A 71909-nucleotide genomic window follows, 5' to 3' on the forward strand; every position below is an offset into this window, starting at 1 on the left:
GGCAACGAGGGAGCTCGGGAGGTTCCACCCTTGGTTCCTCAGCCTTTTCCGCCACCGCCTCCACCGCTGTCCGCCGCGGAGGTTATGGTGGAGTTGTTGGCTGCTCGCCAGGAGTCAGCCGCTGCTCGTCAGGAGACAGCTCGTGCCATGGAGATTATGGCACAGGCCCTTGCGGGTCTCGCCCGTGGAGGCCCTGGAGGAAACGGTGGGAATGGGGGTGGTGCTCGTCGTCCTGAGGGACAGTCCTCTTACCAGGACTTCCTCAAAACCCACCCGCCCACATTCACACCGTCGGACGATCCATTGGAGGCAGAGCACTGGCTTCGCACGTTGGAGCAGAAGTTTCGGCTGCTCGGAGTGGCCAACGAGCAGAAGATGCACTTTGCGTCCCAACTGCTTTTGGGGTCCGCAGGTGCCTGGTGGGAGACTTTCCAGGCCGCGGAGCTGCCGGATCACCCGACGACGTGGCAGGAGTTTTCCACTGCTTTCCGCGAGTTCTTCATACCTGCTGGTGTTATCCACCAGAAGGTGACCGATTTCATGGAGCTACGTCAAGGGAGCAGGACAGTAATGGAGTATGTGACCCAGTTTAACCACTTGGCTCAGTATGCTGGTAGTCAGGTGGACACGGATGACAAGAAGAGGGATCGCTTCTTTCGCGGTCTCACTCCTGCTCTTCAGGAGAAACTGTACCTGGGGAACTATCAGACCTTTGGGGCTCTGATGAACGCCGCCATTGCTCTTGAGGGTTTCCAACGGGCATCTCAGGTGGATTGGAAGCGGAAGCGGGTGGCAGCTAGATCCTCCAGCCATCCCCATACTCAGAAGGTGCAGATTGTTAGGCGGGGGCCCTATCAACCATCCGGCAGGCCTCCGTACCGGTCACCCCAGCAGACATCACAGACTTCTGCTACTCAGTACAAGGCACCTCAGCAGCAGGTGCAGCCCCAGCAGACTCAGGGACAGCTGGTCCCACCTCATCAAGGATTCGGGAACAAGCCTGGTGCTTGTTTCAAGTGTGGCAAGGATGGCCACTATGCTAGGGAGTGTCCTCAGCAGCAGACAGCCCAGCCATCTCAGCCATGTGCAAATTCTAGGCTGATTAAGAGGACTTTCATCAAGAGGAAGGTGCCTAGCAGATCTGGTCAGGTGCACTTCACGGATGCTCAGCAAGCTATGCAGCAGGAGACAGTTATGGCTGGTATGTTTACCATCGAATCCCATCCAGCTTTGGTGTTGTTTGATTCTGGTGCATCGCATTCCTTCATGAGCATGGGGTTTGTAGAGAGGCACAACTTATCACTATTGGCTATACCGTATGCCTATAAGATCCGTACTGCGGGTTCTCAGATGTTCATCAATACCCGCACGGATACAGTAAGTTTGGTATTAGCCACCCACACTTACCGTCTACAGTTCATGATAATGCCTGGGCAAGGCATTGATGCTATTCTTGGAATGAACTGGTTGCGGTTGTATGGGGTAGTATTGGATATGAAGAGAAGAAGCATAGAGTTACGGCTTCCATTTTCTGAGGATAGGATGTCTCTCATCATACCCTCAGAACCGGTCTTACCTGTTGCTGCCCATGCTGAAGCCGTTCCTGAGCTTACCTCCATTCCAGTAGTATGTGAGTTTCCAAATGTTTTCCCTGAAGATCTTCCTGGATTGCCACCGGACCGTGAGGTAGAATTCTCCATTGAGCTTGAGCCTGGTACTGCTCCTATCTCCAGGCGTCCGTACCGCATGGCTCCGAGAGAACTGGCAGAAATGAAGAAGCAACTGGAGGAGTTGATGGACAAGGGTTTCATCCGCCCAAGTTCTTCACCATGGGGTTGTCCAGCGATTTTCGTGAAGAAGAAGGATGGTACCCTGCGGATGTGTGTGGATTACCGCCCCCTCAATGCGGTAACAGTTAAGAACAAGTATCCCTTGCCCCGCATAGATACTTTATTTGATCAGTTAGCTGGTGCCAAGGTGTTCTCGAAGATAGATCTCCGATCGGGCTACCATCAGATCAAGATCAGGCCCCAGGATATACCAAGGACAGCTTTCTCTACTAGGTATGGGTTGTATGAGTACCTAGTGATGTCTTTCGGTCTCACCAATGCCCCGGCTTACTTCATGTACCTGATGAACTCAGTCTTCATGCCAGAGTTGGATAAGTTTGTGGTAGTGTTCATTGATGACATTTTGATCTACTCCAAGAATGATGAAGAGCATACCTATCACCTCCGGATAGTCCTGACTCGACTCAGAGAGCACCAGCTGTATGCTAAATTCAGCAAGTGCGAGTTTTGGCTAGATCGAGTGCAATTTTTGGGACATGTGTTGACACCTGAGGGCATTTCTGTAGATCCCAGCAAGGTGCAAGATGTGTTAGATTGGAAGTCTCCTAGGTCTGTGCACCAGATCCGTTAGTTCCTTGGGCTAGCTGGATACTATCGACGTTTCATCCCCGATTTCTCTAAGATAGCCCAGCCCATGACTAAGCTGCTCCAGAAAGAAGCTAAGTTTGTTTGGGGTCCAGCTTGTGAAGAAGCTTTTCAGTCCCTGAAGACTTTTCTGACCACTGCTCCTGTATTGGCTCAACCTAATATTGAGAGGCCCTTTGATGTTTACTGTGATGTCTCGAAGACGGGATTGGGGTGTGTGCTTATGCAAGAGGGGCGTGTGATAGCTTATGCTTCGCGCCAACTGAAGAAGCACGAGGTGAACTACCCTACCCATGATTTAGAGCTAGCTGCTGTAGTTCACTCTCTGAAGATTTGGAGGCATTATTTGTTGGGCAACAAAGTGCATATCTTCACTGACCACAAGAGCCTTAAGTATATTTTCACTCAGTCTGAGTTGAACATGAGGCAAAGGAGATGGTTAGAGTTGATCAAGGATTATAATTTGGAAGTCCACTATCATCCAGGAAAAGCCAATGTGGTAGCTGATGCCTTAAGTCGTAAGTCGCATCAGGTTGAGGAGATACCCTTGTCACTTCACCACACAGAGGTGCTAGCTCAGATTGCTTTGACCTCAGAGCTGCTGGAGCAAATTATTCGGGAACAAAAGGAAGACCTCGAAGAGATTCCTCACATCAAGAAGTTGCTAGCTGAAGGACGTGGACCTCATTTTAGCATTGATGAACTAGGAGTCGTGAGATACAAGGATAGGCTGGTGGTTCCATCCAATGAAGAGCTAAAAAGAAAGATTTTAAAAGAAGCCCATCATTCCAAGCTGTCTATCCACCCTGGTAGCAACAAGATGTACCATAATCTACGCCAACTGTACTGGTGGTCTTACATGAAGCAAGATATCACCCAGTTCGTTGCGGAGTGTGACACTTGTGGTAGAGTCAAGGCAGATCATATGCGTACTCCTGGATATCTGCAGCCCTTGCCCATTCCTGTTTGGAAATGGGAGGATATTTCCCTAGATTTCATTGTGGGTTTACCCCGCACCTCCTCGGGCTTTGATTCTATTTGGGTCATTGTGGACCGTCTCACCAAGTCTGCCCACTTCCTTTCGGTGGACACTAGATACAATGCCAAGAAGTATGCAGAGTTATACTTTGATCGGATTGTGACCCTACATGGAGTTCCTCTCACCATCATCTCTGATAGAGGGTCAGTTTTTGTCTCTCGTTTCTGGGAGAAACTCCAGGAGTGTTTGGGTACTCGTCTTCTCAGAAGCTCGGCATACCATCCCCAGACTGATGGTCAAACTGAAAGGGTGAACCAGGTGCTCGAGGATATGCTGCGGGCTTGTACCATCTCTTTTCCTGAGAAGTGGGACCAGTGTTTGAAGCTGGCTGAATTTTCTTATAATAACAGCTATCAGGAGAGTATCCGTATGGCACCATTTGAAGCTTTATATGGACAGAAGTGTAGGACGCCACTAAACTGGGTTGAGGTAGGAGACCGTGGGTACTTCAGGCCGGATTTCATAAAGGAGGCTCGAGAGAAAGTAAATATAATTCGTGAACACTTGAAGTCAGCTCAGAGTCGACAGAAGGCTTACGCAGACAAACGAAGAAGACCTTTGGAATTTGCAGCTGGAGATTATGTGTATCTCAAGGTATCTCCTTTGAGAGGGGTACATCGGTTTGGTGTCCATGGCAAGTTAGCCCCTCGGTATGTGGGTCCATACAAGGTGTTGCAGCAGTGTGGTTCTGTTGCTTATCGTCTCCGACTCCCTGAAATTCTCTCGGCAGTTCACAATGTATTTCACGTCTCGCAACTGAAGAAATGCCTACGAGTTCCTGAAGAATCTGTAGAAATAGAAGGACTTCCGCTCCAACCTGATTTGTCTTATGTGGAGCATCCTATAAAAATTTTGGATGAGAAGGAGAGAGTGACCAGGAACAGGGTGATAAAGTTTTACAAGGTACAATGGCGAAATCATTCTGAGGCTGAAGCCACGTGAGAACAAGAGAGTTACCTATTGAAGCATTACCCCCATCTTCTCAATGCTTCTAATAGTTAGTTGCTGCGTCGAAATGTATTTCCTACCTTGTTCTCACACTAGGCACATGAAATCTCGGGTCGAGATTTTGTTTTAGGGGGGTAGATTTGTAACACCCTCGATGTTATGCCTTAATCAAAATATTAAACCATGTCATGAGCATCATGTTTATGTATTATTGCATGTGGTAAATGAGAAATTAAATTTTATTGCACTAATTCTCAAATTGAGCTCCAATTTATTCCTTGTCCAAGTTGTCCTTCCGGCACGCCATCTCTCTCCACGTGAGAGCTCCATAGCCACAAAGTCAAATGATAAATTATTGTCATTCACTAATTATTAGCATACCACTTGGCAAGATTTATATCTCCATCAATCTCGCGACGCGCCACTGTCATCTCTCGTTGTTCTAATTATCCCGCTTTTACTTCGCTTGCTAATCACCTTGCTAAATTATCAGTGCACGACGCGCTACCACTGCCATAGTGTGTCGCACACGCTACGCATTAATCTCACTCACAAACTCAGCCCGCTGAGCACGCGCTCACTCACTGCTCAGGCATCATCGAGACTGGTGACCACATCTTTGCTTCCTGTCCAAGAGCGCGGAGAATCTGGCAAATGAAGGTCCGGCACCCATTCTACACGGTGATACTGTAGCAGCAGCGGAATACTGTAGCATCGTAGAAATCAGGACAACGCCGCATGGAACACGCAGAAAACACTGTAGCGCGCAGAAAATACTGTTCACCCGAACCATTCTGCTCTACTGTTCGCTTGCTTCTCTCAAATAAGTTTTTCTGTTCTTACCCGTGAAAGCTACGTCTATTGATTTCTCCTGAGCTGCAATAATCAGCTAAGGTAGCTAGTCTATAATTGATCTTTTCATTTTCTAATGTTTCCTTGACCTGTGATCTCCTCCTCAGTTAATTCCTGGACCTGCATAAATGAACCAGCACCCCACCGCCAAGTACGTTCAGCCCCAAAGCCCACTCCAGTCCTGACATGCTCGTAAGTCCAAGATCACTCAAAGTCCATCATTGAATTAATTCTCTCATGACCAAGACCTCACCACCGCACACGGCACGGAGCCAGAGGACAACCCTGCCAACTCATTTCATGCTTCCTGACTACTCATGACCACCCACGATCAGTGCTATATATGGCTCTGCTCCACTCCACGCAGGGCAGGCATTTGCTAAGCTCCCTGGTGTCTCTCCTCTTGCATTGCCTCCGCACATCGATCACCGTAGGTGGCACTTCATTCAATTCTGAGGTAGCTAGCCTGTAAGAATTCCTTCATTCTTCTTCTTATTTTCTTGACTCGCGGTCTCATCTAGTAATTCTAGACCCATAGTCATGTGCAAGTCAGCAAGTTCAATTGCGTGATTAGCCTCCTCCAATAATATCATTTTCTTCATCTCTAGAGCTCATTTGAATTTATTTATTGATTGTGAAATAAATTTTGTTAGATTCCTAAATTCATGATCTATCTGTTAGTGTAATTAGTTCGTATAGTTCAGTGATACATTTAGGGTTACTTTATTATTTTGAAATGCTTATTATGGTTATTTAGAGAATGAATTTTTATGATGCATGGTAGCTAGTGCACCTTGTTTTATTATATATATAGTAAATTGATATTAACAATAAGGATGCCTTTAGTTGCTAAGATAATACATGAAATGTTTCATACTTGTTTAGTGGGAATAATAGGTAACTTTGCATATTAGTCATTAGAGTTAGCTTAGTAGCTTGGTAGATGTATTCTTATTTTAAGAGTTGCGGTTGCCTATATATTAATTATTGCATCATCATCACTGCATGCATATAGAGGACGAGCCACTGGAGATCGTGACATTCGGCGAGCAGGAGTACGACGAAGTCATCGAAGAGTACGAGGAGATCCTCGTGCAGGAGGACGTTCCGGAGCCACCCGTCACTGACTTTGCTGACACCGCGCCTGCCCAAGGCAAGCCCCGGTGTATAACCCCTATTTTTAAATGATCACTGAATATATTTATATGATATGCATTTACGTTACAGGCATTTTATGGAAGCTACATGCATAAATATATCCACCATGAGTCCTACTAGTACAGGTCGAGTAGCTGCTATGCTTAGGATGTCGGTAGCATGAGTAACCTGTCGTTACTCGCAAATAGGTGATTAAACTATGATATCATGATGAAATAATGGAAAGGAAAATGGTGACCGGACAGGGATGTGGATTTGGTACTGGTGGGTGTGAGGGGTTGTGTCCTGCGGCCAACAGGGCATAGCCCGGTTATACTTTTTCCCTGTCTGTGTCGATTAAGGACCGGTCGTTGCATATGACTCTAGGCAAGTCACAGATTATTGTCCCGAGCACATACTTGGGTATGGGCGTAGGGAAGGCTTGCTGCTCTCTTGTCGCGGATCCGGCTCTTTCCGGACCGACTGATGGGAAGAGGAGGTGGTGGAGGTCCTTGCACCGCACTGAGTCCGGGACTCAGGATGTGGGGGCTTGGAGTCCAAGTTTGGACGGGGACCTGGACACCCGGGACAGGAGAGTGGTGGGTTAGTCCTGCTTGTGCCTGGGGTACAAGCGGGGCGTGTGTCTTCGGGGCACCCAGCTGGGCACATTGATTCGCGAATCGCCGGGTTATCCGGTACGGCTTGTCTGCGGTTTAGCACCGTAGTAAGAACTGAAAGTTGAAAGGAGAAGAAATGGAACTGATTGCTCAACTCTTGCTTGAAAGTAGAACATGCTTATATAGATTGACTAGATGAAAACTTAATACGGCTGATGATAATAATGTATCAATAAGGACTCACTATTAGTATTGCTTTTTGCTAAAAGAGAACCAGCAAACCATAAAGCCTAGCATATTCCTTGGAGTCAGGAAAGTATTCCCACTATCGGATAAGTCTTGCGAGTACATTGTGTACTCAGGGTTTATTTACCCCTGTTGCAGGTGACGCTTGAGGAGTTCCTTGTGTGGAGGATCCATCTGGTGGGCTCAGACGGAATCCTCGTTATCTTATCGCTAGATGTTATCTTTTAATATTCCGCTGTTTATTATTTCGCACTCTGTATTTGGTATTGTAATAATGTACTTTTCAAGAAACTCTAATGTATGAGATAGACTTGTGTTGTAACTCGTTTTCATTATTGGATCCTTGGGAAAAATGTGGATCTTTCGGGTTCTCCCTTAGGGTGTGCCCGACGGACACCGCTCGCTGTAGTTACTTTCGGGGTGCTTAGTGTCTGATGGAAGACGAGCGCCTTCGTAAGTACACTATTTCGGGTGGTTCTGCCACAACGTGTCATCCGACCGCGCCGGGTAATCGGGTTCCACCCAAGGAGTGTCCATGCAGCTCAACTTCTGAGCTAGCTTCCTGCAACACTTCTTCACCTTCTGCATAAATAAACGTTAAAGTTAGTGCATTTCCCAAACGCATATACACTAAAGAAATATTTTCAGAATGGACAAGTTTATGTTTACCTCCATAAAAGCCTCGAGAACGTCTGGCCCCTACCCTCTAGACTCGTGAAGCCGAAACATTGCTTCGTTGGACAACCTTGACAATTATGTCGTCTAGGTACATAAACGCGGTTGGACAGTTTTAGTACACACACTTAATACCAAATGGATAACAAAATAGACCATTCAAGTATCTTACCACGTATCTTTGAAGCGAGGCTCTCTGTAGTTATGTGTCGTCCCTAGTGGCAACGTCGTACACATCGTCGATCATATCTTCCTCGTCGTCCTCGTCAATCGCCTCCTTAGTGTACGGGGGCATCATATGTGTCCTTGTAGACCTGTGAAGCCACTGTAGGTACTCGTTGAAGGTGTGCTGGTCATGTGGGGGACCCGCATCGACCGACTGCCGGTCCCTGTTCTGCCACAACTAGATGTACGCATTGTGTGTCCCGCGCAAATCCTTGATCTTGTACCTCTTCCTGTGGTCATACATATAACAAAATGATTGTTAGTTATATCATACACACCTCTGAATTATACCTTTGTTATTAATCAATAACGCACCCGTGCAATTCTTGGTTGGTGGAGTAAAGCGGTGGTGGGTAGCCTGTCATTCTTCCAAACTGCCTGTAAACCCTGATGGGCAAGTGAATCTCTACCACGTGGAAGAAAATAATAGAGACGTTGCAGCGATACACGTCTGACTCATGCCTGGTGATAGGACTCAGATAGTACTAGAGCTCCAGAGTATCCCAAGGACACCAATGCACCTAAACATTTTATAATTGAGTTAGGTTGTGATATAGTGTATATCGAACAAGACACATGTATGATAGTAAAGAGAGCGTAACCTGGTGCTATGCTAGGACGTCGAGACAGCCCGTGTACTCCCTGTACTTGCGCCTCGCATTCCCTCTAACTAACTCTGCTTGCGTCCAGATATACAGAGTTGTAGGGAGTGTATCCTGCCCGTTCCAATGCTGCATTGAACACGATAATGAATTAGTCATTAATAATTTTATCATACGTAACTGTCTCGAAGAATATAGTGAACCAAAGTACTTACTGTTAAACCAGTAATAAAGGGCCTCCCAACGGGCCATTGTTCCCAACAGCAAACCTGGAGTAGGTAGGAGCAACCCCCAAGGTTCGTATACCCTTAGGTGCGACGGCAGGCAATGCATAGCTATCGATACGTCCATGACAGGACTGCGCTGCCCCAGCTGTACGCCGCTATGTTATCCCACAGCTGGCATAGTATGTCAAAAAAGATCCAGCTTATGGTGTTGCCTGAGGCGTCTAAGAATAGGAAAGCACCAAGGAAGTGCCAGAGCCACACTCTAGCGAACCTGTCGATATGAGACTCATCAGCCTGTGGGTCCAAGTAATCAAAGCGCTCTGTGATCCATGACGACGAAACGCCATAACTTTTCATGAAATTTATCAAAGAAAACGAGACTCGATGGCTGCAGGAAAGCAATGCAAGTATTAAATAGGCTTTAATTGCTCACTTATTTTTCTTGGAAACCTCGTCGTCCGGTGGAAGAAAGCCAGTGAACTGAGCCACCAGCTCCCTCTAGTGACCATTGTCAACTATACATGTCACTAGAAGTCCCCCCCCCCCCAACTGAAGGCCAAAGATAGCATTCACGTCTTGCATAGTCAAGGTCATCTCGCCTCAAGGTAGGTGGAACGTGTGGGTCTCAGGGCTCCACCTATTATAAGAATAGAATAACTGTTAGTTACCTTAAATTTGTTATAAGAATGTTTATGTATAATGAATGCACTCACACATGTCTACAACTGCAGTAAGTAGTGCTGGGTCAAGGGGCGGAAGACCGTAGTTGACAACACGGACAAGCTCGAGGAAGCCGGCACGCCGTATGTACGACGCGTAGCGCTCGTCCCACTGGTGCGCCCTGGTGTACGTGTGGGGCCTCAAAGCAGACAAGGGCACCTCTGCGTCGGTGTCAGTCAAGAAGTGTACTTGGTGCGGCTCGTCGTACTCCACCTCAAGAAGAGGGTACAACGGATGCTGCGTGGGAGGGCCATCCTGTTACAAATTGATAAACAAAGGGTTAGAGTATTCAAATTAACATTACGTAGCATTGCAAAATTTAAACTACTTGTTATGTAATACAAACACAATATGAAATCACATGTATATATTCAAAGTAACATTAACAGATATATTAAACAACTTCACTAGGAAAAATAAGCAACTTCTATGTATGGACCTGCTGCCCTCATCTTCTATACCTGTGGACGTCCGTGGCGCGGCGGGCGTCCATGGCTCCGTGGCTCCGTGGCTCCCTTTTGTGGCCGTCGGCGAACTCGTGAAGGAGCCCGACGGCGCCATCTTAGTTCTTAAGATAAGTGAAAAACGTCTTACTGATCTTAGGGTTGGGATTGTTATCAGATTTGGGTATTTTGCATTCCTAGGGTTCAGATTTGGGCAAAAACTGGAGCTAGTGTTGAAGTTGATTCGACTCCTCTCCTTCTCGGTGCTTAAGCGAAACCTTATATTCTGATTTGTCTTAAAGAACTTTGAATCGGACAAATCCGAGGCTATTTAGATCTTAACCAAACACTAATTAGGTCTTAGGGTTCAAGAATTAGGCTCAACGGCTTCTCGGATACCAATTGTTAGAACTTATACTTAGACAAGATCTTAATTAACCTAATCACAGGAACGCCTAAACCGAAATTAGCACTTAATTAAGACTTTAATCAATCTTACTCGTTGTCGGCGTGCGTCGTCGTCGTGGTCGTGCGGGCGTCGTCGTCGTGGTGGCGTGTGGGCGCGGCGTGCGGCGACAGGTGCGGTGGGCGGCGGGAGGCAAGGCAGGCGGGCAGGCAGACAGAGGGAGGGCGGCGGCTCGGGGCGATATGTACTTTGGACTGCCGCGCCGTGGGCTATGACGCGTTAGTGCCGCGCTAAAATCGGTGGCGCGACAGACCCTGCCACGTCACCGGTCAGCGCCCCGATCATCGCCACGTCACCCCTCTCGCCGCGCCACCATGCATAGCACGACACAGGCGTTTTGCCGCGCCATGGCAATAGGCGCGGCCAAAAGTGTTAGTTTTGAAAAAAAAATTAATAGTGTTAGATTTAAAATTAGTTTAAAAAAGTGTTAAAAAATCCTCGCCGGCACGTTCACGTCTTCGATGCTCAGGGCGAAACGGTTTTTTTGAACGATGAAAAGGGAAACATGTGGAGGACAAAAGGACACATCCCCTGCAGATCCTCAACTACCATCCAGGCACAAGCTCCCAACGCGAATTACTCCACGCAAGGCGCTGCTGTGGCACCAGCCGATCGCGCGGCTCCGAGCAGTGTGGTCCTCTCGGCGGCCGGCTTCTCCTGTGACTGTGTAAGTGTGAGCGTGAGCGCACATGGCCCAGCCTGAAAGGCCCTCGTCTCCAACCCCGCCCGCCAGGCCGCCACGGCGCTCGCTCGCTGTAGCAGAGCAGGGAGAAGAAAACAATGCTGCAACGGGGCCAACTCAAACAAAAGGGTCACCAATCCGAGGTCCAGGTCCAGGTCCAGCCAAGGCTACGGCCTACGGCGAGTCGGCGACCACCGCTGCACTAAACAAAACACAGTAACCGTCGGTTTCATCTGCCTAATCTTGTGCGCTTTTCTGCTGGCCCGTACCTAATCTCCTACTCTCCTAGCAAGCATCAATCAAGTATATGTGTGTTTCTTGAGTGCTGGGGTTACACCTACACCTACTCTGCGCCTAATCCTACACGCAATGCCATGGACGTGGAGGAAGTCTTGGGGCAACGTATATGTGCTTTATGGTGTGTTTAGTTGGAGAGGTGAAAATTTTTGGGTGTCATATCGAATGTGTTGGAATGATGTCGGGGTTTTTTTTTAAATACTAATAAAAAAACAAATTACATAACCCATCAGGAAACTGCGAGACGAATCTAACGATACTAATTACAGAACCCATCAGAAAACTGCGAGACGAATCAAGAAACACGCAGGTTACTATAGCACTTAAGGCTTTTCATGAACTAATTAGGCTTAAAAGATTCGCCTCGTGATTTTGCCGAGAACTGTGCAATTAGTTTTTTTTTCATCTACATTTAGTATTCCATGCATATATCCAAACATGCTCTTTTACTGTAGGAGATAAATTTTTTTAAAAAATAAACAGGGCCTTACACTTCATGCCGGGATGGGATACCAGCACAGTACTCTCCTCTGCGTGTTGGCATGTTGGTTACGACGGTTTGGTGCACATTGTATCTGTAATATAATATAAGGTGGATCTCATCACTTTTAATTAGTGCCACTGGCCTAACCTAGGCGCGTTTGGCCAATCTACGTAGGAAAGGAATTCATCTGTGTCCAACCACATTTAATCTGTCCCCCTTTCCAGGGACCATGCATTTTTTTCGGCTAAGAGCAAGCCTAATAATACAGTCGATTGCTGACAGCAAGGATCCTTACTGTCTATCTCTCAGCCCACCTGTATAGTAGTTAGCTCTTCAACATTAATACATAGTCCACCTATCTCTCTCACAGAGTTTTTTTTTCTTGTATCTAAAGTCGTCTGTAAGCTTATAACCCGCTTCTCCTCTCTCTCATCTCCTTCACGTCAGCATGCTTATAACCTGCTATTATACTTGCTCTAATCGCAATCGTGGCATTCTGTTTAGGTGTTAATAATATATAGTAGGGAGATCTAGCTACACATGTTAGGAATGGAATTAATGCATTCGGTCTAATCCAACAGCACTCGTTGTTTCTCATAAATAGGGTATCCAATTTGCCAAGATCACTTTTTTTTTCTTCCATTTTCCCGCTTTTTATATGAAATTGAATCAAGAGGTTACTTAGGTTGATTTGTCTTTTCTACCACAAACAAAAATGACGCATAGCATATCGACGCCAAATATCTTTTCATATTAAAAAAAATAGCAAACCGTGCTCACACAAGCAGGATTACGTATAGCCTAAGATGTAGCTGCAACCACAATAAAACAAAACAAAAAAATAATTATGATCCAATTTTAATAATCATATACACACACCACTATTATACAAATCCATACACCTATACAAGCAAAGCTGTGCTCATGTAACGGGCATCTGATTTTTGAATCGATGTTGTTTGAAAAGAAAAGGGTAACGGGCAGGTGATTTTTGGATCGATGTTGTTTGAAAAGAGAAAAAACCCGTAAAGGGCACCTGATTTTTGAATCGATCGATGTTGTTGGAAAGGAGAAAAAAAAAGTGATCACGTCGTGCGTGTTATATCAGACGAGATGGCACATATCGGAAAGGATGTGTCAGGAGTTTCCCGATTAAACAACGGGACGAGATTAAGGCAGATCCAGAGGAGGGTAGTAATTAACAAAGCTTAAGACCACACACCACACACCACACACACAAGCCGAGGCCGAGCTGGAGGAGAGGGAGGGACGCCTGCGGCTTCCGGCGCAAGCTGCCATGTGGACTCCGGATGACTCCAAAAGTCCAACGGGCCATCCATCCATCCGCGGCTGCCAGCCTGCCTGACCAGTTGAGTTGAGATATCTGAGAGCGGAGGGAGCGGTGGCGAGGCGGCGAGCGGTGAGGTGAAGGTGATTGCCGCAGCGGCGGCAGCGCGTGTGCGTCCGTGCGCTCCTCCCTCGCTCGCGTAATCCCAACCCCCGTCGCAGTCGCGGGGTCGCCTCACGCCCCGACGGAGCAGAGACAGACAGAGAGGGCGGCACCACCACGCACCAACGCGCCCCACCTCCACTCCACGGGCGGGGCGGGGCGGGGGGCGAAAACCCGAGCGAGCGGCCCCAAATCCTAACCACCACCGCAAGCACGCTCCCGCACCCCACTCTTCCACCGCACGCACGCACGCGCGCGCGAGTGCGGCAGATCGCGGCGGATCCAATGCTGCCGCTGCGGCTGCCGTGGTAGCTGCTAAGCCGCGTGGTTGCTGGTTCGGTGTCCTCCGTGCTGCGGCGCCGGGTCACTGTTGATGCGGACGATCTGACGAGGAGGAGGAGGAGGCGGACGACGGGATGGCGGCTTCGGCGGCGCCTGGGTCGGCTGAGAGGCAGGCGCGCGGCGGCGCGGCGTCGGCGACCGGCAACGCGGTGAGTCGCCCGGTTCCCTCGCGCGCGTGTTCTGGGCCGCGTGCCCGCCCGGGCTGCTGCTGGAATTTGCCGTGCGTTTGGTGTCCCGTGCCTTGCTATGGTTGGTAGTCTGCTGGTTTTTTTGGTGGTGGGATTTTTGGGTTCTCGCTTGCGGGGATGACCAGCCGCCGCTGTTCGGGTGGACGTTTCATGGATGGGCGGGTGGTGGCTGCTGCCTGCCTGCGGCGGAGCGCGCGAGCGAGGACGGTGGGGGATGAGCTTGCTTCGGTTGATTCTGCTGCTGCTGATGCTCCGTGGGTTTTAGTTGGATTGGACAGTGATGGACCTGGTGAGCGGTGTGCGCCTGGCGAGCCTCAAATTCGTGGAGTTGGCGGTATTGACTGCGGAAATGTGAAGTGAAGTGTTTTTGGGCAGTCTCCGTACGTGATGGAGGCGTTCCGATGTTTTGTACAGTGAACTTGTGATATTGGCCCTGTTGAATTGCTACCAGAAATGTGGGAGGACACGGGCGTATGCTTTTTTTATCCCCTGGGATGAGTGATGTCGTATGAAGAAGAGATGCCATGTAAGTAGAGACTAGAGAGGGTGCAGGATAGCAGCCTGTTTACATTATTTGTTGATTGGAGAGCCTTCTCACGCCCAAATCTAGGAAACTTCCCTCCATGGTTCAACCTGTATACGTTGTGAGTTTGTGGTGTGGTACATTAGACACATAGGTTTTCATTGACCCTTTGTTGTGTTTTGTTTACTACTTGTTTCAATCGGACTTGGATTTTTCTATCTGAAACAAGAATTCTGGACAAGAAAACATTTGATGTTTTGCTTTGTCTTAAATTTGTTCTTTTGTATTTACAGTTACTATTACAGTGTTTCTGACATGTCTTGACCTTCTGGCAGGTATTTAAGAGTGGCCCTCTCTTCATATCATCGAAAGGTAAAACTATTAGCGGCACACATTGTTTTCCTTTGGTTCCAGACTGTAACAGTGTTACAATCACATTATTTTAGGAATCGGATGGAAATCATGGAAAAAGCGTTGGTTCATCCTCACACGAACGTCACTGGTTTTCTTCAAGAGTGATCCTGTTAGTATCTCTGCTCTTTGTCCACAATGTAAATTATGGTATACTTGTGCCATAGAAAGTTTACAGTAACTATGTTCATTGTCATAGTTTCCCTTTATATAATTATATAGTTTATGAGTTATACAGTAGCACTCAGTTCTATTTCCTTGATGAGTGACTAGTCTTGGCATTTTTAGAGTACATTACCGCAGAGAAGTGGTGAAGTGAACCTTACATTGGGGGGAATTGACCTTAGTAATTCTGGGAGGTATGTGTCTATTTGACAAATATTCTTTTGAATCTTGAGTGGTCATGCTTAATGTACTAAAGATGTTTGTCGTTTGTGTACCTCTCTCTCTACATAAATAACTTACTGTGTCTTATTTTTTGTTGTATTTGGCACTCATTTGCAGTGTAGTAGTCAGGGAAGACAAAAGGTTGCTGACTGTCCTTTTTCCAGATGGCCGTGATGGCCGTGCCTTCACCTTGAAGGTACACATGCTTACCTTTCTCCTAAACAATTTGATGCACTCGAGCAAACCCAAAAGTTCAATTATAAGCCTTATGATTATGCTTCATGCATTGTAGTGCCTCTTCAACTTTTATATAAGATGCCTCCTTTTTTAATATACAGGCAGAAAGTTCTGAAGATTTATTTGAGTGGAAAACAGCACTGGAAGAAGCTCTTGCACAAGCTCCAAATGCAGCTCTTGTGATGGGGCATAATGGAATCTTTCGCAATGACACAACAGATGTATATGAAGGGGCTATTCCAAATTGTTGGTTCCCTTACAGTTTATACTATCATGTGACTTGCTCCTCTTCTCTATGAACTTAATATATGTCTGTTTTTTTTCATATGTTTCCTCTACTGACTGCAGGGAGAGAGAAGAGACCTATCAAATCACTAGTTGTTGGCAGGCCAGTACTGCTTGCACTGGAAGATATAGATGGCAGTCCTTCTTTTCTGGAAAAAGCTTTGTGTTTCCTTGAGAAACATGGTAGGACCAAGCAATGTTCATTGTCACCAAATTTTGGAACCTGCTGCACTTTACTGTTGTAAATATTTTGTTTGAAATATGAATAATTTCTTGCAGGAATAAAGGTGGAAGGAATTTTGCGTCAAGCTGCAGATGTGGAGGAGGTCGACAGGAGATTGCAAGAATATGAGCAAGGTTTTTGTGGTTACTTAGTTTGTATTTTGATTTTTAGTTTCAGTTTGGTTGCACGTATAATTCAATATGTGTTTGTATCTTTCCATTCCAGGAAGGACAGAGTTTGCACCAGAAGAGGATGCTCATGTTGTTGGTGACTGTGTAAAGGTACCTTTCTGTAATTATCGTCATGTGTTGTTTTAAAGATTAATGTTAAAGAGTTCCAATAGTTTTTCTCTTCGTGCTTGCCCACTGTCTGAATGTATACATGTATGATGTATCTGCAGCATGTTCTCCGGGAGCTTCCATCTTCTCCTGTTCCAGCTTCCTGCTGTACAGCATTATTGGAAGCTTTCCGTAAGTGTTCTATTCATGTTAATCTGAATATGCTTCCTTGGTTATGGGGGGTGTTGTGTCGACTTGTCTTGTTTGAACTTAATAACTGTATTACTCGAGCTGTTGTATTTATGTACATCTTTTCATCTTGTTCGCAGCCCGCTCCTGTCATGGCCAATGCATATTGTCATAGGCTCCTACAGTTAAACATATGAGATTTCAAGATGTTTTTCTTTTCAAGCAAATATGCAGTGACCAGATTAGTTAGAGCTAACCTGGTTTCCTGGCTGATATTTTTGTAGATTTTACAGCTTTCTTTGTTTCCATATACTTATCTTCAGCATATCATTTTCATTTCCTCTGTACTTGCCTAGGTCTGGAAGTCAAGGAATCTCGGATCAAATCTATGCGTGCAGCAATATCTGAAACATTTCCCGAGCCTAATAGGCGGCTGCTACAGAGGTTAGCTTATTCTTCTCCACATGGCTATATTTTGTGTTTGGATTCTATTTTACCTGATAGCATATAATCCTGGACAGTACTTCTAAATTGCTTTCCTTGTCTGCTCAAGCTTGTGCTGAACATTTTTCCTTTTTGGAAGTATGCAACTTGAAGCGATAGAAGACATACATTCCAAACTTTACTAAATGTACATATAGCTTTGCATTTACTTGTAGTTTTATGCAGTCATCAAATTCTAGGAATTGCACTTTATGATATCATATATCAGGCTGTTTTTTTAACTAAATCACAAGTCCATGCTTGCAGAATTTTGAAAATGATGCATACCATTGCTTCTCATACTGCCGAGAATAGAATGACTCCATCAGCAGTTGCTGCATGTATGGCCCCACTCTTGTTGCGTCCCCTTCTTGCTGGTGAATGCGAGATGGAAGATGACTTTGACATGAGTGGTGACAGTGCTGCTCAGCTTATTGCCGCTGCAAATGCTGCTAAAAGTGCTCAAGGCATTGTAACTACTCTATTAGAGGAATACGAGAGTATATTCAATGTGAGTTTCTTGTGCTATCCCAGTGTCCTTAATATACGCATGATTATACTATTATTATGGACAACATAAGATGATACAATTGTTTAGTTTTTGCTCCATTTATTGTACAAGATATTTATCATTATTGCATGTGATTGATTTCTGTATGTGCACATGAAGTAATAATAATTACTATTATTATTTTATAAGGGTGCTAATAAAGCATGTCATGTTGCAGCTGCGTTGTATTTTGACTCTTCATCTTCATGCACCATTAGTTCCTCTTCTGTCTAACCATATATGTGCGTGATAAACGTAAACAATACACACCACATCGTTACATTACCTTTGATGTTTGTTATTTTTACAGGATGAGCACTTTAGGTGCTCCTTATCACCTGATTCTCAAACAGGCGATAGTGGAAGTGAAGAATCAACTGATGATGAAACTGTGGATATCAAGGATAATGGATATCATGATGCAGAAAATGATGTAGATCAAGAATTAGATGATGCCGAGCGAATACTGAGTGGAAAATTGAGTGAAACCAGTGCAAGTGCCCGTGCTGACCTCTATGACTACAAGGTTTGTCTGTAGTGACTAGCCATGAACTTGCCTTCTATATTTTTAAGGCGATAGAGGGAAAATGTAAAGAAAAGTTTACTTCCATTTTCACTGAGGACATATGTTATTGAATATGTTTAACATATTGTAGCTCATGTTTTAGACATGTTTATCTAGATTGTATCCCCTTCTAAAGCTTAGCTAGATTATACTTTTATTTTTTTATCTGAGTAGCATGTTCATTTGTTGATGTCATAACACGATTTGCTTTCCTACTTTATTGCATGGACAACAGGAAGTTAATGGCAAAAATTCAGACGCTGAGCTCTCTGTTGAGGATAACACATTTGAATCAAATGTAGATTTAAATGATGCTCCCCTAAGTCGTTTAACAGAAAATGGAAAGGATCCATCAAATCTGGTGTCCACTCATGAAACTCCATTATCAGTGGGAGAGATTCTTCTGTCTTTGGATGCTAGAATTCCATTACCTGGTCGTGCAGCTGAATATTCCGATGACAGACACTCTAGCAAACTCAATGGAACTCTGCAGCATGTGAAGCGTGCTAACTTATGGGGACGGAGCAATGTAAGCAATAAGTCTGCTCTTCTACTGCTTTTCCCTTCATATGTTCTTTTTTTAATGCTACATAGCTAGACCTATGGTTCTGTAATATCTTCCACCAAAAATTATGGTTTTCTTAGGGAAGACATTACCAGACACGCTTCTATAGCACACTAATTTTCTTCAGATTATTCTTGGAAATGTTTTTCTATAATGATCGACTGTAGTACGTTGACCTTACTGATTTGCACATATGGCTTATGCAGGCGAGAAAGGGCCAACGGTCGGAGTTAGTTGATCCATCAGGTGAAGAAGAGTAAGTTCCTAGTCATGCTGCAGACTAAATTTACATTTTTACATGATTGCTTTGTACTGTGGAGTTCGATTCTTAAAGCTATTTCACCTAAAAAATTACATGATTTATACCAACTACCCCCAAAAAAATTGCAGGCTTGCTATCCAACGACTTGAGGTAATGAAGAATGACTTGCAGATCAGGATTGCAAAGGAGGTAAGGAAAAGAAGGCTGCATGTGCATCAGTGGTGAATCTTGCAACCTAACTATATATGTTTCTCAGGCTAGAGGTAATGCAATCCTACAGGCAAGTTTGGAAAGAAGAAAACAAGCACTACATGAGCGGCGTGTGGCTCTGGAACAGGATGTATGCCTTATTCAACTAGCATCGATTTGTCTGCTTTTATGCATCCAAAATATATCAGAAACCATTTGTTGTGTGCATATTTGTTACATTTTGTTTTGTTGCAAACAGCTTTAGACAATTGTCCACATAACATTTTTAAACTGCAAGTGCCTCTTTTTGAGAGTTTGGTGCTGAGTATGATCACACTTGTTTGTTCACTAGGTGTCAAGGTTGCAAGAGCAGCTACAGGCTGAAAGGGATCTTAGAGCTGCACTGGAGGTTGGACTAAGCATGTCTTCTTCACAATTTTCTAGTTCGCGCTCTATGGACTCAAAGGTACTGAAATCATAAGCAAGTTGTTCTTCGACAGTTACATACTTGCTGGGCTTATTTTGTGGTGTCCTCTGTTTTCTATGCACTTCTCTTTAGACAAAGGCAGAGCTTGAGGAAATTGCTCTCGCAGAAGCTGATGTTGCAAGATTAAAACAGAAGGTTGCAGAGCTGCATCTCCAACTCAATCAACAGCGCCAGCACCAGTATAGCTCTTCAGCAGATGCAAATGATCGTCCTCAACACCTTCCAAATCATCTCTCGCAGTAAGACAATATGTTATTCTTCTTTTCAGCTGTTGTTTGAATATGTGCCTTCAAGTCCAAATATTTGGGAGCTACATATTTTAGTAACAAATGCAGAATGTTTGTAAGCTTGTTCGATGTATCATATTCCCTAATTATTTTTACAAGTTGGAATTCATTGAATACGCAATATTTTACTGCTACCAGGAACATTGTCCAAACTGGATTTGATAGGAGCATTGCTTTCTGTAATCAAGAGAAGAAGCAAAGAAATGAGGTTAGCTGTTTACAAATCTCTCGTCTTGCTATACTTTATACAACTTGAGAAAATCAAAGCACAAGTTAGTTGACATGAGCTCCATGGTTGCACTTTAATAGTAGTATTTTACAAGCACAATCAGCTCTACTTATTATAGGGGCAGTGCTGGGACTAGCTGCGCTGTCCAGTGTTTGACCCTAAGCAACCATTTTGAGTAGATCAAACACTAAGGCCGGTCTCAGTGGAGGTTTCATGGCCTAGTTTCCAATACACTTATATTTTGGAAACAGTGCAGAAGAGTTTCATCCTCATGAAACTCTCTCTACTCCTATGAAACTTTCATCATCTCTCTCTTCATTAGTACAGTGCCATGTCAGCATATTTAATGCCCATGAAACTCTATAAAACTCCCATTGAGATTGGCCTAAGTATAATAGACAGTTACAGTTAATTTTCCATGCATCTAGGTCCCCAGGTTCTAAGAGAAATATAAACGTCAATGATTGAATTATAGCCAGATGACTCTAAGACACACTGATATTCTGACAGGAGAGCTTGCCGAGCACATCCCACTGGAGAAGCACCAAGCAGCATGTGCTATCTCATGGTTCTTCAAGGCCTTTCTCCCTAAAGCATTCCTTCGACACCTCCTTGAGTGATTCAAGGGAGGCATCAACAAGTGTGCCTGCAGAGGGAGGGCCAACGTTGGTGAACATCCCCAGAACAACAGAAGTAAGAGAAACCCCTGGTTATTATGCTGTACTAACGTTTTTCAGGAAAAAAAATACTTGAGTTTGAGTTTTCAATCTCCTGTTGTGATTTGCAGCAGGGTGTCGAATATGGAAGACCGCCGTCTGTGCCATCATCCACTCTGGTTGAACTAACAACCAGGCTAGATTTCTTCAAAGAACGACGGTCACAATTGATGGAACAGCTCCACAGCCTCGATTTAGGGCATGGATCCACGTCCCATGGTTTCCCATACAAACCTTCGTCACCCTGGAACAGCCCAAGCTAGGGGGTTGTTCAGTTGCTGCAGTAACACGTCTCTGTATATTCTTGGTATATAATCTCTTTTTTGTTTCACTTTTATCTTTGTAGAAGCTGGTAGCGAGAATGTATATCCCTTGCCTTCACTTGTTCTGCTAGTGCTTGCAGCAGACTTTTTCGAGCGTGATTTTGTTTTGCTTTTGTATCTATTGTATGTAATGAGTTAAGGTGATTGTGACACGGTTTTTATATGTTTTGGCAATATAGATGCAGGGGAGGCAATTGTTCTTGTGGACTATATTCCAATGCAGGGGAGGCAATTGTTGCCTTTTCACTCTTCAAAAAATTGTTGCCTTTTCGAAACGGGACGACTGAGTCCGGACGTCCGGCCTGAGGCCCATGTTTGGACACCCGCGCTGCAGTTTGCCGCACTCGCACTAGCAATCTGTGCTCGAAAAAAAAACAGCACTCCCTCGCTTACGCCTGGGTTTCACGTGCCCATGCGGGGCCTGTGCCACCAGACTGGGCACCGCTCGTGTCCCCTCCCCTTCTCATGTGCATTGTAATTTGTAACATATGCAATACCTGATCTACTTTTGAAATATCCAGATACAACACTCGCAACATATGTCCGAAGACAAATGAAATACTTGAAACATACTTCTAAAACACTTGCAAAAATGCTTGAAAACCATTGCAAACATACGCAATATCCAGATAAAACACTTGCAACATATGTGTGAAACGTATGCAACATCCAAATAAACATACTTGAAACAATACGTCCAAAAACATAGATGAAACGTTGGAACAGACCTTTGCAACATACGTAATATTCTGATCTACTTTTGCAACATTCATCTTAAACAATTGCAACATACCTTTAAACATCCGAAACACTTGAAACATACGCTTGCAACATGTGTTTTCAGCACATCGCAACATCTCCTTGCTGCTTGCGAAATGGAGACTCGCCGGCGTGTGGAGTTCACCGGAGGCAGTCGCGTCGTCGCCACCATCGACCAGATGGACTCCGCCTACTACGAGGCCGGCGGGGACCCCTTTGTGGCCGCTGGTATCGTGGGCTCGACACGCAGCCCCCCCCCCCCCCCGGCAGCCGGCGCTATAGTCCCCACCACCATCGGATCTCTCGCCGCGTAATGGATCTGGTGGAAGGAGCAGCGAGGTAGAGTGGGGCGGAGGCGCGCGGCACCGGCGAGCGAGCGGCCACCCTGCTTACACCGCACGGCTGGGGCACCCCTGGGCCAGCCGTGCGCAGCGCGCGGAGGTGGCCGCGCTTTGGGCCACGTCGGGAGAGGGGGGAGAAAGGAAGGGGAGGCTGGGGCAGAGACACGAACGGTGCGGAGCCAGCGTCGTCGACCGGCAATGGTGAGAGCGGCGGTGTCACCTGCGACAGCCGCGGGTACCGAGCGGAGTGCGTGTTGATGGTTTCTTTTCCTTTTTTTTCTTTCTTTTTTGCGATGTGAGAGAGCAGCGCGAGTGGGTTGGTCCGTCCGTCCGGATGGATGCCCGGGTCTAATCATGTGTTCGGTTAATTCCCTTCACAAGGGGATTGGAGGGAATGAGTGTGACTTTTGACTTGTAGAGGATGTAATTCTCTTCAATTCCCCTTCAATACCTACTAAACCACTTGTAGGTGGTTGGTGGAAAGCAACAACACAAAAGGATAAAAAAGAGCAAAGGCGGTGTTTCAATGGCTTGACCATTTACGTCATGGGGAACCTCCAAAAAGAGCGGAAACAAGAATTTTTTAGATCCGCTTTCTGACAACACAACAAGTGGCTATGAAAGTAAAAGAGCCTTCGAGTTAAGGCGACAACACAACAAGTCGCCATCAAATGGTTGGAATACAAACAAATATAACCACACTTGTATAGTTGTATCGCACGGCACAAGCCTTCTTCAGCAGGGATTGCATATAAATGGAACATTTGTTCCCTGGACCACTCTACGTTTTTCAGCGGCAGATCACGGAATTCTTGTTAACTTTGTACACTGGAAAATTCAACTTGTCAATGACAATAATAAATGTTACCGCGCCAAGCATTGGATTCCAGCCTTTGCTAAGAGAAACCGTTGGATTCCGGCCTCTGCAAAAGAAACATTGGATGCCAACCTTCACAAATCAGAGCGATCGCACCACGGGCATGACGCCTCGAGCATCAGTTTCGTTCATTCACGAAGCAAGCATTCAAATCCATCTTGGTAGTACAATTTATCATGTACTCCTACTGTACTATTGCGCATGCGACTTGCATGCCTCCATTGGACGCGTATAATCTAAACCAAAACATAATTACACAGGGCAACAGCCAAGAATCTGTACAGTGCAGCAGTTCAAAGAGGGCCTTTGCAACCTAGCGTCAGCAAACTAATTTACAGGGGTTACCTAGGGTGCACGAGCGTCGAGAAGAACCCGTGGTCGTTCTGCTAGCTCAATTCCAAAAGATGGCCTGGGCAGAGCCTCCACAAAATTGCATTCTTCAGAAGGGCACTTCGATGCCTCAGTATGCCGGTTACGGTTTTCAGTTTTCTTGAAGCGATCAGAGGAAATCACTTTGCGAGGAGTATCAAATAGAGAACACCTTCCTGTAGTCTGATTCGATCACTTCGCAGACAGCTGGGTGGTTGCTTGCTTGGCGAGTACTCTCTCAAACTCTGCACAAGCCTCAGGCGAGTCTTCTTCACTGGGCGGTACCAGTTGCCAGAAGAGCGGCAAATATGCCTCCCATTCCCTCAAAATCGTGGCTCCTTTCTCGCTGCCCGTTTTTTCCTTTTGAAACACATAAAAAATTAGCAAAAGTTTAGGGAATAGACAACATTTGATACACGACTTGTACAGAAAAGCAGTTCACTTACAACATAGGCCTCAATCAAGCTCTTTAGCTGCATCTGCCCAGCTGGAGCATTCACTCTCTGCATCTTGACGATTTCCTTGTTAACCTATTATTAAGACATTAGAAAGTTATAAAAACATAAACCGGTTCTATGTCATGAATTTCATAGGAATCATTTGTTTTTTTTTAAAAAAAAAGTCATAGAAATCACATCATGTGGTGTCATGTCAATGGCAAACAAACAAAAACAAATACGTCAAAAGAATTACACAAGGTAAACTCAAAATTTGGAGTTTGCAAACCTTTGGGAGAAGTGTATCATCCTCATCTAGAATGTAGGCAAGGCCACCAGTCATTCCAGCTGCAACATTCCTCCCAGCCCTGTAAATTAAGAAATATGCATGTGTAAGGATGTGAGGAAAAGGAGACAATTGCCAAAAGAGAATTCTGTTGGTTCTACTTACTTGCCAAGTACAACTACGCAACCACCAGTCATGTACTCACAGCAATGATCTCCGGTGCCCTCAACCACTGCCTGACATAGAGAGTTTCTAACTGCAAATCTTTCTCCTGCCTTGCCTCTCACAAATACCTGACCACCTGTAGCTCCATACAGACAAGTGTTTCCAACTATAGTAGCATCCTCAGGAACAAATCCTGTTTTGTCTACAGGAACTACCACCAGTTCACCACCAGCCATACCCTTGAAAAATATCAAAAAAAGGTTTCAGATTTCATATAGTTGCCCAGACAAAAGTTTCAAGGGTTCAATATTTAGTACCTTTCCAACATAATCATTGGCCTCTCCAACTAGCCGAATGTTCATTCCAGGAGTCAGGAAACAACCAAAGGACTGCCCTGCGCTTCCATTGAACCTGAAACGTCCAAAAATATTAAGTTCCTACTTTCGTTATAAATAAACATATGCAAAACATATGCAAAACGATATTTTGAACATACGTGATGTTGAGATGGCCTGCAAAACCTCTGTCTCCATACTTCTTGGCAATCACACCTGCTACCCGACCACAGACAGCTCTATCGACATTATAGATTTGAAACGCCTTGGAAACTTCCTTCTCATTCACAATCGCATCAGCTATCTGCAAATTAGATAATATAAATAATGGTGCTCCAAGCAGATAAAACTTGGGTTCCTAGCAACCGCACTTCATTTTAGACAGGTTAAGGCTGTGCATGGACCATAAATACAGCAGTTCTAGTTTCATGAACATGGAATGATGAGCTGCTTTGATTGATGATACTGGAAAATCAGGTTTAGTGGACAGCCATTAGTCAAGTTAGTCCATGTAACTAAGAGAACTTATCAAAAACACTACCTCAGGATCTGCAAGGATTGTCTCATCAAGAACAGGGCCATTAGTGTGGACGTCCTGGCTCCTAATCTGGGAGCTGCTCCATTCGGGCAATCCAGCATTCTGATGCAAAAACCATTGATTTAAATAGAAAGCACATGGAATATATGCTAATGCTTCAAATAATAATGGCTGCTAATACATACTGATAAGAGGTATCCAAGATCGATGTGCTGTGTTTTCACCAACGAGACATGCTTTGGTTTAAGCAAATCTGTTCGCCCAATGATGTCATCCAGCTTCTCATAACCCAACTGAGCTAATGCAGCTCGAACCTAAATGAATTAACCAATTTTCAAAAGTTACAATTATCCCTAAAAAATAGGCAGGTCTTGCAACAATCAAGGAACAAGGCTAAGACAAACAGCATCAGTAATGAGAATCATGACATACCTCCTCGGCAACAAAGAGGAAGTAGTTAACAAGATCACCAGGAACACCAGGAAACCTTGCACGAAGCTCTTCTCTCTACAAGAGCAAAGAATGTAAGAGGTAGTCCAATAAGAGGAAGGTAAAATAACTTGTGTTGTTACTACCTGGCTAGCCACTCCAACTGGGCAATTATTTGTGTGGCAAATGCGTGCCATGACACACCCAGTAGCTATCATAGCTACAGAACCAAAGCCATATTCATCAGCCCCCATAGCAGCAGCCATAAGAACATCTTGACCACTCCTGAATCCACCATCCACCCTAAGTACTACCCTCTCCCTCAATCCATTTTGTATAAGTGTCTGGAGGAAGTTAACTAGCATTACAAAACAGAAAATAATTTCATGGAAAAACTGTTACAGCAAAAAAAATGTAGGAAACCTGATTTGTTTCTGTAAGACCAAGTTCCCAAGGACCCCCAGCATGTTTGATGGAGCTGATTGGGCTAGCTCCAGGTACCACCATCATGACCTGATATCTGTGTAATAGAACAGTTATTTAGAAGACAAAAATAAGTACACATAAAACTCTAATTCACCCAATACAGCAGGCCTTTGAGAGAACCATTTGCAAGCAATTGAATAAGAGCTCATAGTATGATGTCCTGAAATGCTGCAGCATTCCGTTAAATTTAGAACTGAATTAAAGTATTATTAGGCTTAGTGCATTCATCCAGTAATTATGATAGGCGTGTCAGCTTATGGCATTTCTGGATAAGACTATCCTGCTGAAATTTTCAGAAGATTTAGCAGATATCTGAAATTTTTTCCCCGGATATGCTTCAATTCATAGCTCATTTTACCGTACATTTGTTTTTTGTAAGCAAATATATATAGATAACTATAGATTATACAGGGGAAGTTCTATCACCATGAATGGCACATTGCACACAGCAAGTGCCAGTAACATGACATTAGTAAAAAACAACAACTAGAACCTTACTGAAGTTTAGATACAAAGATGTACAAGAAGTTAGCCGCAGTCAATTTATGTGAATATTCTTGCACACTGAAAGCACGAGTTAAGTTTATGAACGAATTATTTAAGAACTTCAATAACCTGAATTATGTCTGCATTTCCCTTCGAAACTCCAGAAGCTACAGTTCCAATCCCAGCTTCAGACACAAGCTTTACGGACACTTTAGCTTTAGGATTGATCTGTTCAGCCAGATATTAATTGCATAACTCCATTAGTACAAAGAACCAAAAACCGTAAACTTCATAACTAGTTGGCGTAGAACCACTAGGTAACCAAAGGGATCCAATTTCTTCCAAGTATCACAGAAAACTCTTATTTATAAGCTGTTGTGGTTCTCCTATAATATCAATAATACTAATTGACATTCCACCAATAATAGTCAGAACTCAGAAGGCAAACCTGATGGAGGTCATAAATCAACTGTGCAAGATCCTCGATAGAATAAATGTCATGGTGTGGAGGTGGGGAGATTAGAGGAACTCCAGGTTTGGAGTTCCTCAGACGAGCAATGTATGCACTGACTTTTTTCCCAGGAAGTTGACCCCCCTCACCAGGCTTTGCACCTTGCGCAATCTTTATCTCAATTTGGTCAGCATTTACTAAAAATGTTGGTGTAACTCCAAAACGCCCAGATGCAACCTGTAAAAGAATAGTATTAATGAAAACTTAGGCCAAATATTTCAGTCCACCAGAAAGAAGACATAACACTGCTGTAGTTAAGAACAATAAACAAAAAAGAGATAAGGAAATATGCTGCTGTGAAGTTTCCTGTTTTGAGAGCTGCTACTTGGTATCTCACTAATATCTGGCCCAGGAGTTCCAGTACATCTAGACAGATCTCCAGATGACCAGATCCCTTTCTCGGGGAACAGACACATAGCAGCAGTACCAATGTCTAGGCAGTTCACTGGCAAACAGTAAATGCTTCTCCATCGCAGAAGATTTTTAAGGTTAGCTCCCCTCGTTTTAGGAAAAAAAATGCATATATCCAACAGTGTGTGAGCTTTCCCAATGTAGCAAGTCATGGTAACACTTGCATTGATTATAATTCATATATATAGTATAAGGTAAAGGAGAAAGAACCAGATAGCACAAAAAAGAGTAAAGTTGATAAATGCTTGAAAAGAAATGAACTATGATAATCCACCTGCTTAATGGCACTTGTGGCTGTGTCACCATTCTGAAGCCCTTTGAGATGAGGAAGTGTTGGAGAATAACCATCTACAACATCTGTGAGGGGATTCCAACGGATTGGATCCTGTGCAAAATGACAAGTCCATAAGCAATTCTGTGTTGCAGATTCCACTTGAAAAGCCTGACAGAGATAATCAGCTATGTTGTAAAGGAATTTATATGACCCACCTCACCACCTTCTCCTGAGTTAGATTTTCCACCTATTCTATTCATTGCAATTGCAATAGATTCATGTGTCTCCCTTGAAATGGCTCCTAGGGACATTCCACCAGTACAAAAACGTTCAACAATGGAGGTTGCAGGCTCCACTTTGCCAATAGGAATAGGTGCACGATCACTTTTCAATTCAAGAAGATCTCGAAGAACCTACAGAAAAAAGACACTGAGCTTCGTGGTAACCAAAAAAAAAAATCAATAATTAGCAACCTGAAGGATCACTACTTACATTGACAGGACGGCTTGCAAGATGTTGTTGGTAGACAGTGTACGCATTATCTCTTTTCTCACGAATTGCTTTGTGCAGCAGCTTGGTCATCTCAGGATTATTTGCATGGTATTCACCTATTCAAAAGAAAAACATAATTCAGTACTGAAACCAGAGTATATGGCAAGAATTAATATATTGATATACATACATACATACACACACACACACACACACACACACACACACACACACAATATATATATATATATATATATATATATATATATATATATAGGTAGGGACAGGGACAGCTTATAGAAACAGAGCCATCCTCCGATATCCCTTACCAAATACAAGTCAATCTACAATATGTGCCGGACTTGGAGTCCAAGGCACATAGCCTGGCAACTATACCTGGGCCACAAGGCCCAAGACATGTCGTCTAACACGCCCCCGCAGTTGAAACACCGGTTTCTCGGATGTTGAGACTGGATCTGAATTCTGTGAACACAGAAGATGGCAACCCTTTATTGAAAATGTCGGCGTACTGTAGGGAAGATGGAACCTGCAGAACATGGACGTCGCCACACGAACAAAATGGAGATCAATCTCAACATGCTTGGTACACTAGTATTGAACCGGATTGCTCAGTAGACCAGTGTGGCACGCGGAGGCGAGTGTCAAAGTTCCAATAGGAGCTGTCGCAGCTAGGTGGCTTCTGCAACAGCATTGGCCACAGCGCGATATTCGGCTTCAGCACTGGAACGAGACACAGTGGCCTCATGTTTTGACGACCAGGAGATGAGGTTGTCACCAAGGAAGACTGTCGTCCAATTCAACCCAAAAGCTTAAATTGATGGGGAGAGATGGCAATTCACTTATATTCCAACACTCCCTCTCACGTGGAGGCTCCCTCAAGCCTCAGACGTGGAATAGGAGCGGGCAACAATTATTTTATTTAATTGCACTAACAAGGATTCGAACTCTGAGACCTCTGGCTTTGATACCATGAAAGCAGAGTATATGGCAATAATTAGTAGATTGATTAGAGAGATACATGGTACATGTATATATGGCTTATAGAAATAGAGCCGTCCTCCGATATCCCTTACCAAATACAAGTCAATCTACAATACATGCCAGACTTGGAGTCCAAGGCACATTGCCTGGCGACTATACCTAGGCCACAAGGCCCAAAGCATGTCGTCTAACAAGTACTATGCTGTACTAACTAGAAGATAGAATGTTTGAGGGAAAGATAGAAGGTGGCATTAAATCTAGACTAAAAGAAGCTAGCTATGCAGTTGATTCTAGGCAGTACTGCTGGAGAGAGATCTCCACAAGTAAAATAAATGTGCTAGAGTACAGCTTAAAATTGTCATGCTACATGACAGGATGAGGCACAAAGACACTTCTTTATTGATAAATCTCTAGGAAAGCTGAAATAAACTTAGATCACAATTCACAAACTAGTGATGCAACGGTATGTGTTATAGCATACAATACCACACCAAAACCAGATAAGATCATGAAAAAACCACATCATGATAAAACAATGTAGTACTGTAAGAAAACGCCAGGTTACATGCATCCAAAACATAAAATTTAGCATGAGTTATAGGATAGACACTACCTCCAGGTCTGGATTGGATAAATCCAAAGTTTTCTAGCCTCTTTGCAGTATCTTCAGAGAATGCCTTCACCCAGAATGATAAGGTCTCTCTACCCAGCTTTACAAGGATAGTGCTAGAAGTGTTAGTAAGTCACAAAGATATAAGACGTAAATCAACTACAGGAGAGGGGGGAGGCCTTCTAAACAGTGTGCCAGAACAAAAAAAAGAGCTAAAGTGGAAAAAAAAGTGCAGATAGGAATACTAGACAATTTTTGTGGCATTTGCTACTTGATTTTAACTACCTCGTCAAGTGTGAGACCTCCAATTTTCGATACACTTCCACAGAAGGCAAGATCAACAACTTCTTGACCAAGACCATAAATTTCAAAGATCTGAGCTCCACAATAGCTGTCCGAACAATGTGTACGGATTAAACAATTGTAGTGGAAATTCAGACTTCATAATATTGACAGTATAACTATGTTAACTGGATGGCAAAGATAGACAGACCTTGAGAGCAGTGAGATACCCATTTTTGAAAGAATTTTGAGCAGACCTGATTTTACAGCCTGGAAAGTACATCAATTGAACACATTAACAAAAAGTACCATTAAATCAAATGGAATGTGAGATCTTACTCTATGTTAACTAGAACAGACAGACAAATCATCAAAAATCAAATAATAATGACAATATGGGCATAGAAAATTAGCATGCAAAAAAGGACCTAAGGGCTCAAATGTGGTAAAATGCTCATATTGGATTGAACTATGCTCAGATTTCAGAAGAGTAGGGGCAGTAGGACAACAACATCCAACAAACAGGTCGTAAGTTAGAAAACATACCTTGGTAAAGTTTCTTTGTGCCTGCTCGATGGTCACTGTGGGCATCTTCCCATTCCGCATCAAATTAACAGTTTTGTTGCTCAGCCTCCATTGCCGGCATGTTTCTAGTGCCAGATAAGGACACACAGCACTAATACAGGAATGAATATTAGTATATTTAGGAAGAAGCTAAAGTAACCGAAAACAAAACTAAACCTATTTTTATAAGTACACAAGTTGACCTAATTTTAAGTTGATGAAAAGCCGAAAGCATATGTGAAACTGGTGAATTCCCAGATGTCTTGGCACAAGTCTAGGATCCAACTCCAATATAAGCATTGTCTACTGGTACTTCCGTCAATATTTTGGTCATATTCAACATTACTATTGTGCAGTTGATCCATGGCTATATTTCCTAAGATCCATGATTTGAAGTGAAGGGCAGGCCTGGTGCAGTGGTGAGAGCTGTCGTGGGTTCGAAGCAGCCTCTCCGCAGATTTGTGGGGGGAAGGCTTGCCTCGGTTTTCCCCTTCCCCAGACCCCACTCATGTGGGAGCCTCCGGCACTAGGTCTGCCCTTTATCCATGATTTGAAGTCACGGTCCGGTGAATGATGATAGTCATGGGAATATGAATCCCACCAGAGTTCAAACCCTAGTAACATGCTAGTGCTTTCAAAGGTGGAACCATGAAGACATGTTATAGGGAGACATCATTGTGTTGTGATTTCTATGAATTAAAGGGTATGCAATTTTTTTATCTATTTCGTAAGTTAAGTCAGATTAAGAATGTGGGCATGCTTTTTATTGTCCACAAATGTAAGGCACTGATTTTTAATGGTATTGTTCACAAATGTAAGGCACTGATTTTTAATGGTATTGTCCACAAATGTAAGGCTGATTTCATATTTCAATGTAGAATAAGTTGTTTTTTCCTATTTACGCCCGATAATATCCACACTTTGCATTGGTTACATGCATGCATTAAATATTAGGCTCTAAATACAATAACCAATAACCAATGGTAATATAGTCATTTGAAAGTCTTCTTAATCTATGTGCAAGACAAAATGGGCTTCCAACTGTGGATGTAGAGAGTATCTATTGTTGAACGAAATCTACTGGTGACAATAAATTCATACCTGGCACCATATCCGATCAGACAGGCAAAGTGATGTGTGCTAAAGCACTGAGCAGTATCAGCAACAATAGAAGCAGACATACGGAGACCATTCTGAATCAAATGCTGGTGGATGGCACCAACAGCTAGAAGTATTGGTATGGCAGGACGAGTTGGTTCCTACATTATCCATAATATAAAATTGAGATGTAGGAAGCATGAGGGGAAAAAATCCACTCTCAATCTCAATCGCATCATAAAATATTAATAGCAATAATAATTTGAACCAAAACTGCTTGAGAAAAAAAATTGAACCAAAAGGAGAGTTTCACATTTTTCATTCAAGTTAAATGCAACATTTTCTTTTTTCCTTGAATATGCAGGAGAGCTGCGCATCATTGTATTAAAAGATAGAATGATCCAAGTACAAAGCCGGCCTTGGGTTAGTTTTTTGTTACATTCGCTTACATCGTGCATCATTAGTGAAGTTAATGCTAGGTTGCCTTTTCCCAAGATCGGGAAATTTTAAGAAATAGAAGTTGGATTATATTTGACAAGGAAAATCATAGCAAGCCAACGTTGATGGGAAATAAATTGTTGAGGTGGTTGTATCTTTTAGGAATGCTTCCAAGTTAGGAAACGGACAATTTAAGGTCAACAGGATGCATGTCCCAAGTGTTTGTGAAGTGCTTGTAGTGACATCCATATATAAGCATTAATAATTGTAGGCATCTCAGTGATGCACAGCCATGCTTTGTTAGTTTCCTTCTGTCGGGTACCTTAGAACGGGGTACCCCAAGCAAACATCAAAAGGGTCGCTAGAGTCCCATCTAATAAACAAAAACTAGAAGGCAAGTCGTGGGCCCCTCACCCGCCACGACCGAGCCCACTGGGTCCTCCTCGCCTCTAGCCTCGAGCAGGAGGTCTCGGCATCCTGACGCAAACTCCGCTTCGCCCGAGGCTCTCCGGAGAAAGCCTCGGCAGGGAACGCCGTCTCCGCCTCGCCCGAGGCTCTCCACAGAAGGCCTCGGCAGAAGGTGCATTCTCCGTATCGCGCGAGGCCTCTCGCGCGAGGCCTCGGCAAAGAGCCTGATCTCCGTCTCGCGCGAGGCCTCATTCTCCGTACCGCTCGAGGCCGGCTCGTCCGCAGCCCGTCGCCCCCGCCTCGGTCGACCCCCCCCGACAGCGCGTCACGTCTCATTAATACTTTCAACCACTCCCGCAATCTCAGCCGGACAGTGGCTCAACGCCACAGAATGGGCGACGCGGCCCGAGGTCGCATCAACGCCATACCGGCCGGGACAGGGCACGGCGGGGATTACTGGCCACTGTGTCCTAACACTGTGTCCACGATCAGCGCCATACCGGCTGGGACAGGGTACGACGGGGATTACCGGCCACTGTGTCCTAACGTTGTATCCACGATCAGCCGCCCGCACAAGGCCTCGGCGCTGTACACCAGGGCCTCGGCGATCTTGGGGTTCGTGCCTGCCGAGACCCCCCCACTGCAGTGCAAGCCTCGGCACCGACCAAGTCTCGGCCTCGCGCACAGTCTGTCCACAGTGGCTTGCACGTTCGCCACCGCATCCACCCCGAGGCATTCCCGGGGCTCCCACGACGCACAGGATCTGATGGGACAACCACGCCGCCCCAGTACTCCAAGGACGGACCACTCCTACGACCACGCCGCCACAGGAACAGGCCACAGGGCTCGGACGTGCCACCCCTATTGGCACGCCGCCGCATAGTAATACATGTACTGTCCTTGTCCTCCCTTCAACTATAAAAGGAGAGGACTTGGGCCACTTAGGAAAGGGGGAGAACACTTGGTAACACACACGCACACATTCCAGCCGCTTGAGAGCAACGTCTCAGACGACCCACACGACGCCTTGCCGAGACCTGGGACTAGCTCCCTCTCTCCCTTAGCTTGTAACCCCCTACTACGAGCACCTCGGTGCAAGGAATACAAGATCGATCTCTCAGACTGGACGTAGGGCTTTGATTGCCTGAACCAGTATAAACCTTGTGTCTCTTTGCATCACCATCCGGAATTGGGAGCGCGCAGAACAAATTCACTGGTTGGTTGAGGACCCCCAGGTCCGAAACACCGACACCTTCTTTATTTTTATATGCAAGTAAATTATTGTATGGACACAGCTAAAAATGGACATTGTATTATCCACTTCATTTTAATGTAGTTTTTCTGGTTAACTGCACAAAACTTATGTGCAGCTGTGGACAACACAAATCCGTCTATTGTTCCAAATTTTATGTATTACTAATATGATAGTGAATAAATAACCAACGACAATGCATACTAAGCAAGTGAAACTGAAAAGAATGTCAAACATACATTTAGATCTCAAGTACACTTAAAAAATAAAGATGTGAAATTCTACTGTCAAAATATTCAAATATGTAAAAGATTGGGGGAAATGAACCCAAAAAGATAGTAGTAGTTTTCAAACAATGTGCTAACATGTTAAACATCAGTACTCACAGGTGCTTCAGAACGATCAGAAAGAACAAGAAGTTGAGAGCCACTCCGCACAGCAGCGTCAGCTTCTTCACAAAGAGCCTGAATTGTCTTATCAAGTGAACCATCTAGACCTTTACGAATATCAAAGTATGTTGACAGTACTTTGGGCTTCAGTTTTGGGTCCTTCAATAGAGTTTCTAGTTCACCTTCATTCAGCACAGGGCTTGATAGTGCAACCTGAAAAAGGTCAATAGTGGTGTTTTGATATTGCACCCAAAAAAGAATAAATGTAAAGTCATAGACTTAATTTGAAACTAAGTACACATACCTGATCAGCATTTTCAGGGCCGACCTCCAAGATGTTGCCTCTTTTCCCAATATTAACCTCAAGAGACATAACTAAACCTTCTCTGAGGGGATCAATTGCAGGATTTGTAACCTAGAATGGGAAAGAAAATTATGTCCCGTGGAAACCAAGGCTGAGAGGACATTAATATTAACTTTTGTAAATGAGGACAGCAGATTCCGTAGAGAAAATGTCATCATATCACCAAGTTACTAAATCACTATTTCTTTTCCTACAAGACTAACATACCAACAGAAGAGCATGCTCAATTTACATCTTTTGGGGGTTTTGGTGTGACAATATTGAATTTCACAATACAGCAGACCAAGCTTTGCACATACACTAACGAGTTGAATGGGATTGAAGATGGCCTCGAATTTGCCAGTACTTCTATAACAAACTCCGCCTATGTTGTCTCAAACACAGCAGGTCCTAAGCCCTGGTAAAGGAGGAGGGTTGTGTTAGGCGTGGCGAGCCAACGTTAAATCTAGCCATTCTAATGAAGATGAAACCCGAAAGAAAATCGTTGGGGCGTAACCCTCTTAGCGACGCGCCATATCGGAACCCGGGTATGGTGTTAAATGAGCAAGGGCCGGGTCGTCACCCCCGTGACGCGTCATGTCGCGATCTGAGCACGGTGTCAAGTGATCAAGGATCGGGTCGTCGCATCCTTAGTGGCGCGCTACATCGGCGCCCGGGTGTAGTGAAAAATGAGCAAGGGTCTTCACATCTGATTCGACGGGTGCGAAGCGTAAGGAAGCTAGTCGAACCAACTAGGATCCGTTTAGGCAGTTGGAATGTAGGGTCGCTTACAGGTAAGTTAAGAGAATTAGTTGATACCGCGACTAGAAGGCGTGTAAATATATTATGCGTTCAAGAGACTAAATGGAAGGGTCAGAAGGCGAAGGAGGTGGACAATACATGTTTCAAGCTTTGGTACACAGGGACAGTTGCGAATAGAAATGGAGTAGGAGTTTTGATTGATAAGAACCTCAAGAATAGTGTGGTGGGAGTGAGAAGGCAAGGAGATAGGATTATCTTAGTCAAGCTTGTCATTGGTGATATGGTCTTGAACGTAATTAGTGCGTATGCCCCCCAAGTAGGCCTCGACGAGAGTGCTAAGAGACAGTTCTGGGAAGACTTAGATGGCCTGATTAGAGCTGTACCCAGAAGTGAGAAGCTTTTTATAGGAGGAGATCTTAATGGACATGTAGGTACTACAAGCGCAGGTTTCGAGGCAGTCCATGGAGGTTTTGGGTATGGCAGTAGGAATCAGGAGGGGGAGGAAGTTCTAGACTTCGCGGTAGCTTTTGACCTGATGATAGCCAACACTTTCTTTAGAAAGAGAATCTCATCTAGTGACCTTCAGTAGCGGACAACACTCTAGCCAGATTGACTTTGTCCTCACAAGAAGAAAGGACAAACGAGCATGCTTGGGTTGCAAGGTGATACCAGGGGAGTGTGTTGTTTCTCAACATAAGCTTTTGGTGGTAGACTTTCGTTTTCAGGTGCGTGCCCATAGGGATAAACAAGCTAAGATTGAAAGAACAAAATGGTGGAAACTGAAAGGGGAGACGTCAGAGGTATTCAAGGAAAGGGTTATCAAAGAGGGCTCTTGGAAGGAAGAAGGCATAAACAACATGTGGGAGAAGATGCCAACCAACATTCGGAAGGTGGCCTCAGAGGTGTGTGGAGTAACCAAAAGAAATGGAGGCGAGGCTAAAGGTACTTGGTGGTGGAACGAGGAAGTCCAAATGGCTATTAAGGAGAAAAAAGAGTGTTATAGACGCTTGTACCATGACAGGAGTGTGGACAACATAGAGAAGTACAAGGTGACAAAGAAGACTGCAAAGCGAGTTGTAAGTGTGGCAAAGGGTAGAGCGTACGAGGATCTTTACCAACGTTTGAGTACGAAGGAAGGAGAGAAGGACATTTATAGGATGGCTAGAGTTCGTGAGAGAAAGACAAGGGACTTCAACCAAATTAAGTGCATTAAGGATGAAAGGGAGCATCTCTTGGTGAAGGAGGATGAGATCCGACATCGATGACAAGAGTATTTTGACAAATTGTTCAATGGTGAGAATACGGACACAACCTTTCAGTTGGATGACTCTTTTGATGACACCAATAGGCGCTTTTTGCGGAGAATCCAAGAATCTGAGATCAGAGAGGCGCTGAAAAGGATGAAAGGAGGTAAGGCGATGGGACCGGATGGTATCCCAATCGAGGTGTGGAGATGTCTCGGGGACATAGCTATAGTATGGCTAACCAAGCTGTTCAACCATATTTTTCGATCGAACAAGATGCCTGATGAGTGGAGAAGAAGTATATTGGTACCGATCTACAAGAATAAAGGGGATATTCAAAGTTGTACTAATTACCGGGGAATTAAGTTGATGAGTCATACTATGAAGCTATAGGAGAGAGTTATTGAGCATCGCTTGAGAGCAATAACGCGGGTCTCCATGAACCAATTTGATTTCATGCCCGGAAGGTCAACCATGGAAGCCATTTTCTTAATAAGACAAGTTATGGAGCGGTATAGGGAGAAGAAGGACCTACACATGGTTTTTATTGACTTGGAGAAGGCTTATGATAAAATACCAATGAATGTTATGTAGTGGGCTTTGGACAAACATAAAGTCCCAACGAAGTACGTCGGGCTCATTAAGGACATGTACAACAATGTTGTGACTAGAGTTCGAACAAGTGATGGAGACACGGATGACTTCCCGATTAGGATAGGACTACATCAAGGGCCAGCTTTAAGTCCTTATTTGTTTGCCTTAGTAATGGATGAGGTCATAAGGGACATACAAGGGGACATCCCTTGGTGTATGCTTTTCGCGGACGATGTAGTGCTAGTTGATGAAAGCCGAACAAGAGTGAATCAGAAATTGGAGTTATGACGGGAGACTTTGGAGGCCAAAGGTTTTAGACTCAGTAGAACTAAAACTGAGTATATGAGATGTGACTTCGGCACTACTACTCGGGAGGAGGAAGATGTTAGTTTGGAAGGTCAAGTAGTGCCTAGGAAGGATACCTTTCGATATTTAGGATCAATGCTACAGAGAGACGGGGATATTGATGAAGATGTTAGCCATAGAATCAAAGCAGGGTGGATGAAGTGGCGGCAAGCATCTGGTGTCCTATGCGACAAAAGGGTACCACAGAAGCTAAAAGGCAAGTTTTATAGGACGGCGATTAGACCTGCTATGTTGTATGGTGCAGAATGTTGGCCTACGAAGAGACGACATGTTCAACAGAGTGTCGCTGAAATGCGTATGTTGCGTTGGATTTGCGGTCATACAAGAAGGGATCGAGTTCGGAACGATGATATACGTGATAGATTAGGGGTAGCACCAATTGAAGAGAAGCTTGTCCAACACCGGTTGAGATGGTTTGGACATGTCCAACGGAGACCTCCAGAGGCACCGGTGCGTAGTGGAATCTTAGGCCAGGATAGTAACGTGAAGAGAGGTAGAGGAAGACCGAAGTTGACTTGGGTAGAGGCAATAAAAGGAGACTTGAAAGGATGGAATATACCCAAAGACTTAGCCTTAGATAGGAGTGCTTGGAAGACAGCTATTCACGTGCCTGAACCTTGATTGCTTCTGCTGGGTTTCAACTCTAGCCTACCCCAACTTGTTTGGGACTTAAAGGCTTTGCTGTTGTTATTGTTCTATAACACTTTATTGTGCCTGAGAAAAATGGAATTTCTCAACTACCAACTCTGCTATAGATGGAATGTTTGCCAAGGAATACAAAACTGTGCAGCAAGACATTTAACAATTATTACTGTCACACAGATAAGGAGAAAGCTATTACTTGAGAGCAATGGGTATAGCGACCAATTTGGACTCAAAAGGCCTTGGCTAGTTAAAAAGGTAAAAATGTGCAAGGACTTACTAACCTGCGCAAACCGCTGCTTGAAATAATCATATAACAAGTGTGGTCTTTGTGATAACACAGCTAACGGAATGTCATCGCCCATACAAAATGTTGGTTCCTTTCCTTGTGAAGCCATTGATTCAATCACCATTTGCACATCTTCACTTGAATAGCCAAATGCCCTAAGGAAACAACAGTATGCTTACATTTAATGTTCAGCCTGAGCAACAATCTATGAATCTAATACCTATAGCCGCTACAACCCGTGGAATTTGTCTGTTGCGCAACTTCTGTTCTAAAAGTAAATATAACTAGGTAGTGCACTAGGTTAACATGTTAAAATTAACCCGATCAGTGGCGGCATTGGCCATAGCACAATGGAATTACAAGCAAAAACACGAGTTTTGGATGCATTTTATGAAACATCAAGAACACTTTTGTCTGTTTATAATGTAATCATTACAGTAACATGTAGTACCAGATAGAATATCAGACATTCAAGCACAGAAACTCTGACGATAGCAAACATATAAAGTTCCACAAGACCACATTTGGACAAGTAAAAGAAAAGATCTTAGTATGTGTTGCATCAATGAACAAAGCTTGATGAATTCTTACTGTTGATGTCTCAAAACAGTCTCATTGTCCATGATAGTTGAAGAGAGGAAGTTGACAGGCTTTATCGAACGTGTGCGTTCTTGCAACCAAGTTCCATAGGGGCTCGCTAAAGCCACAGCTTTCTTTACTTCTGTGTTTTCAAGCACCTGGATGGTTCATGAGGTTTAAAATCTTTAGTACAAAATTCGGCAGCAGTCAACGGCAAGAAAGAGAAAAGATTATGTGTTTCTATTCTAACCTGTCCAGTCTGTAGGTCAACAGTTATCATCATTCCAGGACCTAATCGTCCTTTCATTACTACCTTTGACTCATCCATTGGTATAACGCCAACCTTGTGGGTTGCCATTGACAGAATTAGTGATCAGTGCAAACCAAACATGAACTATGAGGCTTCACATAGCACTTAAGAAGGTGATCAGAATTCAATTCAACTACTAGGGCATACTTTTATGCAAATATTAAAAACAAAATTAGATCAATTTAAACCACTCAGGAGATGGTCACAAGGTGTGATTTGCAAAACCACTTAATTAGATATGGGAAAATCTCAAAAAAGAAAAGAAAAGGAATCCTCCCTACGACAACTGAAGAAATATACATTTCTCTACAAACTTGTATAGACGAGAGCAAGATAAGAAGTTTAGTGCGGTAGAAGTTTTTATACATCACAAATTAAGAGTCCCTGCTACATCACATTACATTTAAATAGGAACAGATTTATAACTTAATAGTTTCACCTAATCACCTAACCTAGCTGACAGACCTACACATTAGCAAATGGACACAGTACTTACTGAATGTTACATTTAGTTTAGCTTGTGACATCTGAACTCTGCGATTTGGTATAGAAGGGTGTCAATATATCTGCAATGAAGTATTGGCAGATAAACCAAATGCTCCAATTCAAGGATTCCAAATGGATATTTTATTATCTATGAGAAGAACAATTCTCTGACGACATTGTTGTTGAACATATAGTTTTGTACAGAAGAAAGAAACAGCTGAAACCTACCTCAGATGCAACATAAACAAAGTCATCTGATGTTCTCCAATAGCGTGCTGGACGGAGCCCATTCCTATCAAGAGTTGCTCCAACAGTTCTTCCATCACTGAACATAAAAATATATATTTTAAAAAGAATCATAAGCACCACCACTGTGTTGGCAAATATTCAGTTGGAAAGGTGGCACTGGAATATTTTATGCATGAATTTACACCACAAAAACTCAGTCTCAGACCAATTCAGTAATGCCTTTAAAAGTTTTTTATCCTATGACTATTCTTATGTTTATTGCCTATTGTCCTAGGCTCCTAGCATGGCTCAGAAGGTTTCGACAGCTACGTTTAAAATACCTCCTAAAAAGGATACTACTCAATGCCACTTGAAACAACAACACAGAGCTCAATTAAGTGCACAGAATACCCATTTTTTATATTTCATCCCTGCTTTTAGGTGCACAGAAGTAAAATCTGCTATAACACAACAAGTCTTTAACCAAAGTGGTTAAAGAAAACTGTTGTTTCACATCAGATACTCAAAGAGTGAAAGAAAATATGGAATAACTGACAATCCCATATGGGCATACAAACGATTTTACCTAAATAGGAGTAAAGCAGGTCCATCCCAAGCTTCCATTTGTCCTTTGTAGTAGTCATAAAAGTTAATTACCTAAATACAGAACAAACCAAACTCAATTAGACAGGATGGCTGTGTAGGTTAATACGGAAGGGAATGCATGCATGTCAATAACCATACCTCAGGGTATTTTATAGATAATGTTGGATGGTTCTTATATGCCTCAGGGACGAGAATTATAAGAGCTTCTGCAGGACTTCTACCACTTCTTAGCAGCAACTGATGCAAGAAAGGATGTGAAGATTTAACAATAACAGCAGCAGTATTTTAGGTGAAGTGGAGTGGAAAAAGAAAAATGGATGCAGGTTTCTGTGAGCGGAATGCAGGCTTTGCAACTATAATTTCAGCAAAAGGTGCACGGTTTCTTACTTCAGCTATACTGTCAAGATTTGCTGAATCAGATGCTTTAGGGTCACCAAATGGGCGAATTTCATGCTCACGGCCTCGCCATACAGGAGACTGTAGTGTGGTTTCCCTTGATCGCATCCAGTTCAAGTTCCCCTACAAGGAAAAAAGTAACCCTATTAATAATGCTGAAGGATCGTGTAATTTCAGTATCAAAACATTACATGAGCATCCTAGTAAGAAACTAAAAACAAGATACTCGTTTAAAAGTAATCAAAGGCACCATTTGAGGATGTTTATGCAAACCTGTATTGTGTTAATCTCTCCGTTGTGTCCAATTAACCTCATAGGTTGAGCAAGAGGCCATCGAGGACTTGTATTTGTACTGTATCTTCGATGATATATGGCAAAAGGAGATTTATATAGTTCATTCTGAAGGTCTAAATAGAATTGCCCAAGAACCTCAGATCGAAGCATTCCCTTGTAGACAATAGTTCTGTTCGATAAAGAGCAGAAATAAAGTTCATCTGCCCAACTAAAAGATTTTGCAGCCCGCTCTATCAGCTTTCGGCTGATGTATAGTTCTCTCTCTATGTCATCAGCATTATCTTCTTTTGCAACTTTCACAAATATTTGTTGTATATTAGGCATGGTTTCTTTTGCATTGCGACCTACAACTGATACGTTAAAAGGAACAGGTCTCCAACCAATAACCTCAAGGCCTTCATCCACAAAAACCTTTTCAGTTGCTGCAACAAGATGAGTGACCGCTTTCAGATCACGCAGAAGCAGAATTAACAGCAATTATGGTAACTAGCACCTATTAAAGATAAGGACACAATTTTTCTCCAAAAAGAAAACAAGAGTGCATTATCAAGAAAATGCGGTCCTACGAAGGCAAGCAAACTAGCACAACAGAAGCAACAACTAAACTTTTTGCATGCTTTCCAAATATCACGTATAAGGGGGAAATGGTGTGCCAAAGAAACCACATTCCAGAAGAAGGTTTCAATTTCTAAGGACAAACATTTTGTAGGCATGCAAAGTATGGCAGCCTGAAAATTCCATATAATAGTTGAAGTAAGCTGCAACAAGACAGGGATTGCCAAGTAGAAATCTCTTTTGAAATGAGCATAGAAAATGTTCCTCTTTTTAGACAAGAATAATGCTCCCCTGTGTGGGCAGCATATTGTGGTAAAGCATCAAGAAATTACCAGCTTTGGCTTCTTCTATTGACTTCTCATCTTGTGGAAGGAAGACCATGCCTACACCTGTATTTCTTCTGTCAAAGGGAGCAAGCCCTTGCTTGTTGGCCCAGTCATCAAACAAGTCCCATGGGATGGCACTCATCAGTCCTGCGCCATCACCAGAGTCATTGTCTGCTCCACAACCACCACGATGCTCCATGCACCCAAGAGCCAAAAGAGCATCACAAACAATGTTGAACGAAGGCACATTTTTCAAGTTTGCGACGAACCCAACACCACAAGCTCCGCGTTCAGACAAGATATGGTTCAGGTCCGCAGCCTGGTAGGAGAAAGGAAAAGGAATTCCTGTGTTAACCAGCATTAAATACATAGTCTAACTTACATCGTCGTAGCTATTGCAACCCATTCAAACACATTCCAGAAGGGGCATGGTGATTTAGTATACTATTACAGATATTATACCAATGCTTTACACAATGTCATGCACTGACGCTCCGGGAAACATGATCGCGATTAGTACCTACCACTACAGCTGTCACCTGTCTTTCCATCACCCTCAATTGTTTATCAACCCTGCATTTGGTGTGCTTTGTTCGCTTCTTACACAACACAATTTAAAACCTCCATGAAAGGAACAGATCAACAGCGACCATTAGCAGCGCATGACGATCAACCACGGATTAAAAAACTTGCAGTTGCAACCAACCACTGCTTCAACACGTAGGCTAATAAAATGCACTGATCAGGATATGTCAAAACAAATTGGACTCGTCAACTGCCTGCCTGCGCTACTGTTCCTGCTTTCACCAATCACTCGAGCACAATCGGCAATGGTACAACTATTTCAATCCCAGCAAGTCGCCAAAACCGATCACACAAATCATAAGCCATCGAAGCATGCAATCGTCAATGATATCATAGAGAAAACCGATGAACAATCCAGAAGCCACAAAACCCCGATGATTTCGTAGATGGACAAAACTGAACAGTCCAGAGGCCACAAAACCCCAAAACGCGCAGTACCTCTCTCTAACACACACCCACGTCACGAGTAACGACGAGAGTCAAGAGACCACTAACCCATTCCCGATCGGGCGCGCATATCCATCCGTACCTGCTGCGTGGGCTTCTGCGGCGCGGCAGGGGCCTCCCGGCGGGCGACGCCGCCGAGCACGGCCCGTGAGGAGGAGGAGGAGGAGGCGACGACCCAGCTCCGGCGCGCCGCCGCGGACGGGCCCCGCGCGCGCAGCCGCGAGCGGCGCGCGGCGGCGGCCCTCCCGGCGAGCAGCGGCGGCGGCGCGGCGTGGGGCAGCGGGAGCAGCGCGGCGGGAGTGGGCGGCGCCGCGCGCGGGAGCGTGGCCATGACCCTCTGGCCCTGGGCCTGGCGGGGCGGGAAGGGGAGGCGTGATCCGGCTCCGGTCCGGCGTCCCCCGCAGAGCTAGCCTGGACCGCGACAGCAGGCAGACGCGCACCACGCGTCGCGCAGTGCGGCGCGGCGAGAGTGGTGTGATATAGCGCGAGCGGGAGGCGGTGGATGTGGTGGCCGCGGCTCCTCCCGCCCGCGCGGAAGCCGACAAGGGAGGGGATCGTGTGGAGAGGAAGAGGAGGGGAACGAACAGGATAGGGCGGGCGAGTCCGGGGCAGCGGGGGTGGGTGCGGAGCGGGGCGGAGGGAGTAGTTATAGGCGAGGCGAGACGAGACGACGAGCAACGCGACGACGAGCCTTCTTCGCCTCTACCTCTCGGGCGCACGTGGGGACCGCACAGGCGACTGGCACAACGAGAGACGAGACACGCACGCAGGGCGGCGGGGAGCTTGGGGACTGGAGGGATCAAGTGGGGGTTGTGGGGAGGCGGTGGACTCGCTCTTGGCCTGGGTTTGTGTTGTTTTTTAAGCAACACGGGGTGGCCTTTTGGGCTTTGACTCTTGGTGGGGCCCGCTTTGCGTGGCTGGGATTTCGACCGAGGTTTTTGGGGCCTTGCTTAGAGCGTCTCTGGTTCCCCGTCGCTGTCCCTGTAAAACCGAAGACAGCTATATATTTTTTTTCTCTAGTAGTTTCTCAATACTTTTTTTTGTTATTAATATTTTTCTCATCTCCCCTTGATATACAACTCCCCCGATACCATGGGGATCATTCCAACTACCACTTTTGAGCCATATTTTCTTTTATATTCCTGTGGGACCCATCTTTCATATAGGTAGTGGGGAAGATATATTGGGTCTTACTGCAACATCTCCTCCAATAAATTTAGAAAGTGATATTGGACTATTCCAATACCATTTTATTAGGGGAGTTGTATTGAAGGACCGTTGGAGATGCTCCTACCCCAGTACTATTGCAGGCTTGCAGCAAGCTACTGGTAGTAGCATGCTAGGACTAGTAGCTCATTATGGTTTTCTCCCATAATAAGGAAAAAAAAGAGTGGTTGTATGATTTGAAGAAATATTGTGCTTTTTATAAAAAAAATATAAGTATCACTTGCTCTCTCTGTCTCTGTCTCTGAATAAATAGATTTATAGCAGTTTATGACAGACTAGTATAGCAAAGAAAAGACCATACTGTCATTTGTTAACTAGAATAGTTGCACATTGATCCATGACGGTTCCAATAGCAAACTACATGTAGCATTTACTATACACATCCAATTGCAGAAACTCAACACTAGATTGAGATATGGGAGGGGTGCAGTAAATATGAGGAGACTTCGAAGAAAATAAATGGACTAATGGACCATTCAACCTCTGAGATTGATTTACTCATAGACAAAATCTTGAGCTAGGAATCTATTTATTCAGGGCCAAAGAAGTAGAATGCAACCATTGAGGAGTGTAAATCTCAAAATTAGAAAGGTTTTCATACACTAAATAAAAGTGGCACATTGTCCTTTTGCTTCCTCACCATAAGTACCACTTAAAATGCAACATTTAAGGGTAGTATAAACCTCGAAACTAGAAAGGTTTCTATAACAATGGAGTAGCACATTGTCTTTTTGCTGTTTTGAAAAGAGAGTTACTGAGGCGAGAAACAATTTTCCAACTAAGAAATTATTCTGAATTATAAACGGTAAACCAAGGGGGTGGGTTGGCTTAGAAAAAAACGTGTGCGGGTATGAGTGGGCAAACAAACAAGGTGGCAGGCAAGGTGAGGATGACTAGCGTTGCTCGGTGCCGATGGGGGGAGATGAAACCAGTCTTTGCTCTTTGTTGCAGATTGAGGGGAACAAAGAAGGTGGACGCGGGCATGAGCGAACAGCAAGCAGAAGCGATGAGAGAGGTATATGAGCTGTTTGGTTGGTGCATTCCTAGGCATCCTCTGATCTAAACATGTATCTCAGCCTTAGGCACTGAAAATATAATCCAATGCTTGTGAGAGTTGCTTATCCAGACAGGTTTCATATGTCCCATAATGCCTGGTCAGTGGGCTAAATGAAAGTAAAAGGAGAATGCAGCAAGTAGATAAGTTTTTTTTTAGAGAAAGCAAGTAGATAAGTTTATATATGCTCATGTTGCTCATGGATTGGAATTTTGTTTAAAAGGGTATCCTTTATTAAAAAGGGCTATTCGTCATGTTGATTTACCTTCTTGTGGATTGCAACATTCCTGATGAATGGTGCTCGATGATCAGGCTCGGTCCTGCCAATTTATAGACCTGGAGCGAAGCTACAACGATGGACCCTTTAATACAACTCTAATAATATAGTGACGTTTCTAATAAATGTAATGCATACTAATTATTTTTATGAAACTAGTTATACATCTTATCTTACCTTAAAATTTTCTTCTAACATTTACTGCTGCGAAGTCATTGATGATGGCCTCAATATCGAAGGGAGTGTTCGGCCGAGCTGGATTATTTACTGTTCATGCTGGAAAACACTATTTATGTTGGAATGTTGTGAGAGAAAAACACTGTTCCGACTAGAAAAATAAGCCGAACAAGCCGGCTTAAAGTGCAGCCGAACAAGCTCGATCCACAGCAACTATTGCCCACTCATCTGGATTTCTTGTAGTGCTTGTATTACTCTTAAAAATTTTATCAATAGTTCCTCTTTGTGATTCTATCAAGCCCTCTATCCTTCTTTTCTTTTTTCTTTTCTCATTTTATGCATGCTTTTTGGGTAACATGAGTTCACCGTAAATTTAGAAAAGTAGTAAGTAATTAAAAAATATGTCATACTAAATTCAACATGGTTGCTGCACCATATGGGATTCCTAAATCCCAAATCTAAAGAAGTAAAGAATAAAGATTGGGGACAAGAGCAAATATTGATTAGGGGGGCTTGGCCGCTTAGGGCCAGTTTCTTAATTCTTACCTCCGTATACGAAGACCAGGAAGCCAGGAACAGACGGAAGTGGATGCCGCCGGCCAGCGGCCCCTTGCACTCGAGATCACCAAGACACATGGGATCGCTCGCTGCTCGCAGCCTCGCACGAGAGTCGGCGAGTCGCTCACTCGCGCAGGAAGGCGGAGTCGTGGCCGCGCGGCGGAAGGGCACGGGAACGCGGAAGGCGAGCAGAATCGACGCGGAGTCAGCTCGTATGCCTGGTTCAGCTGTTCCTATGGGCCATAGACAGAATACTACTTCTACTTGACATTTGGGGTTGGGCCCCTGGCCTCGAGGGCCCAGTGCGGCGGCCCAGCTCGAACACCCCTAGGGCCGGGCCTGTCGATGATTATTCTTTGTTTCCATTTTAGAGGGCTACAAGCTCAAAAGTACATATGAAACCGACCAAAGGACTTGTGCTTGCTTTGAGAATATGAACAATCGTTGTTAAAGTCAGTCAATGCAAAGTGGGGGACTTGCTTGGTGGAGCACCCATGGCCTGGGTTCGAGCCCACAGGTTTCACACTAGGTTTTTTCTATTTTCTTTGCAGCATCGGACGTAGATGCTTCACAATAGTCAAAGTATCGTGCCCATCACGCTTGGAGTCTGATGATCTTCAAGTATCTCTCAGCCACGTGTGTCTTCAGGTGAAGTGGGCCTAGTTTGTGTTAACTGTGCGTGCGTGCATGTGGTGTACGGTGTAAGTTTGTACGTAAGTTCAAATACTACAATATGTACTTGAACTATTGAGGCATAAAAATACAAAATATGAAAAATAATATATCCCTCACTCCATCTAAAATATAAGGAATTCTAAGCCCTGTTCTAATTCAAGATTTCTTAAAATTTGACTAAATTTTAAACAATAATAATATTTAAGATTTTAAATGAACATAGTCAGACAAATTGGTACATATATTTTCATACTTTTACCGTTTGGTTTTGGTAGATATCAATTCTCTTCTTTATAAATTGGTCAAACCTGTAATAGTTTGAGTTACGATAAGCTCAAAGAACCTTAAAATTTGGGACGTGAGTGATGTGACACACTTTAAGTGAAAAAGGAAAGAAAAAATAAAGAAAGAAATGTGCATGTGTAACAAATCCCCTCTTTGTATGATAACGCCTTGGTAGGCCTAGCTTTATCGAACAAACATATGCCATGCAAAGAGAACTTTTAGATGGTCACTTCAGTCTCAGCGACCTCTCATAATCAAAGATGCAAAGTCTAATCTGTCTCTTCCATGATGTTCTAGTTAAGATTCCAAATTGCCCAAATTTATGCTTCCAGTGCCACTTGTCACCGTTCATTTGTTTATTCCCTTATTAATCTATAGTATAATTATATAAGCCTGTCCGCCGCGCCTAATCATCCGTCTCATAAGCTCCCTTCACAGCAATTTCGGAATCTCGGCCATGGAGATGGTTCACGATGACAAGAGAATCGTTTTGTCATGGCAGAAAGATGCATGCAGCTTTGTCTTACTAATAACTTGGATTGGGTTGGTGACCAAGTAAAAACAAGGATGGTACAACATTTCATCGTAGTAGTTTCTTAATTGTACACCACCGGACTTGGCCAACTTTTGAAAAGGACGTATATAGAAGCCAAAAAACTATCTTTGGACTTGACGCGTTTTAGCCATTCCAAGTATATTGTTTCAACTGATAAACGTTAATTAGTTCGAGGGTTTGGACAATAGAAGAGAGGGTATGCATGGTTGAGAAATTTTTTATTTGAGTAATAATATTTCAAACAGTGCACTTGGACTAGGAGAGAATCTTTCCTATCACATAAGACCACACGTGGTTTGGAATCCAAATCTCATCCACAAGATAAAAGCACTGAGAGCATCCCATCGGTGATCGCTAGTACACGTCAGATTCTTGCCGCGGTGGAGGTAAGATAAAGCAAAAAGGTGAAGTCGCTAGCGACGAACACTTGCTAGTCTATTTGCTCATGTTCCAAGGATGCACCTGCTGCGCGTGTTTCGTGCATCCGACTTATTCGAGCCAGACTAATAATACAACTTACAACTCGTTGTATAAATCTTTATCATCTATCTCTCAGCCCACACATATAATATTGAGCTCTTCTCTTACAATTTTTTTTGTTCCCATGCATAAGCTAACTATAGGCTTACCGTCGTTTTCCTCCTCTCTATCTCTCTCCTCTTTTTTTTCTTCCACGCCTCGGCAGTTAGTTATACTTGCTCTTACTCATCACGGAGTATTTGTAGTTGTCGAGAGACAAATACTCTGGACCTCCGTTTCTCGAGAACTGTAAACTGTTGGATGGCAAAGGTCCTGTTCGCTCGGAGGAATTTGCATGAATCTGAAAGAATTTGGGGAAGCGTGAACAGTATTTTCAGTCATAAACAGTGAATTCCGGCTGGTTTTTGCACCAGCCGAACGCGTCGTACAACATGTCACTTTTTCCCATGCCTTGTTTAGATTGCAAGTTTTTTCACTCTCTCTCCATCACATCAAATCTTTAGACACATGCATGGAATATTAAATGTAGATAAAAAAATAACTAATTACACAGTTTAATTGTAAATTAGGAGACGAATCTTTTGAGCCTAGTTAGGCAATGATTAGATAATAATTGTCAAATACAAACGAAAATGCTACAGTACCAAATACTAAATTCTAACCCCAATCTAAGTGAGGCCCCGGTTACTATTTCAAGGGAAAGGGATAGCGTGTATCGGAGACTTTTTTCGGGAGACTGAGTAAATGCTGCATTTATTATCTATTTATTATACACTATATACGGCTGAATTAAATACAGAGGAACAAATGAGAGAAGAAGGCTGCCCCGCTTTTGCCTTGTGAATATTCTGTGCAGTCCGGTACGGCTGTTGGGTGGACTCCGCACCCGGCTCGCATCAGAATCCGGCGGGGATGTTGGCCTTTTAATAAAAAAGTCAGAATGCGCCGTGAATTAACTGGGCAAATGATGGCATGCATGCGTGCAACTTGTTGGAACGGTAGTAGGTAGCGAAGAACAGAAGACGGAAGAAGCTTGGGCTCTTCTGGAATATACAAACGGGTTCCTTTGGCCATAACGTCACTCTGGTGACCATCGTTCTCCAGTTACAGTGTTTATTAGGAGTACTGCACTAGTGTCAACTCGAAAAGCCTTGGGAGTTCCAATAGCGGCAGCCGTCGCTGACCTAAGTGTCTGGGTTACGGAAAGAGTAGGCGGCCAAGTACTCGTACACTTGCGTTGCTCTGAACATACAGTACCTGCTGCTGTTTTTCTATCTCCCAGTGTTATCTGTTACGGACTTTGTGGTTTGGGCTGTCCCTGCAGTAAACCAAAACCGGGACCGGCGGCCATGGAAGTTTGGCCGTGCGGATTTGTACATGGAATACGTACAAATCCGCACGGCCAAACTTCCATCGAGACATGATCTTCTCTGTCACACTCACGCACTTGTGACAAAGGAAAAAGGAGGTGTTCAGAGCCGAAAGGCCCTTCATAGCCCATGGCACTTCACATCCAGTCAAGAGCTTTGCTTGGCCAGGTCGGCAGCTTTGTCCGAAAACAGAAAGGGAAGATACAGGTTACCTGAACAGACGGAGCAGAGTGGCAGAGGCAGAGCAGGTGCCTGAAACTTGAAGCCCCTTTTGTTCCTGTCTTGTTTACCGCCGCCGCCGGAGCCGGCACAGGTCGCGGCGTGCGAAAACCGCTGACACGGAGCGCTCGATGCGGGCAGGCAGGTGATCCACCGTCCACGCCGCACGCCGGAGTAGTACTACGCGGCAAGTGCAGTGCACTGGAGCGGAGGTGAAGATCTGTTTCGTCGTGCCGTCGGGTGGATTATTCCGGCGGCTCCCTACAGCCGCACAACACAAGCGTCAATGTTGGCAATGCCGGCCCGGCCCGGCACGCCAGGGGCGGCGGCCCATCCTTCCCCTTGCGCGCGTGTCGACCTGGTTTGCCGCTCCTGTGTGTGTGGCCGCGGCCATCTTCAGCTCTCAGCAGATTGGACCATGTCCTCTCTCTCTCACACACACTAAAAAAAAAACAGATTGGACCACGTTTGTGCCATGTTTGGACCATATTTGTAGAAAGGTGCCATTCTCTCAGCTTAATGGACCATGTTTGTAGTACTTAGGGCGTCCTTAATGGCAACTTTTAAATAGCCAGCTAGATGTGGCTTAGAAATAATAAAAAAGGGACACTATAGTAGAGAGTTATGTAAACTATGATAGAGTTGTTTCTGGAAGATCGTGCTACACTAGGTATTTGAGAGTTGCTGGCTATTTGATCTCTCTCCATGATAACCAACAGAATTCTTCCTAGACTAACTATTTTGGGAACCATTGGGGACGCCATTGCTTAGTGTAGAAAGGCATCCACGGTCCACCTGATAGGACCCTACCGCTACTCTCAGTGTGATGTGTGATATGTGATGCACTCGTTGTTGGTTGTTTGGTCTTCAACAACGGCCATTACATTTGCCTTTTGCATGCTTAGAGTCGAGCGGCCGCAGTGCTTCAGAGAGACAGAGACAGAGACACTCATATGTACAATACCTAAAAGTATGGTATATATATAAACGGGTTGGAAGAAATGTTTCACTATTTAATATTGCATAGAAATAGAAATTGAAATACCTACTCTTTAATATTATATATAGAAATAGAAATACCTGATTACATGAGTTTATACAACCATAGCTATCACAAGAACTCGACGTTATTCAAATTTAAAATTTTAGAGAATACCAAGAAACTTAAAATTACTATGAACGTGTCAACATATTTCTATGCAACCAAATTTTAGTATTTATCCCTAATGCAAGAGATTCTATGAACAGAACCTTTCACACAAACATGCGGTGATTCAAATTTTAGAAAAGAAGAGAACTATCACGATTTTCTATGCTCACGCTCATGGTATAACACTTGTAACTTTACAAATTTAAAATATTTCAAAAAAAAATATTCATAATGGATTTCAAATTCTGCAAAAAAAATACGACATTCTAATGATGGCAACTATTTTTAAATTGGATGCTTTGTTGAAAAATTATCGTTAAAAATAGAAGAGGATTAAATTGGATTGCATGCATGTGCATCTTTACATAGAGACGTTTCTACACGAATACTGTTGTCTATGCTTAGACAGATGCTAGTTAGAGGTCCATGTGAAGCACTTTTTTCTCTGCTTCTAGATAGAACAGATAAAACCACAAAGCAACAAATTTTTCCAGCCTCCTTTCTTTTTCATGTAGTTTTCTGACCTCTATAAAATTTACCCGTTTAAAAGGGTGGACAAAGATCGCTGCGTGGCATACTGACATTGTATGAAAATTTAAGGCAACACAATAATCAAAGCTACGAGGGGGGCACAAATGATAGAAGTATATGGCCCTGTTCGCTTCGCTGAAAAAACAAGCCGAAACACTATTCCGGTCAATTTGTTGTGAGAGAAAAATACTGTTCTGACTGGAAAAAACAAGCTGAAAAAGATGGATTATAAGATAAACGAACACGGCCATATATATACTTAGGTATCTCTTCTCATCTCGAAACCACACAAAATGGAGAAAAGACTGACTCCGCCAGGTGGATGGAAAAGTACATGACAGACACCGACACCTTCCCACCACAGTTTTTATTCCGCACCGCACCTCCCACAAGCTTAGCAGCGTAATAGAACATAGGCAGTGGTTTGTGAGCTTTTCTGAATCTGTCTCAAATCTGTTAAAACTCTACAACTTTGTATTTCCGTTGCTATCAATGGAAATGGGGAGGTTCCTCGTGTAAAAAAAAAGAACACCCTCAAACACTGGAAAAGTTGTCTTCCCTAAAAATTATTTGGGCACAAGAGGTGAACCGGTTCGTTATCTTATCCTGTTCCCCTTGTTCTTTGGAAATCCACATTCAACAAAATTCGGTATAAAGACCGCATCACAGGACTTGCAGTCATGTTCCTTAAGAACAACTGCCTGCAAGTTAGAAGCTCGCTCCATCACGGCTCCTATAAATGCCATATGGAATTTTGCAAGTTAGAATCTCTGAATTTTTTACTTTTTTGCTGCTGCTGTTTTTTACTTTTTTGCTGCTGCTGGGCGCCAGAGGGAGGGCGGTGGCCTCCAGTGCTGTTGTTGCCACAAGGGCCCCCCTTTCCACCGCGCGCCGCGCCTGCTGCGGCGATTGCCGTTGGAGGACTTAGGGCCGCCAGCGCCCCCGGAGCCCGTGTTGGATGTGGGTGAGGTAGCACTGGAGGAGTCTGCTGCTGTGGTGGAGACAGCGAGAGCAGTGGCATGGGACTACTCCTTATTCTCCAATGTGAGTTCCTCGAGGATGAGGTCATCGCGAGCCTCCAGGAAGGTGCGGAAGGGCCGACTACGGCGTAGGAGGGCCCCGACGTGGCTGAAGCGCTCGTTGAGGCCACGGATCACGTTAAGGACGAGGGTGTGGTCGGTGATCACTTCGCCAAGAGCCGTGAGGTCGTCAGCCATCTTCTTCAGCCGGCGGCAGTAGTCGGTGACGGAGAGGTCGCCCTGGACGAAGTTGCGAAACCGCGTCTCAAGGTGGATGGAGCGAGCCTCCTGGTTACCGAGGAACTAGGACTCGACGGCGAGCCAGGCATGCCGGGTAGTGGAGCCCTGGGCGGAGATGATCTTGGCAAGGTCGTCGGTGAGCATGGCAACGATCCAAGACTTGACGACGTAGTCCATCCGAGCCCAGTCAGGGGAGATCGGGGCTGGAGGTTCCTCGTGGACGTGGTCCTGAAGAGAGAACTTGCCGAGGATGAGCAGGAACTGATTGCGCTAGCGGTTGAAGTTGCCGGAGTCGACGTCGAGGACGATGGTGACGTGGTTCCGGATGTTGTTGACGGCGACGGCCTGGGAGTGCAGTTGCAGCAGTGCCATGGCCTCATGGAGGAGCATGGCTGAGGCGAGGTCGGGAGGAGACGTCGAAGATGTGCTGGAGGAGGCGCCGCCAGGTGCACCGGGGGCGGCGGCGGCGGCCGCGCGCTCCTTGGCTGCGCGCGCCAGGGCTTCGCTGAGTTGGCTGAGCAACCAAGGAAGGTGTCTCCATCGTGTGGACAAGGCGCCTGCCCTCACTGATGTGTTAAGTTGACATTTTCCAAGATCAAGAGTAGAATGTCATCAACTAACTTGCTTATCATGCCTTCTTCTGTTTGCTGCTGCAAGACCTGCAAGATCACGGACATTTAAATTGTTCTAGTTCAGGCTTTATATGTAGATATTCTTAGGCAATCGAAAGACTTGTTACAGAGATAACATGCATAGTTTAAGACATCTTACATAACATTTTTCTAAGACATATTTTCCAGTCAAATATTTATCGTGCTTTTTTCTGTTCATCCATCACTGATTGTGTGGCAAGTTGGTGTTAAAATTTAAGGCTTCTTCTGTACTAGGTCAATAGAAGTAGTACTAGCGAGGTAAGGCATGCAAAAGGGTAGTATATTGAATCCATCATACACAAGACTCATCGAAATATGCTCATATGCAACAAGTACTACTACTGTAGCATAGGAACGTCTTGATCAACCTCAGCCTAAGATGTTGTTTGGTTCGGCAAGGCGTAAGGGAACGCTAATGCAATCAGTTGCCGGCGCTTTGTTTGGTTCAGCAACGCGTATGGGAACACTAATGCAATCAGTTGCCGGCGCTAGCTGTTACAGGGGAACTGTAAACGCTATTTGTTTTGGTTCGCCGCGTGAGTGGTACCTGTTCTTCTTTCTTCTTGTCCTTGGAGGAGGAGGGTGGCTTCTCCTCCTTGGTTGGCGCGAAGGTCTGGATGCGCTTGGTCTCCGGGGCTGGGGCTGGGGCTGGGGCCGGTGCCGCGACGAGCATTTTGGGGGGCACGGGAGCACGGTTGCGGCCTTTGGTGCCTTGGCAGTGGGAGTCGAAGCGAGGGCCTTGGGCTTGGGCGGCGCCGCTGCGGGAGAGGCGGGGTTGCCTTGTCAGTAGGAGTCGCCGAGGGTGGCAGATGCTGCGGCAGGGACGCGCGAGAGGTTGGGGCGGAGCACGCTGGTGCGAGGAGCAGAGAACCCGGGCAGCCGTGTTGATTTTTGCGACTCCGCGAGGCGATCCCGCTAGGAACCGGGAGGGGAAACAGGGTTGTACTGGGCTCCATCTGTTAACGCTGCTATGGGCCTTAGCCCATAGGCCGTACATGTCTCTCTATGCCGCTTGTTAAGAGCGAGTGTTTGGCTGGAAGGACCCGGAGATGGAACGAGATGAACTTGTTTTTAAAGTGGGTTAGGTTAGAGCCACATGGGAACGGAGTCATCTCACTCGGCATATTCGCTCAAGATACAGAACCAGCTCGTCCCTGAAATTTGGGAGGGCTGGCTTGTCCCACCTGGGATGAGCGCCCTTCGCACAAGCACGCAAGGCGCAGAGGAGATGAGTAGCGCGACCTCCATCGTTCTCCGGAAGTGACGACCCCCATCTCCAGCTGCAGCTACCGTGTGGGGCGAGGCATGGCCACGAGGGCGGCTACGCAAGAGCCGAAGGATAGTGGCGCAGGAGCGAGCCGGAAGGACGACAGTAGGGAGGTGTGTAGGGTGTCGCAGTCGTGCCAAGGGTGTTGCGGCAGGGGGGGGGGGGGGGGGGGGGGAGAGATGTGTGATGCGACCCAGAAAAGAAATAGATAAAGAGTAGGAAGAAAAAAAGCATTGATAGGTGTCTCCCGCTTTTGGGTATCTCACCAAACATAAAAATAGGGATAAAATTATTCTCTCACCCAAACACTAGGGCCATGTTTAGTTCCTCCACTTTTCTGAATTTGATACTATGCAAAAAGAAGATTCCCCGTCACATCAAATTTGCGATACATGCATGGAGTACTAAATGTAAACAAAATCAAAAACTAATTGCACAGTTTGATTGTACTTTGCGAGACGAACATTTTGAGCCTAATTAATCAATGTTTGAACAATTATTACCAAATACAAACAAAATACTACAATGCACTATAGTTCATTGCGTTTCAGGCGGCGCCAACTTTGGCCCGAACTAAACACGGCCTAGATATGACCATCCCATCTTTAACATGCAGGTCCATCCCATCCTAGCTTGTCTCCAACCAGACGCTACCCAACTCCCAAGCTGCTGAGGAGGACAGGGCCCTCCAAAATCCCAAGGACCATAGCGCACTTGGGTACACAGAGGAGTGACAAGCCTTCTCTTTTACCACTTTTTATTTAATTTTTTTAGATGATGGAAAATGTTTCGGCTTCTACCTTATCAAGATAAGGCATCAATCCAAAATTATTACAAAGACAGCCGCAGCTAAACTCGCTCGCAAAGTTGTAGAAACATTGTGACAGAGTTAGACATTATTGACCAATCCTAAAAAAACAACGTCCATCCATGATAGGCAAAAAAATTTTTGCATAGCTACTGACTCAAGTTTCGGCAAGCCAGAATGCAGTTCCTGTTGATCCTCAAGTGCATGCATTTCTATTTTCTTTTTGAACGAACTGCTTTGAGTGATAGAGGAAAGTTTTACATCCCGGCTAATAACCCGGTTTACCTAAGCCTACTCTCGTGCCATTACACGTGCTAAATGTTTCGCCCTTGCTAAACATTTAGAGATGCATTTAAATATCAACTATGGGTACATTATAAGACAGATGGTCAAGCAAGCAGGGGTATGGGCGTATCAACAACCATGGCCTGGTTTGTTTCTTGCACTTCTCTCCGTCAACTCCCCTGCTTTATGCAGTGACATCTGAATTGTTTGCTAGCATGCAGCCTGCAGACAAGTTATACAGGAAACGATATAAATTAAGGGTCTTCTAATCTTTTATTTATACAAGAGGTATGATATTCATGTGTAAAACAAACTGGTACATACTTTGCAGGGGTATCACACCGTTTCTTCTTGCGATATCCAACTTCTTTCTGGCATAATCATAATATGTCACTTGTCTTGGAACCTGAAAATCCATTTAGCTTTTTCATATAAGCGAGCGAGATAAAGCTGGCTTGGACATGCATGCATTAAAGGACAGAATAATAAGGATATATGAATCTCAAAAGAGACGGAAAACTAACAATTTTTTTAACAGCTTCCAGGATCACTGAATGGGCTTCGTTTTCTTCAACCTATAGACACGAATTGCATCACTGTATGCAGAGAAATATTTGACTTGGACTTTGACTTTAGGCAAAGGAAAGCTTACCTCTCCATTAAGATCAGCCAGATATTTATCATACTGAAAATTAGAGCATATGAAATAATTAGTCATGTAATGACTAAACGGAGAAAATTCAATGGGATTTTATAGCAAGATGAAGTGAAAAACACTGGACCACATCTACGAAGAAGAGCAACCTACGTTTGTTCTCAACCCACCAGATCTTGGGGCATAACCAAGCTCAATTTTCAATTGGATACGGCATGGGGCACATATGTCTTGATCATGCAATTCCTTCACAACACTTAGAAAACTCATCTAGGAAATGTTGAAGAAAGGAAACTTTTGTCATAAACATGTACAGCTGGAGAAAATGTTAAACAAGGGAACCATAAGTTGTTTAGTTCAGCATCTGAGCCAAGTATCGAACCTTTTCCTTAGCAACCCGTTTCCAAATCTCTAAATAGAGACTAGCAAAATCTTCATATATACTATTACACTTAACGCTCCACAAATATTCCTGCATAAAAAATATAGAATTGTCAAATACCATACACCTGCAGCAACCACTATTAATGTGAGGTAAGGGCATTACATTGAAGCCAGTGTAAATCAAAGTTGGAAGAATATTGTTACAGCCACTAAAAACCAAAGTAGTTATACATTGCCAACGTCTCGTGCCTTAGCCACTAAAAACCAAAGTAGTTATAGAATGTGATGCATGAGATTATAGCAACAATATACATTCAGTTAGCACATTAACCACATGATACTTATTGGGGATGCCTACCTCATGCGTGCTGGCTTCCACGAATTTTCAAGCCACTGCATGTAACAAAAAAAGGCATCAAACAAAGATGACATATAACCAGTTAATTACAGCTGCTCACCAAATTCCTACCTTAGTTTCACTTGATACCGTTTCATAGAACTTGACGTATTCTTGGTCACCTTGGTATGTCATGTAAGTTTTATGATAATCGTCCCAGTGTAGATACTGTGTCTGCACACAGAAAAATTGCCAGTAAGAAATGGCTTGCTAGTAACTGTTAGCCCATAGGATCACCGGCTCAGGTGAGTGAACCACTCACCAATCTTGCCGAGCATCTGCAAGTGTTGCCGAACATCCACTAGCTAAGGCGACCACGAACAAGCGTTGTCCGTCCCCACACACTATGGTTAGAGGTTGAAGAAGAGGGAGAACAGAGCATACACACAGTACAAGACATCAGCGTTGGTCGAAGCCCTGTATAGAAGATGGTAAAACTGAACTCTCTTTACTGAGTTATCGTGGTAGTCTATTTATACAACTCTATCCATCTAGTCCTAATACAGCGCGCATGCTGTAATAGTAACTAGATAACACAGCAGAACTGACTTCTACGCCTGTCTCTGCATGTGGCTACAGTGCGGCAGATGAGCCGTTCGGCGTCTGCCTCTGCAGCGGCTACAGTACCACAGCAGGGGGCCTTTTCGGCGTCGTCTTCCCTTGCTGTGTGTTCACACAAAGAAACAGTATATTATTCTAACAGTAACAGCGCAAGCGGAATCAAATGCAGGTCCAGAAATGAAGTGCATTCATTACTACTTAATTATATGATATATGACTATACCCTACACTTAAATTTCTAGTTACACCACTGCAGTGACTTGCGTCTTGTTATCAGATGAGTGGTGAACATTGAGGAATAGCCTTTGCAAAGTGCTGGACAAGCAAGCCACCACTATCGGGGGTAAACTAATCTTAGGAGTCTAAGTCTACAGGAGACCACCCTTCCACAAAAGCTCTACACAGTCCCAAATTAAAGTTGTTATGGCCACAAAATACGGTTTTACAAGATAAATGAACACTGACATAGTTGCAAGGAGTAAAATTACGTACATCTTGACGAAGAACGAGACGCTGGTAGTCCTGGAAGCCAACAAAGCTGCAGTATTTGGGATCAAAGTACCATTCAAAATCTTTCTCATACCACGCAAAGTATGCCTGGTCCTCAAGAATGGCTGGAGGGTACTCCTGAATCAACTTTTCATCGACCAGTTGCTCAAGCAGTGCTCCCTCTGATATCTATGGAAGGTGCAGAAAGTAAATTAAAACAAACCAGGGTGGAGGCATGAACTCAAATATGCAGAAATAATATTTGCAGTGTCTTCCCACATCCCATGTGTAATGTGTTAGTATTAATAGATACCTTGTGAGCTCTGATGCGGTGCAGGGCAAGCCGTTCATTGAGCTTTTCAAGTTCTTGATCATCGTAGACAGACCAAAAATCATCATCTTCATCAGGGAGACTAAAGTTCAACTTGTCCATATAAACGTGGATCTGTTCTCTGAGCTGAGCATCACTCCAATCGAGGCCTTCGATTTCTCCGTCGTTGACAATCTTGTCCGGTTGTTCACCATGGTCCGATGTAACACCAACGGGATCCGTGGGAGCAAGCGAGCCCTGCATTCCTACCGTCCGAACCGCCGCTGCAGCAACACAGCACCTTGCCCGTCGGCCCCCAAATCTTGAGAGGGCGAGGGGTTCTTGTTCCTACTCCTCTGATCCCTACCGTCTGCCAAGATCGAGAGGCAGGGTCGTCTTCATTTCCTACGGGTTAGGGTTGAGCCTAGGGCAACTCTCCTCCTGATATCCGTGTTCCGTGCCTTGAGGCCTGATGAGATTCGGCGGGCGCTCCAGTGCGCTCAAACGTTTTGCTTTTTTAACTGTTACGAGGTTCCCGTAAGTTGCTAGTGTCAGCTAAACTTTTATATTAAAAACACACGGATCGTACGATAAAATAACAATATTATGAAATTAAATAGCGACGTTAAAGCGACATTTAATCTAAAAAGCAAAGTTCGTAACATTAACATAGTCCTGGAGAACGCGGCGTCGCAGGCTCTCAAACTCTACTGTATAGACTTTTTTTTTGTGATGCGGCTAAGATAATGTTTTATATCAGCGAGAAGAAATCTCTAATATCCATTTATTTCGTGCGCCAATAAATCTACGAATAAGTTCTACTGCATCTCCATATCATCTTGTACATAGATTCGAGTATATATGTCCGTGCGTTACAACGGGAAAAAATAATACCACGATAATGTAAATATTAGCACATGTTGTACCATTATCAAAAAACGATACTTCAAGCAGGATATTTCCAATATTCTGTTTGGAGTCGATTATCAGTATTACACGAGGATCCTTGAAACATGAACAAGGAGAATAAATTCAAATTTACATGTTAGTGCTCAATGAAATTTATAGGATGGCACTTCTCAATGAAACTTTTGAAATGTTCAGAGTACATACATGAACTGCCGATGGAAAATTCAAGAAAAAAAACTGAATTTTAAAAATTCTTGATGCTAACATGTTTAATATTCTTTAAATCAATATGCGTGACAATTTCAAATCTGATCCTGGCTTCCTATCAGCCCAATGATTTAATAAGAGATTAAAATACAGCTGATCCCACAAGGACACCGATAAGATTCAAAGATTATAAACAATTCATTGAGATAGTATCAAGCAGTCAATGTGTTCAGAGAGATTCATCTAATTGATGGATAACATTTAATCCAACACATGCATATTTATACCACTTTGACTATTGCAATTCGGATCTATGTTGCTATATGGGTGCCATGATGTAATATCTAGAACTACCGCCTACAACCTCTGCTAGAGCACACGGACTAAAGTACTGAACCTCTGTGAATTTCTGAATATCCAAAGCAAAGAAATAAATACACTCTAAACTTTGGTAAATAGTCACCTTTAACGATAAGTTGCAATAAAACAAATAACTTAATTATTATGAAACGGCTCCTTCAACACAACATCGTATATTCATTACACACTGGATATTCAGAGTTCCAAGTGCTCTGAACATTGAGACCACCAAAAAATCTTTGCAAAATTATTCTAAATATGCATACTTGAATAATCTTTCCATATTTCAAAATTAGATGGAAAGGTGCAAAGTACTAAAGGAAAGAATATTAATCAGTTTTAGACTGAAGCTATTTAAGTTGATGGCAATCATTCCATATACTCATGTTGCAAATTATCTCTACAACCAATTGAATGTGTTAGCCTAAGATTAGTGGTACATTGAACCCTTCTCAATCTCTACGATTAATTGAGATTTTTAAAGACATTTATATTTTTTTCCATGGGCTAAACATTCAGAGATCAAATTGTTAAATATATATAACTACTAATTGATCTGTTAATATAAGGACTGCAAACTGCTAAATCCTATTTTGCACAATGCAAACAATTTTAACCATTTTAGAATTCTACATTTAGGCAAGTTTGCATCAATCAAAATTCAGAATAAACCATAAGATGCAACATGAAAATTCAGTTCTAGGTTTCATGTCTACTGTCATGATGAATGATTGTAGATAAGATAGTACGAAATTGCAGGCTATACAACAATGTAAGGACTAAATTTTGATGGTTGAGGTACATACCAAGTACAACTCATAAAGAAGCACAACTACACAAGTAACAAAAAGGTAGGTGTGCTTCTCATCAGGAAGCGATAGCAACTTCCAGCAGGTGGCTTCACATGACGGGAGAAGCTAGTTTCTTTTTCTTTCTTGATAATTATTTTCTCTGTTTTTGAAATTCACAACCTTTTTATTACTTACAATTTTCTCTATTTTAGAAGCTGAGTTATACTAAAGGCCATTTCATTTTCTCGTGCAACAAACAATATGATTGTTTTAGTTTTCTCGGCAACCAACCTGATAAAATAAAATCAAATACCTTAAATTGTGCTGATATCTGATGATGGATGCATCCACTATCCAGCATTCAATTAGCTAACTGTCTATTACAAACTCCGAATGCATATGGGCCATACAAATTCTCATTAACTAAGACTGACTGTAATATTTACAAGATGCCAATTTGAGGTTCACTGGTGACTTTAGGTGAGTTATGAAGGCGAAATAAAAATAGCTATCCTGTCTTTACCAATTTTCAGGTTTTAGGTTTCAATTCAGCCAGCCACAAATAAATTGAGATAAACCAGAAGCATCAATTCTAATAGTTTGGCGCTTTACAGACTATATGCTCTACTGTATAAATTGGAAGCTGTATAAATTGTAGTGTAAATTTAGAAGGTGTATAAGTTCTCTCCGGTCCTAATTGAACATATAACTTTGTTCTATCCAAATGAGTTCATAATTTAGAACTTTTCACTGTCCGGCAAAGAGTACGAAAATACGCATCACACAAAACACTAAATAATTGGCAAACTCAAGTGACTTATACTAAAACCTTTTATTTTATATTTGATTTTTTACTATTTAGTTTTGATAAAAATTGTTATAAAAAGTGAATACAGATAAGTGATAGGCATGACTAAGTTTGAGACGACCAATAGGATATCAGTATAAGTATTTGTCACGTTTACAGGTGGAGCAGCATTCCAGGAATCTCATAGCTATCTTGTGACAAATTCAAGGAATTGTGTATTGTGTAAATATCAGAGACACAAGCACAAAAGAAAATATTAAAATAGTTATTCTGAAACAATGATAAGATACACATAAAGGCTAACAAGTATTATTGGGAGCAGTAACGAGATGGGAAAAATATCTTCATGAAAAATGGTCTTCTAAAGAAGCGAATCTGTCACCTGTACTGATCTTCTGAGACGTTTTCTTTTCCTTATTCCCATTATCATCAAAGTTTCCCTCCACTTTGAACTCACCGAAAGATGGCGAGAACGAAGAGGCCGCAGTAGGTGATGCGCGTGAAGCGGGTTGCCGATGCTGTTGACAGCCTTTGGAAGCCGGCCGTCTTCTCTCAGTCCAGTGTCGTCTTCACCTGGTAGTCGTCGTGGAGGTCACGCCATGACCCATTCCTACGCAGGGCCGCCACCACATCCAACTGCGCATGCACCGAGCCTCACGTCCGCGACTACGACGACGAGATCGGCGAAAACAATGCCCCCTCGCATCACTGCCGTCGCCAACTTCATATATTAGAAATTGATTTGTCTATCTAATTCACTTTCAAAAAATATTAATACAGAACGCAGGCACCATGGAGTTGATATCAAAATATTGTCAATAAATTAGAGCAATAATGATAACCATGATGGCATATTTATATCTTCATCTGCACCATGCTTAATTAGTGCTTAGTGTCTGATTGGGGTCTTCTTGCATATGTGGCGCTGGTGGCAACCTACGCGGCCACGCCGAGGCTGGGTCTGGGTTGCCGCGCGTGCTCGCGCCAGGGCAGAGTCAAGGGCCAGGGTCGACATCTAACTGAATGGGTGGAGGAAAGATTTGGATTAGATTGAAAACCGAATTAAACCTTAGAATAACGAAATCATTCTTCTCATGCCGCTGGCGGCCACTGCCACATGGTAAGGTAACTTCAATTTCATCATCAACATGCCCCTAATGCAGAGTTCTGAAATTAGCACGTAAGCAAATTCTCTTGAGGGGGGAATTTTCAGTGCACATAACAGTGCAATGCACACAGAACTGCATGCGTAGATGCAGTAAAGGACATGGGTGTGCACATGTACGCATGATAATCTTTGAAAGGGAACGAAGTTAGCTGGCATAAATACATGTCCGAACACCTTCGTGTGGGCCGACATCATGTTGCAAGGGTGATACATTTATGTGATGTTATTAAAGAATCATCTTAACCATTCTCTATATTTATGTGTGTTACGCGCTGGAAGAAGGGGATCATCGTCGCCACCACCAGCTACGACCAGCACTGCTGAGTGTGGCCATGATGCACTCTGTTCCCATCATTACTGCATCAAAGAAAGACACTTTAATCAGCAAACCAAGAGGTACGGTGGAACTAAGATGGTTAGAAACAAAAGAGATAAGCATAGATGCTTACCGTTAAGCTACCAAGACAACCAGGAAACATCAATATAGTTAACGTCTTTGTTTGATGCAACGATTTGCATGGCATGTTAGTTGGAGACAGGGTACAACTCATTATCACATTCATATTGTTTCAAACCAAATCATTGAAATGATGCAATGGTTTGCATGTTGTGTTAATTGCAGACAGGGTACTGCTCACCTGCATTTGCCATACCATTGTACCTATACTGAATCACCCATCTTCAACACGTCAGCCACTAGAGTACAGAAGGCTGCAGACAGTAAGTTGGAATAATTAAAATGCATTAAAATAGAGCAGTTCAAACAAAAGAGCTAACAAATTTTTTAAGCATATCCAATTCCAAATAAAAGGTTCAGTTAACACACAAGAGGCAAACATCACCACAAGCAAGATCTTAAATGTACGCAAGTTATTTGTTCATATTATTACAGTAAGAACTTAGTTTAGTATAGGTAGATAGATACATAACATCTTCAACTAAAGATCAGTGAGTAAACTGAAAGTAATATCAAGAAAGGCTAACCGAACTCATTTACGTCATCAAGGTACTAAAGATCAAATTACCTGATCAAATTATCTAATCAAAGCTTGGAAACGCATGAAACATCAACTCCTACTGTATTCACGCATGCTCGAAACTTCAATTGAGTCAGGTGTTTTAACAAATTTGAGCAATCCCTCCCATGGAAAAATGAAATCAGGTGTAAATTGTAACCATAAATAAAATAATAGCACCATTAGAACATAGCATCGACCCCAATAATTATCGTTGTCTTAGTTTTATTCTTTTTAATTGTATTGTAGTATAGGAGAGAGAAAAAACTCTCCTCCTGATCTAGGTAGGAAAGGGTAAAGTGATCTGAGTCGGAGCCGGGGACGGTCGGACGGAGGAAGCGCCGCTGCGAGATCTAATAATGGGCCGGGCTTGTCGTGAAAAAAAGACCAATTTACGTTCCTCAGCTATGGGTCGTCCGATTTGAGTTCTTTGATTTTTTTCTTCCTAAACCATAAAACCAGTTTTTCTACTTCTCAACTTTTAAAACCATTTATTTTCTACCTTTGGTGATTTTAGTGGTAGTTTGTGCTAATGTGGTGCCACATCCGAAGGTAGATGGAACTAAGTTAAAAGTTCAGGGGAGCAAATAGGATTAGAAATATTTTTTAAAAAAATAAAAAAATCTTAAAAATAAATTTTCAAACATTCATATAAATATTTTTACATGGAAAATAATGCAATTAAAGACCTAATATATTGTTTATAACCTTAAAATTTTCACTTTACCTCAAAAAAAAATATTGAAACTAGTTTTGAATTTTTTTTTTCTTAAATGATACTCTATCTTATTGTCCCTAGCTTGAAACTGTCTGGATCTTGATCGATTCATTTCGATGCTTATTTGGTAGTAGAAACTGTTGTATCTATTATTGTAAAATGCAAATCATAAGTTATTCTAGTTTTCTTCTAGATATATAACTTTTGTATGTACCTAGATATACATTATACTCATTTTGTTCATAATTATAAAATATTTTGGTTTCTTAGGCACATTACCTTCACTATGTATGAATGTATCTAGACATACTGTATACATAAGCGCTTAATAAATGTCATGTACCTAAAAAAAGTCAAAACATTTCTTATAATTTTAAATAGATAAGTAGGTTAGGCACATAATAAAAGCTATATATGTATCTAAAAAATCTGAACAACTTTAAGGCTGATAGAGCTTATAGAGATGATTCTCTGCTGAATTCGGTAGGAGCTCTGCCAATTAGTTTTTCAAAGAGAAAGCTACCGATTTTGTGAAGCGATTCTCTAAAATGAACTAAGAAATTGAGAGCTGGAAAAATACCTTTTCCTGATTCTATGAAGTGATTCTCCATCGTAATTTTGAAAATTTATGCTAAAGAATAAAAAAGAATCATTCAGTCATAGAGTCATTTCTCTCATAGAATCAACTTTCACATAGAATCAAAATCAGACAGAGCTCTACAAAATAGTACCCAAGTTGGACTTCCTCCTCCATCTCTCAATTTTGTTACATTGGTCCATACATGCGGCTGGAACATATTGTTTTTTTTTACGGAATAGCCGCTATATATACCAACACATATATGGGTATGGGGCCAGCGGGCAGTCATGACCCATGCGATGCCTTGCTAGGCACCCATCCATCTCACACCGCTAACGCTAGGCAAGGCGGTAACCACAGTGCTTGGTCGATCTGGTTTGGATGCGATCCGATGCATGCTGTGCCGGGTGCCGACCGCCCACAGGCGACACCCCTCCAAGATCCCAAGGACCATGGCGTGCGCGCGTCGTACCTGTGTGGCCAGATGCCCGGAACAACCACAAGCAGACGGCTTCGCCTTGGCGCGAGCATGCGTGAGCCCGAGACGGCGGTGAAAGCCGACGTAGCCAACTCCACAGCACCAGCTTTATTTCCTTTCACCGATGACTGACACGTCAGAAACAGCCGGTTCCTTTGTTGGTTTTAGCACAAGTATTTTTCTCTCACAATAAAATAGCACTAATCAGACTTATCAGCTCAAAAACCAACCAACAAACAGGCTGAAATTTTTTTTTTGACGAGCACGTCATCCGGCAATGTCGGGCTACCAGCGTGGTCGCCTGCCCATGGCCCACGGGCCCGCGCTACGGCAACCACAGGCTCTGTGAGCTTGTGGCCCCCTTTCGCCTCGACGTGCTCGACGCGGATCCATTTCTGTCTCTAACCTAGGCGGCTACTCCGCAGCGCCATTCTCGATTCGGCATCTCGATCGTCTCGTCCGGAACAGAATGGTCCTCGTTCGCTTCGCTGAAAAAATAAACCAGAACATCGCTCCGGCTGATTTGTTGTAGAGAGAAAAAATACTATTCTGACTAAAAAACAAGCTGAAAAAAACAAATTATAATAGAAGCTAACATGCCAATGTCACGCTAGCTCTCTCACGGACACGGTTAGTCGGTTACCGTCCCCGGCCCAGAGTGCATCGCGGATGGTACACTCAGTCCACCATGTCCATGCACCGGCCGGCCTTCTGCACAGAGACGGGAGCCCATGAGCCAGGTCCACCTCCTGGTCCTGCGACCACCGTACATGCCACGTGGGCGCCGCCGCGCCAAGACAAGCCTCCTGTCATCCTGTGAGTCTGTGACGAGCCACCGTGAAACTGGACACCGACGTGGAGCGCGTCCGCTGGCCGAAGCGACAGCCTGCGCTCACGAGCTGCCGCAGCTTGGTCCCCGGCGAGCCGTGCACAGTCGCGGGTGCTGCAGCCTGGCCAGACCCAGACGCCTGGCACGCAGTACGTACGGCGATACGTCCGTCCACGCCAAACTTCACGGGCGCGCCATGGCGCGCGCGCTCTGCCCTCATCGCCAGTCGCTAGACCTCAGTGGTGCTCACGTGCCCCGCCGCTATATAGCCCACGGCGTCGCGCTACCGTCCGTCTCGCACACTCGCTTCGTCGCCACGCGTCGACGCATTTTTTGCAGTCGCGCACGAGATGACCGGTGCTAGGATGCTGTCGGTGCTTCTGCTGCTGGTGGTCGCGGGCGGCGCGGCCGCGTCGCACTCGAGCTCGAGCTCGTCGTGCCCCGCGACGCCGCCGGACGCCGGGAACACGCTGCAGGTGTCGCACGCGTTCGGTCCCTGCTCGCCGCTGGGCCCCGGGACGGCGGCGCCGTCGTGGGCGGGGTTCCTGGCGGACCAGACGTCGCGTGACGCGTCGCGGCTGCTGTACCTAGACTCGCTGGCGGCGCGTGGCCGCGCCCGCGCGTACGCGCCCATCGCGTCGGGGCGGCAGCTGCTGCAGACGCCCACGTACGTGGTGCGCGCCCGCCTCGGCACGCCACCGCAGCAGCTGCTCCTGGCCGTCGACACCAGCAACGACGCCGCGTGGATCCCCTGCGCCGGCTGCGCGGGCTGCCCCACGTCGTCCGCGCCGCCCTTCGACCCGGCCGCGTCCACCTCGTACCGACCCGTGCCCTGCGGCTCGCCGCTGTGCTCGCAGGCGCCCAACGCGGCGTGCAGCGGCAGGGCCTGCGGCTTCAACCTCACCTACGCCGACTCCTCGCTGCAGGCGGGGCTGTCGCAGGACTCCCTCGCCGTCGCCGGCGACGCCGTGAAGGCCTACACCTTCGGGTGCCTGCAGAGGGCCACCGGCACGGCCGCGCCGCCGCAGGGGCTGCTGGGGCTCGGCCGTGGCCCGCTGTCGTTCCTGTCGCAGACCAGGGACATGTACCAGGCCACCTTCTCGTACTGCCTCCCCAGCTTCAAGTCGCTCAACTTCTCCGGGACGCTCCGGCTCGGGCGCAACGGCCAGCCAGCAGCGCATCAAGACGACGCCGCTGCTGGCGAACCCGCACCGGTCGTCGCTCTACTACGTGAACATGACCGGCATCCGCGTTGGCAAGAAGGTGGTGCCCATCCCGGCGGCGGCGCTGGCGTTCGACCCGGCGACGGGTGCGGGCACCGTGCTGGACTCCGGCACCATGTTCACCCGGTTGGTGGCGCCGGCGTACGTGGCCGTGCGGGACGAGGTCCGGCGCCGCGTCGGCACGCCCGTGTCCTCGCTGGGAGGGTTCGACACGTGCTTCAACACCACCGCCGTGGCGTGGCCGCCCGTGACGCTGCTGTTCGACGGCATGCAGGTGACGCTGCCAGAGGAGAACGTGGTTATCCATAGCACGTACGGGACCATCAGCTGCCTGGCCATGGCCGCGGCGCCCGACGGCGTCAACACCGTGCTCAACGTCATCGCCAGCATGCAGCAGCAGAACCACCGCGTCGTCTTCGACGTGCCCAATGGACGCGTCGGCTTCGCGCGCGAGCGCTGCACCGCCGCTTGATTAGCTGGGATTAGCTTGCTGTTTGCTCGTCTGCGTGGGGCCCGGATTCGGATTACGTACGTTTAGTTTAACCTTCGTTTTACGGTTGTGGGGTGTCATGCACGGCTGTTGGTGTGGGTGATTAGTGATTTAACTTTTTATTTTCCATTTTTACCAGTCAGTGTAATCTCGTTGCTCTCCAGATTTACCATATGTCTTTCACTTTCACAAATCGATTGCGTGAAGTGGCGTTTTATGTGGTTTAGGGGTTGAATGATTGGGGTTTAAATAATGTACTGCATATTTCGATTTTGGGTTAAGCATGGTCGTCGTTTAGGCTTGATATGGCTAATAAATCTCCTCCAGTATCCGGCGGCTGATAGGTGACGCGCAGTGAGGGTGGGCATCTTGAAATAAAAAAGTATTCAGCCCTATAAAAATGGAATAGAATATTGAAACTTTTAGAAAATCACTAAAACATTATAATCGATATTTAAATGTATTTTGAAAACTTTTTGCAACAAAAAAAACATAATATGCAAGCTGTATGAATACATTCAACATTAATGTATGTTCCATTGTTTTTTTTTATAAAGCTCTGCAGGGGGATTCCCCCATCTTTTTTGTATTAAAAAAGGAATAGAACAAAGGTTACAAATGATCGAGGTGTACATGGTACACAGCTTGCAAAGCTCAAAGATGTATGTTGCATTGTTGCTTGTTGCATCTCATATTTTTGCCGTGCAAATTTTTTAAAACATGTTTATACCTATTAGAATGTTTTGGGAATTTTCTAGATGTATTTGGATATTTTTCTTATTTTTGTAGAGCCAAAGCCATTTTTTGAAGTTTCTAAAGATGTTTTCAAGAGCTCTAAATATTTTATCTGCACTTGTCATATCGCAAGCTATCTCTAGATTTTTTTTCCAGAATTTTTAAATGTTTAGAGATATTTTCCGTGGTTTAAAAACCCTATTAAGTTTTTTAAAACTAAAAAGATCAAATTCATCTTTGAAACCAACATAAGCTAGAATAGGAAGATAATTTAAATGGTTTTGAAAGTTGAGTGGTAATAAGATATTCGGTTTTGGAGTCTGACAAGGAAAATCATAGCGAGGAAGGTAGAATATTCATATATATGTGTCGGCGTGACCACAGGTCCACAGCCCACAGATCCTTCGCGTTTGTTTCTTGGTTGAGGGCTTGTGGCCTGGAAACTGCTAACTTAGATGGGCTGCGAAGTGGTGCTGACTGAGAGATGGGCTTTTTGGCTCCAACTTCAGAAGAGGCGGGTCCATTGGAAGTCCGAATTGAGATGGTAGTAACCATCAGTTGGCTCGGCCCAGCGTCTCCGTATGCGAACCCATCCTGCCATCCTGGTCATTTCATTACGCTCTGTTATGTGTTTGTACTCCAGTCATGAAATAATGCAATTCTCGTTTTTCGAGAAATCAAATAATTTAAATTTTAACTAAATTTATATAAAAAAACTAATATCATTCATGATATAAAATAAGTATCGTTAGATTAGTTATAAAATATATTTTTTATAATAAATTTTGTTTGAAGACATATATACTAATATTATTTATTATAAACTCAGTCAAATTTAAATTATTTTAACTGGCAAAGATCCCATAATTGCATTGATATACTCCTACTCCCTATCCTTTTGGCGATTTCCATGGTGTTCCATCTGGAGCGGAGCGCACATCGGCTGGTGTCGTGTTCCATCTGGTCCAGCGGCGGCACGGGCGTCAGCCTCGGCATCCGTATCATATCGCCTGCACGGCTGCACTGCCCACCAATCTCTGTCCCTTCAACCTGGTTTGTGTGAGAGAAAAATAATGTTCCGGCTGAAAATTTACGATCGTTTACGACAAACCACAGCCAAACGAATAGGCTGCTTGTTGTTCTTGTCCCTAGCTAGCTGCTGTGCTCAATCCATGACATGATCCAGCACCCATTTGTCGTGTCCCCTTGTTCGTCTCTGCATGCTCACTGAGTCGCTGTGGCTGCGCTGTGACTATGGGTCACCAACCAAACCAAGCCAGCGAGAGCTCGATCAGGGTCCACCAAGGGCTCGTCTCGTCTGTCAGTTCCAGTATTTTTAGTAGCATCCAAGAGCCCAAGTTTATGAAGCCTGGTTTTATGACGGTCTCTAATAGCGCAACCCAAATCCAAAATACGTCGTACACACTGTTTGGCGTACCCAGAAATACGGTCCAACAGAAGACCTAAACAGAGGACCCATTTTACATACCACCCGAGGCAAAACGCAAATAAGCGTCTTCGAGGGAGACGACGCAAATCTCTGACGCCCGTAGTGGTGGGCCCGTGGCGAGGCGCGATCGGCTCAACGAGGCGAGCCCGCGGCGGGGAGCCGCTGGCGCTTCCAGACGGGTCCACGGTGGGGCGCGGCTGGCGGGGCAAGGCAGGGAGCAGGGCGAGGCGGGTCCGCGGCGGGCGCGGCCTGCGCGGCTAGGCGGGACCGCGGCGAGGAGCGGGGCGAGGCGAGATGGGTCCGCGGTGGGCACGGCCTGCGCAGCCAGGCGGGAACGCGGCGGGGAGTCGCCGGTGAGGCCGCGGCGAGGAGCAGCTGGCGTAGCGAGGCGGGTCCGTGGCGGAGCGCAGCCGACGCGATCGCGCCGAGGAGCAGCCGGCGCGGCGAGGAGCAACCGCGGCAAGGAGCCGTCGGCATGGTGAGGCGGGTCCACGGCCGGTGCGGCGAGGCGGGACCGCAACGAGGAGCGGGCGGTGCTTGGTTGGGCGGCGTTCTGCGTTCCGAGGAGCGGGCGGTGCTTGGCGAGGACTTTTTCATAGGCTGTTGGAAATGCGTGACTCTTTTGTTGTGCGTGACCTAAATCATGGAATAGGTCTCTGATTTGGATCTGTGCTGTTGGAGATTGCCTAAATACCCGTTTTGGTGCCGCTTTCGCGTGGCACCCGACTCTTGTGCATTCCCCTAAAAAAAGGCTCTTGCGCATGAAGCACTCTAAATTACTACTCTCTCCATTCGAATTTATAGATTGTTTTATCTTTTATAGATATATAACTTTTATTACACAACTAGATATATCGTATATCTAGATGCATAATAAAAGCTATATATACTTAGAAAAAGCCAAAACAAGGGTGATAGCATATAGACAAAAGAAGTCTCTGATTACATCAAAAAGAACATTTCCT

The 71909-nt window shown here is 44.5% G+C and overlaps 2 protein-coding genes, 1 long non-coding RNA gene and 2 pseudogenes across 4 annotated transcripts; 2 read left to right on the top strand and 3 right to left on the bottom strand.

Moving 5' to 3' along the window:
• Positions 1-7759: 7759 nt before the first annotated feature.
• Positions 7760-8884, bottom strand: LOC136550532 (uncharacterized). The gene is made up of 3 exons (XR_010782326.1): positions 8122-8884; positions 7944-8036; positions 7760-7856 (listed from the first exon to the last, which is right to left on the bottom strand). It is a non-coding gene; the product is annotated as an uncharacterized lncRNA (long non-coding RNA).
• Positions 8885-13357: 4473 nt separating this feature from the next.
• On the top strand, positions 13358-21474 carry LOC136550518 (rho GTPase-activating protein 7-like). 2 transcript variants are annotated; one of them, XM_066542119.1, is made up of 22 exons: positions 13358-14036; positions 14934-14970; positions 15045-15121; positions 15298-15368; positions 15514-15592; positions 15735-15879; positions 15982-16101; positions 16198-16275; positions 16367-16422; positions 16542-16611; positions 16965-17052; positions 17359-17602; positions 17952-18167; positions 18442-18735; positions 18978-19027; positions 19162-19222; positions 19290-19373; positions 19575-19688; positions 19782-19948; positions 20135-20204; positions 20736-20918; positions 21016-21474. In XM_066542119.1, exons 1-22 carry the CDS (start codon positions 13962-13964, stop codon positions 21202-21204), a joined length of 2568 nt encoding a protein of 855 aa, XP_066398216.1. In that variant the 5' UTR covers positions 13358-13961; the 3' UTR covers positions 21205-21474. The 2 variants fall into 2 exon arrangements, with proteins under 2 accessions (XP_066398216.1, XP_066398215.1); XM_066542118.1 differs by having other exon boundaries at positions 13360-14036; positions 21013-21474.
• Positions 21475-23345: 1871 nt separating this feature from the next.
• Positions 23346-44325, bottom strand: LOC136550517 (ferredoxin-dependent glutamate synthase, chloroplastic-like). The gene is given in 34 exon segments (XM_066542117.1): positions 23346-23970; positions 24057-24140; positions 24337-24415; positions 24499-24737; positions 24816-24909; positions 24995-25137; positions 25375-25473; positions 25557-25685; positions 25804-25878; positions 25947-26144; positions 26224-26295; positions 26297-26320; positions 26902-27000; positions 27221-27460; positions 27969-28079; positions 28184-28381; positions 28461-28576; positions 30076-30172; positions 30358-30463; positions 30566-30624; positions 30901-31030; positions 32020-32177; positions 34501-34716; positions 34808-34918; positions 38739-38898; positions 39335-39480; positions 39573-39665; positions 40347-40443; positions 40933-41003; positions 41091-41189; positions 41340-41471; positions 41622-42064; positions 42530-42842; positions 43638-44325. Coding segments are annotated over 34 exon segments (4848 nt in total). The 5' UTR covers positions 43887-44325; the 3' UTR covers positions 23346-23802.
• An 11820-nt stretch (positions 44326-56145) lies between these two features.
• Positions 56146-59446, bottom strand: LOC136550524 (uncharacterized; annotated as a pseudogene).
• Positions 59447-67347: 7901 nt separating this feature from the next.
• On the top strand, positions 67348-69019 carry LOC136550522 (aspartyl protease 25-like; annotated as a pseudogene).
• The last annotated feature ends 2890 nt before the right edge of the window (positions 69020-71909 follow it).

Source organism: Miscanthus floridulus, chromosome 4, assembly GCF_019320115.1.
Source record: "Miscanthus floridulus cultivar M001 chromosome 4, ASM1932011v1, whole genome shotgun sequence".
NCBI classification, from domain to species: domain Eukaryota; kingdom Viridiplantae; phylum Streptophyta; class Magnoliopsida; order Poales; family Poaceae; genus Miscanthus; species Miscanthus floridulus.

Excerpts from the sequence above, each read along its gene's own strand:
- LOC136550518 (XM_066542118.1), top strand. The coding sequence starts at position 13,962 with ATGGCGGCTTCGGCGGCGCCTGGGTCGGCTGAGAGGCAGGCGCGCGGC. Across the intron at positions 15,122-15,297 it reads TTTTCTTCAAGAGTGATCCT|AGTACATTACCGCAGAGAAG; the intron begins GTTAGTATCTCT and ends TGGCATTTTTAG. Across the intron at positions 16,276-16,366 it reads ATTGCAAGAATATGAGCAAG|GAAGGACAGAGTTTGCACCA; the intron begins GTTTTTGTGGTT and ends TTTCCATTCCAG.